A 72,089-nucleotide genomic window follows, 5' to 3' on the forward strand; every position below is an offset into this window, starting at 1 on the left:
ATTCTTCCCTTTTCCCTAGTTGCTGGATAGATGCCCTTTATATCGTTTTCTAATTTCCATATTTCTATTATTGACCCTTAACCTTATGATCGCTTCCTGCTACACTTTAATATAGTGTTTCATTAGTGGGGGATCTTCCTCTTTGGCTTGCATCTGTTGAACCAGGTGGATGTTCCATTGAGCCTGGGATCAACAAGATCCCAGTAAAGCTGTGCTGCTCCAGAGGGACCAGACCTGTAGTAAAGTTAGGGAGCCAACGCCTGCAAATGAGCAACAAGTTAATTATTGTTATAGCACTTTCTAGGAAAGTGGGATAGCTATATCTAGCTGTCAAGGGCAGCCTGTCCTCCAACAAGGATCGATAGTAGGGACTATCCCTCCCACAGGATCTGCTTGCTTAGTGCAGGGACCACAGTACTGACAAGGGATTCAGGCATAGTCTTTCTCTCTGATCCTTGTGTGTTGTATGGGTTCTGGACCACACGAGTCTTTGAAACCCAAAAGGTGAACCTTTAACTTCCTTAAAGGTATAATTAACTAAGTTAACTTTTACTGTGTTGTAGAATGTCCAAGTTTTAGCAACTTTCCAACTAGTCTTCATTTTCTTATTTTTATAGTTTGTGAATATTTGCCTTCCTCTTCTAACCACTTCCAGCTCTTAAATGGGGTCACTGACTATTTCTCAGTGAGGCAACAATGTTATTGTAATTGTTACTTTTTATTTCTTTTCTTTCTATTCAGATCCTCTCCTATTCATATTCCAAGCACTTAGTCAAACCACTGCCTAGTTGCTAGGGTACTTTGGACCCTAGCAACCAGAGAGCTGATGAAATCCCAAAAAAATCTGGAGAACAAAAAACTAAGTAACCTAAAAACACAAATAATAAAAATTAAGACCAGTTACTCTCTATATTATAATATAGAGAGTGAACAACCTGTTTAAGCTGTCTTCACATCACTCTTTTATGACTGTACTGATATTTTCCATCAATTATTGCTGCACTGCCTCATCTGTCTGTGAGCATTTAACCCTGAGGATTGACAATAAAATGTGTCCTTTATTTATTATTTTAGCAAACAGCATAAGTGAGTTGCTGTTTCACTACACCTTACCCTTATTCCTTCCACATAGCAATGGTCCAACCTGGTGTGTTAGAGTCTAATGTTAACCCATGCTCTGTTAAACCTAGCCTGTTTAAGCCAGAATAGGGTTACAGCAGCAAGTAATTATGAATTATTGTATTAAAGAAAAAGAATAGTAAAAGGATGGTACCTGTATAATGTTATGCTTTTATTTTATTTTCTTCTTCACTTTTCTGTTAAAGCTGCTGTGCTGTAAACAAAAAAAACAAAGGGACTGTGGACCACTGACTCTTTTATGTGACTGACTGATTCAAAATGACAGCACTGTTATAGACTAATATCTTGCAGAAAAATATGTAAGCAGAAGGGGCAGTAACTGTTTCAGAATGAATTATAGACAAATACTTTTTATTTTCATGAAAGTAATCTCCCTTTAAACTAATGGCAGACAAGTCATTTTCATTAGTATCAGTAATGAGTAGAATGGAAACTTTCCTCCACCACTGGTGTAGGTTGTGATAGATCTGGAATCCATCTGTATCAGCTATCTTGTATGTACTGTGTCTATATTGTCTATATACTGTATCCCATACCCAGGAACCAGTATTCAAATAGAAGATGTGTTCTAACAGATAAATAGTAATGGGTTATTCTTGAATAAGTACAATGAGGAATATGCATTCTTGGCCCAAGGAGAGTCATACTTGCACATTTATATCAGTATAAGGTCTCAAGGTCAAGAGAGTACTGTCCTATTAAGACAGAGAAAAAGCAATTCAGTAAAGAATATATATGTATACATATCTATATCTCTATACGTGACTTCAACTTTTTTTTTCATGTGACCACGGCTTTTTTGATGTGATTGCAACTTTTTTTACACAACTTTTTCCTCACTCTGAATTTTTGCACCTGTTTTACTAAACATTTCTCCAATGGTGAAATGCGACTGTGCCTATTTCTTTTATAAGACCAAACAGTTCACATAACGTCTATGCCATCCCTATCTTTGTTTTCTTGTAATGCTTCATTTGAAAGACACTAGTCTGCTTCATTCGAGGGGCCCTTGTTTGTTTGCCTTTATGCATACTAGTGTTGATAGGTTGCAGCTTGAACCTGTAGTATTTTAAATGGAAACAGCTGACTAAGAGCATGATTTTAAGGAACACCAAAGGGTTACACAGCTATGAAATTAGTTTAACTGTACATTTTAATTATGTTCTTTAAACAGTAATGAATAATGCAAAATAGTAATGAATAATGCATATCCTTCAATATGAAGAATATTAGAATTCACCTTGGAACTCTGTGACCTGTAACGGACATAACTTGTAATGTTTCCCTTCCCATTTCTAGATGACCTGGAAGGGTGATGACCTAGAGAGGAAAAGTGGGAACCTTTATTTTTTCCAGTGCATCCCTGTCTACTAATCATTGCAATACCCAATATAAGAAGTTGGTTGTAAATACTATTTTTTTCCTATTAGGTGGGGTTGTCCCATGATTGTCCCCTGTATGTGCATAGAAAGTCTTGAAAATGTATTCATTCCCTTAATCACATCTCTAATTTTACAGGAATACAAATCCATCTCTAAAATCATATTGTCTGTAACACTGAAAATCCCATTTTGGTTTTTTTTTCATTGTGATATTGTTTAATGTGAAAATAATGAAAAATAAAAAAGACTGAAAACTGTTTGCAAAAATATTCAGTATTTATATTTTAATATTTTAGAGTCACTAACAATAACTACATTAACAAAGGAGGATAGCAACATAATGGCTTGTCTTTTTTCAACTTCATCTATGAAGTTGTCCAGTCCCTGGATCAACTTTGTACCAAAAACTAATTTAAGTAACTTTGTTTTTTTTTTTTACCTTCTATTAAATTATTCAACCCTTTCTTAAAGCTGGCTAATCACAATACTATGAGTTTGTGCCAGCATGGTTTTATGAGTAACAGATCTTGCCAGACTAATTTAATTGCCTTTTATGAGGAGGTGAACGGGAACCTCGATGCTGGAATGGCAGTTTGTGTCATCTACTTAGATTTTGCTAAAGTGTTTGATACAGTAGCTCAAAGAAAGTTGATGATACAGTTGAAGAATATTGGCCTAGAACATGGATTACAAAGAGTGGTGGTAAATGGAACATTTTCTAATTGGACCAGTGTGGTTAGTGGAGTATCGCAGGGGTCAGTCCTTGGTCCTTTTATTTTTAACTTATTTATTAATGACCTGGAGGAGGGCATAGAGAGTACTATTTCTATTTTTGCTGATGATACTAAATTGTGCAAAACTATAAGTTCCATGCAGGCTGCTGCCGCTTTGAAGAGCGATTTGATAAAATTGGAAAACTAGGCAGCAAAATGGAAAATGAGGTTCAATGTTGACAAGTGCAAAGTTATGCACTTTGGTAAAAATAATATAAATGCAAGTTATACACTAAATAGTAGTGTGTTGGGGGTATCCTTAACTGAGAAGGATCTGGGTTTTTTTGTAGATAACAAGTTGTCTAATTCCAGGCAGTGTCATTCTGTGGCTACTAAAGCAAATAAAGTGCTGACATGTATAAAAAAGGGCATTGACTCAAGGGATGAGAACATAATTTTGCCCCTTTATAGGTCCCTGGTAAGGCCTCACCTTGAGTATGCAGTGCAGTTTTGGGCTCCAGTCCTTAAGAAGGATATTAATGAGCTGGAGAGAGTGCAGAGACATACAACTAAACTGGTAAAGGGGATGGAAGATTTAAGCCATGAGGTTAGACTGTCAAGGTTGGGATTGTTTTCTCTGGAAAAGAGGCGCTTGCGAGGGGACATGATTACTCTGTACAAGTGCATTAGAGGAGAATATAGGCAGATAGGGGATGTTCTTTTTTTCCCATAAAAAGGATCAGCGCACCAGAGGTCACCCCTTTAGATTAGAGGAACGGAGCTTCCATTTGAAGCAGCGTAGGTGGTTTTTCATGGTGAGGGCAGTGAGGTTGTCATATGTCCTTCCAAGTGATGTTGTAATGGCAGATTTTGTTAAAATGACTAAAAGAGAGGCTTGGATGAGTTCTTGAACAAGCATAGTATGCAAGGCTATTGTGATACTAAAATCTACAGTTAGGGGCCCATTCATGAAACCACAAATTTTGGCTAATTAAAAGCACAATAATTTCTGATGTGCAAAAACTGAGCGAAATTTTTTTTCTTGGTCGTACGAAAATATAGTGGTTGCCATCCGAAAGTCACAAAATTTTCAGATCCGAATGATCATAAATGGCGCGAAAACCTTTCCGCCTTTGAAACTTCAATGCATGATTTTAAATTTTAGACTCAATGGCACTCTACAGCTCCAACCTGGTCAAAAGAAAGTCACGATACCAAAGCTTGAATGAATTCTGAAATGGTCGTAGTCTTTGTGAAAAGTACTTTTTTGTGAAATTTAACGAAAACCATGAAAAAGTCATACTATTTTAACAATATTATCATGGTCAATACGAAAAGTTCTAACAATTGGAAAAAATAAAAAATGTTCTCATTCGTGGTCAATCGTGCTTCAATGAATGGGTTCCCTAATATTGATGTTGGTATATAAAGTTTATGTATGTGAGTGTATAGATAGGTAAGTATAGGTTTGTGTGTACTGGGCTTACTTGGAAGGGTTGAACTTGATGGACTCTGGTCTTTTTTCAACCCTATGTAACTACTGTATGTAACTATGTAATGTACAGTATCTGCCAATACAACTTCTTCAGCGAGAGCTTTCCACAACTTCACAGCTTTCATTGTAAAATCCTCTTTGCATCTTAGAACCTCTTTTCTTCTTATTTGGGGGGATGTCCTCAAGTCTCCTGGCAGGATCTTCTGGTAAATAAATCATCAGAGATTTTATTGTATGAGTCCCTTCTGTATTTATATCTAGTTATCATATCCCTCCATAAGCTCTTTTTTTCCGGTGTGAACATTTCCAAACTGGCCAACCTTTCCTTATAACTGAGACCTTCCATACCCTTTATAATCTTAGTTGTTCTTATTTGGCATTTACCTTTATCTTAGTATGTTATGATTTTGTACAGTAGCTTATCTTTCTTCACTTTAGCCAAATGAAAATCCTTATACAGCAAAGTCATCTAGTGTTTTGAAAGCTGAATATTTTGGCATATTCTTTTATTATTTTGAAAAATTAATTTCTACTGTGTGTCATGATTCAATATATTATTTGTATAGTACTATTGTCATGTGTACCTAAATACCCTTATAGTCCATATTAAAATACTAGCATGCATCCCTTATCAGCATATAGTACCCCCTACCTACTCATTGCAACATTTAGTAGCAGGACAGGATCGGTCTGAGCCAGGAGACTGTCTGAATTTTCACAAGTCAACCTAAAATACAGGGATGGCAAATATGTCAAAAGCCATGTAAAAGAATCCAATTATAACACCTTAGACAGCTCCAGGAAAAGGAAACCTTGATCTTTTCAAGAGAGGAAAGCATTTCAGAGTTGTTAAAATACACTTGGGCCTAGTCAAATGTTTGTTTCTGTTTTCATGGCTCCAGACACCCCCCTGACCTCAACATATATAGCAAAACTTGCTTTTTATAATCTGAGGCGGGGGGAAGGGGGGCTAAGGGCAAACCTTTTTTCTCTTCTCTCTCTCTTCTTTCAACAATGACCACTTTACTGCCAAATTTTGAAAGGCAAGCTGAGTTTCCTTTTAAGTAATTACAAGGATTTTTTTTTCTTCTTCAATCTGCCACAGACAGCTCCTGAAATGTAAAGCAGGAAATAACACTGTGAAGAGGAAAAAGCACGACAAAAGGGCCCAAGTCAGGCACCAAAACACACAGAGATTTATATTGTTGGTGCCAGAAAACTTTCATTTCCACTCTCCCCTGTAGCTAAGATAAAGGAAGTTACCTTAAAAGATAAACTAAATCTAAAAGTGCAGGACACTGTCACCTTAGAAGTAGGAAATAGCCCGCTGAATGAAGGGCCAAAGCCAGTCTCAGGTTTCACCATGGGAGCAGAATAAAAAGATTCCACTGACTTACTGAAGTGACCTTTTATAGCTCTATTTCCCAAATGAAATGCACGTACTTCCACTTCAGTGTTTGGGGGCGTCAGAAGGGTAACCACAGCTGTACTGTTAAAGATACATGCAGCTTTATAACATATTCTTCTTGTATTCATTTTCTATTCTCATGTATTTTGCTTTGAAAACCCCAGAGGAGGAAGGTAAAGCTGGAAGTTCAGGGCACAAAAGGGAGCTAGAGTAGAATTAGGTTTCAGGAGCATGCTGTGTTCCTGACTTTAGAAAGGAAGAACAAATTATCTGACATTCCAGACATACATATGTATGTATATTTATAGGTACAGACTGATAAACATAGTCCTAAAGACTTGCTGAGAAAAGCATTCACAAAATGCACAGTGTTCACAATATATTTTTTTTTTTGTCTCTATACATGTATAAATATATTTTGAAAATGTTAATTTATTTTTCAGATATTTTACACATTTACATACAGTATTTCACTGTTGACTTTTTTGTTTTATAAAATAAAATACAATATGTATGGATGAGTTTATATATTTGTTGCCTATTCCTAACCGCTGAAAACTAATTGCCTATTACCATATACACTGGTCTCCAGTGCTGAAACGGGGGCATGATTGAGTTAGAGAGGGTCCAGAGAAGGGCAACTTAGTTGGTAAAGGGTATGGAAAGTCTCAGTTATGAAGAAAGACTGGCCAAGTTGGGTCTGTTTACACTGGAGAAGAGGCGCTTAAGAGGTGACATGATAACTATGTATAAATATATAAGGGGATCATATAATAACCTTTCTAATGTTTTATTTACCAGTAGGTCCTTCCAACGGACACGAGGGCACCCACTCCGTTTAGAAGAAGGGAGGTTCCGTTTAAATATTCGGAAAGGATTTTTTACTGTGAGAGCTGTGAAGTTGAATTCCCTCCCTGAATCAGTTGTACTGGCTGATACATTATATAGCTTTAAGAAGGGGCTGGATGGATTCTTAACAAGTGAGAGAATACAGGGTTATGGGAGATAGCTCTTAGTACAAGTTGATCCAGGGACTGGTCCGATTGCCATCTTGGAGTCAGGAAGGAATTTTTTCCCCTCTGCGGCAAATTAGAGAGGCTTCAGATGGGGTTTTTTGCCTTCCTCTGGATCAACTAGTAGTTAGGCAGGTTATATATAGGCATTATGGTTGAACGTGATGGACGTATGTCTTTTTTTCAACCCAACTTACTATGTTACTATGTATATACAGTAGCAGTAGAAAAGCAAGGGTTAAGGTCCTACCTAGGCATATACTGGTGTGCACAGGCAAGCAGTGATAGACAGACATTGCTCATAAATGCTAAAGCTTGTTTTAATGTATAATGTATGTTTTACTAAGAAAGATTTAAATGGTAAGCAATGGCTACATGGCATACCATTTACCACATACAATAACACATAAAATGCTAAACAAAAATTACATGGGTATATGAATATGAGTATTGATGAGCGAAAGGATTCTGCAGGCATAGATTCGCGGTGAATTTCTGCATTTCGCCCTTGGAGGATTTATACGCTAAATAGACGCCAAAATTTGCTGCAGAAAAATTTGGCTGCACTACAAAAAAATGGCACCCTCGTCAAAAAAGACATTTTTTTATGCGCGCCATTTTTGCCGTTTAGCTGATTTTTCACCATTTTGCAAAGCTTTTCAAGGACTTTTCAAATGTTTCAGCAACAGGACAGGAATACTCATTACTAGAAATGCCATATTTTATATATACATATATATTTTATACATAATCTCTATAGTAGTAGTGATCCAGGCTTTCAAAATTGTCACAGGAGCTCCCTGTTTAGGATTTTGTTAGTAGTGTCACCCAAGTGTCACCCCAATGGCCCCTCCCCCAGTGACCCCTCCCATCAATACAAAAGACATACAGACATTGGTAGCCAGTGCCTCCCTAAAACATTGGTGGCCAGGGGTTACGTTTTGCATTGGTGCCAGGGCAGGTACCCCCTAAATCATTGCTAGCCAGCCTAGGGCCCCCTAAAACATTGGTGGTCCTCCCCCAAATTACTCATACTATGGCCTGCTCTCCGCTGCTTCCTTCCACATCCTTCGGCTCCCCCCCCAGCGTCCTCCGGCTCCCCCCCAGACCCCTCCAAGCATCCTCCTGCTTTCCCCAGGCCCCCCCCAAGCATCCTTCAGCTTCCCCCAGGGCCCCCCCAAGTATCCTTCAGCTTCCCCCAGGGCCTCCAAGCATCCTCCAGCTCCCCCACAGCATCCTCCTGCTTCCCCCAGGGCACCCCCAGCATCCTTCAGCTTCCCCCAGGGCCCCCCCAAGCATCCTTCAGCTTACCCCCCCATGCATCCTTCAGCTTCCCCCAGGGCCCCCCCAAGCATCCTTCAGCTTCCCCCAGGGCCCCCCCAAGAATCCTTCAGCTTCCCCCAGGGCCCCCCCCAAGCATCCTTCAGCTTCCCCCAGGGCCCCCCCCAAGTATCCTTCAGCTTCCCCCAGGGCCCCCAAGCACTTTCCATTTCCCCCCTTCCCTCCCCCCAGCGGCCTCCAGATCCCGTGATGCCCTCTTCTATGTGCCCCAGCTCCCAGCTACTTCTGTGCTTTTATAAGGTTGCGCCCTGTGCGTAGAGATGTAGCGAACTGTTCGCCGGAGAACTAATTCGCACGAAAATCGGGTGTTCGCAAGTTCGCAAGTTCGCGAACTTTTAGCGAAGTTCGCAATTTTGGGTTCGCCCTAGCTGGAGCCAAATTTTGACCTCTCACCCCAGAGCCAGCAGATACATGGCAGCCAATCAGGCAGCTCTACCTCCTGGACCACCCCCGGACCACTCTCTTCCATATATAAACCGAAGCCCAGCAGCCATTTTACATTCTGCATGTGTGTGCTTGATGAGTTAGCATAGGGAGAGAGCTGTGCAGGGGTTTGAGGGACAGTTTAGGTAGCTTTTCTGACTAGTAATCTACTTTCTACTGCTCTGTATGTAGCTGCTGGGGACAGCTCTCCTGCTGATCTCATCTGCTGTAACCCAATACGTTACACATAGTAGTGACATTGCATTGCAATAAAATCACCTGAGCGATGTTTTTCCACCAGCAATAATATATTCCGTATCCAGTACTGCGGCGTTTTGTCTTTGCGTGTGAACCGGCTGTAACCTTTACACGACTTGATTGGCATGTAGACGCCGGACGTTTTAAAGCAGTTTATTACACAAGTTTAGAAATGTTGTGTGATTTCTGCCCTTTACAGCACAAAACGCAACGCTGTGTCAACAACGTATTTTTCAGATAAATTTTTGCCCTTGATCCCCCTCCTGCATGCCACTGTCCAGGTCGTGGCACCCTTTAAACAACTTTAAAATCAGTTTTCTGGCCAGAAATGGCTTTTCTAGGTTTTAAAGTTCGCCTTCCCATTGAAGTCTATGGGGTTCGCAAAGTTCGCAAAAGTTCGCACTTTTAGGCGGAAGTTCGCGAACGGGTTCGCGAACTTTTTTTGTGAGGTTCGCTACATCTCTACCTGTGCGTCAGTACGTCAGTACGCACGGGCACAACCTTATAAAAGTGAAGATGTAGCAGAGAGCCGCAGCACATAGCGGATGACACAACTAAAGACAGGGACCGGGCTTGATAAAAGGGGGCCTGAGCTAAGGAAACTCTAGCGCGACCGGGCCCCCTTTAAAGCTAAAAACGATGGCGGCCCTGTGGGCAGCTATTAATAAGCTAAACTTAGGGATTGTCATATATTGTCAAGCAGAAAATGAGGTGTGCCCGTCATATGATTCTGCAGGGTTTAATGCTTGCATGGTTGATGTTTACAGGGTTGATGCTAAAGGGTTTAAAATTATTAAATTCAAATGCCAATTGTACTAGTTTCTGGTTTGCTTTACAATGAGAATCTGAATTATTTACTAACAAACCTTGTATTCGGTTTTTATATTCTATATACTGTATACAGTATATTGTGCATCGTCCCTAAGCTCAGGTAACTAACACAGCACAGAGCATGAGCAGTGAATCAGCAGAAAAAATGGACAATTACTGGGGACATCCTTGGAGGCACAGATCTTCACTGATAAGGGCTGGTACACAATGCCAAAACATAGTGTATAACATCTCTGCCCTACTTCTTTAGTTAAAGGGATTCTGTCATGATTTTAATGGTGTACTTTTTATTTTTAAATTACACTCTTTACATTGCAAATAACAGTACTGGTGTGTGGGCAGCTATCTCAGGTCATTGAGCCTGGTCCTGAGCTTTCAGAAAGAGCCAGCTCTTCACAGTGGAACAGCTTTCAGATAACCTATTGTTTCTCCTATGTAATGTAACTGAAGGAGTCATTGACTGCTGTTATCATATGTACCATTAGGTGGGGCATGAAAGCATTTTTAGCAATACAGGTGTAAGGGAGCTGCTGCCTTGCTACCTTCCCATTGTTCTGCTGATCAGCTGCTGGGAGGGGGTAACAACACCTCAACTTCATTGCAGCAATAAAGAGTGGCTGAAGTTTATCAGTGACATGACTGAGGGCACATGGAAACTAACAATATGTTTAGCAACATGTCAAATTTCTAAATTAAATATATAAAAAAATCTATTTACTCTTTTAAGGGATAAGTCAACCCAAAATGTATTTTTTTGCCTAATAAAAGAGAACAACATTTTCAGCACTTTTGCAATATATATACATTACAGATTTGTAATGGTTTTTATGCTATTTGTATGTATAATTGCTAATAAGCAGTATTTGCCAGTCCTTTTCTATTCTCTGCACTAGTGGTTCTGGCACTTGAAACAATGTAACAAACACCAGCAGATTGACAGACCTGTCTTTCTGGAGGAGACGGACCTTTGCAACATTGTTTAAAAAGTAACAACCAGGAGTTCAGCAAATGCTGCTTTCAATAGCAATTACAAATTACTACAAATAACTTTTAAAGCACTAAAAAAATTTTTTAGAAATCCATATTGGAAAGTTGAATTATGTTTTCTTTTATTAGGCAAACAATTATTTTTGGGGTTGACATATCTATTAAAAAACAGATTTCAGTGCAGAGTTCTGCTAAAGCAGCCCTATTTACTGATGCATTTTGAAAAAAGCATGTTTTCCCATGACAGAATTAATTTTTATTTCTTCTTTAAAGTGCTTCTGATCTGCTTTAATCAATTTTATGATCTTATAAAGGAAGGAAAATTAAGCATATTTAATATGTAAAGAGCCAACTCAATTAAGCTGGCCATACACGTGGCGATCTCACGATGTTTCGTACGACCGTCGGTCGCACGAAACATCGTCAGATCCGCCACACACCATTCAGGGCTGAATCGGCAGGTAAGGAGGTAGAAACAATAGGATTTCTACCTCCTTCTGCCGATTCAGCTCTGAAGGGAGAATTTTGGTCAGGCGCCTTCTATGGCGCCCGATCAAAATTTTCTAACTTGGCCGATCGGCGAGCCGACCGATTTCAGCAGCTTCCTGCGATATCGGTCGGCTCGCTGACATGCCATACACGCACCGATTATCGTACGAAACGAGGTTTCGTACGATAATATCGGTGCGTGTATGGCCACCTTTAGTCTTATTATATCTTATGATGATAATGGTGCATATGAAAGGCAATAAAGGGCTGTGCAGATAGTGTATCACAAGCATTTTAAAGTGGTCCTCTACCAAATGAATTTCATTGCATAAGGAAGGAAAAGTGTAAGCATCTTTCCAAAATTAATTCACTGGGTAATTTAATGGTTTGAGTGCAATGACACCTGTCATGTTTTTTTTTACTGCATACAAAGACATTTCTGCACAATAATGAGATTTAAGTGTTTTATCCGCACCTCAGAACCTGCAATGGCAGGGAATATTGAGGCTGTGATAAAATGCAGGAGACAAAACATCATGTGGGTCATTGCCCATAATACATATTTTTACATATTTACATATTTACAAAAGTGATTGCTATTGAAAGCAGTGTTTGCTTATCCATTTCTGTTCTCTGGGTCTGGGTGTTAAGGACAATAACTGACAGGGATGATAAATCTCCTCTCCCACAGGTGATACATACCTAAAAATACCTGCCCCTCTGGATACCTTTTGCCCCTCTGGATACCTGTTTTGGATCTGTAAGTGCATGCTTCATCTTTCTGGTATGGATTACTTTTTAGGAGTGGGTCACTTGCAGTTCTGGTAGTTTGTCCCTGGAGAAGGCCACTTTATGTGACCAAAACTTTAGATTTTCTAGAGAAATGCTTTTGTCTTTTGATGCTAAGACCTGTATGTGGTACATTCTGTGTTTGGAAAACATCTCTGTTTGGCCAGTAAGTCTACAGAAATCTAAGGCTTTCTTGTGTGTGAAAGAGCTAAAAGATATTGTCTAGCAGAAATAAGGTTGACTCCTAGCAAGATAATTGTCAGGTGTGTAATAGGCAACTAACCTGAAAATTATAGCTGCTGCCACCTGGATGGAGAGGGTGACATCTCTCAGTATGTAAAGGAGAAAAGACTGTGTTTGGAGAAGGTTCTTTCTTGTGTGTGAGAAGTAGAGACACAGTTCTTCCCTAGATGTGAGAGGGAGAGACTAAAGAAAAATAAGGAAAATCCTGTTTTTTTTGCAATATAGGTGTCCCTTTCTGCTCCACAACCCAGCTTGCCTACCATTATGAAAGCTAAAGCTACCATTACAAAAGCTTACATTAACTGATACAATTACATTATAAGCTTGTGATACGCTAACTGCTACAGAAAATCCCTGTAAAACCAGAAAAATGTATTTTTATACATGTGAATGTTCATTTGTCATTTCTTTCAAGCACTGAAGAGGTTACATTGTGAACTGAATGTATGGATACATTTTTCATTTTATCTAAATTACAATGTCTTTACTCAGGGATTACATTCTTTAGCAGAGTGCACTTATGCACAGTTGAGGTGTAATCACATAATTACATTAGGAATTAGGCTGCTCTTTAATTACAGGGGATAACACTCTTCTGGATATAAGAACTGTTAAAGAAAGAGGATCTTCTGTTGACGGTAGATGATTTTTTTCTTCCACAGTTCATTTCTCACTGTGTAGAGAAGTGGAATCCAAATAAAGATGCTATAGTACAATGCAATGGCAATTAAGTAGCTATTTAACTATCCACATAAATTGTATTTTTTAGTAAAAGACAGTGCAATTCTAAGCCTCTTTTCAATATATATTAATTACAAATGGTAGTTGGTTTAAAATTGCAATTCAGAGCATTTTGTAAGCCATTGATATGGACTGCTCAGTTTGCCAGACTACAGAAAAAATATACAAGAATTTAACTTAACTTAGCTCCAGTCAAGACTGGAGTTCCCACAATACCTTGCACACCTCTGTTATTGTACTTATTTGCAGGTCTGTTAATGATAAAAACATGTAAGGCATTGTGGAACTTGAAGTCTTGGCTGGAGAAGAGCTCACTATTAAAACAATTTTAAAATTTTAAACTGGTGTGAGTATGAGTACTAGCGGAAGGATTTGAAAAAATGAAATAAAACTTAATTCCGTTTTAATTACCTCTTAACATTTTAATAAAATGTTTATAATAATAAATAAATAAATAAATAAACATAGCCAGGTTTTATTATACAAGCTTTTAAGGGTTCCTTTCCCATGGGCAATGAAGCACCTGACAATACTTGTCCATTCACATTACTTGGGATCACTGGATTTAAAACACATCACATGCAGCAATCCTGGATAATTGTTTGGAAATGTGAAAGGTAAGTGTTTACAGCGCCCTTAATACCAAACCATTTTAAGTTGTTTTGGTTTTAAAAGTGCTCTAGTTTAGTAATTAGGGCCAATTAGCATTAGAGTTGCATCTCATGGCACAAGCAAAGAATTGGAATGAACAGATTCCTAGTTAAAAATTGTTGCCAATAAGAGCAAACTGTAGAAAAACATCTCTGTATTTAATGGGACAGCAGCAAATACTTGAGGAAAAAGACCTGGGATACTTGTGGATAATAAACTTAGCTATATCAAGCAATGCCAGCCAGCAGCAGCAAGGGCCAGCGAGATATGTTATTAATGTTTACCATTTACAAAGCACTGTTAAGGCCCCATGTAAAATACACAGTGCAGTTTTGGGCTCCATGGCTCAAAAGGAATGTTACTGAAGTAGAAAAAGTCCAAAGAAGAGTGACTGAACTGATAAAGGGAATGGAAGATCTAAGTTATGAGTGAAGAGTGGACATGTTAGAATTGTTTACACTGAAGAAGATGAGCTCAGTGAAAAAAAGAAACGTTTGAAAAAAGAAAAAGTTTTTCCACTGTAAGTAAACACACAATGATACTTTGATGCTGAGTAGGAGCAACACATAATACTCTAAAAGCAGATCATGGTTGTTCCTGTTAAATTACTATAACTATAAATGGTGAGAAGAATACTATTTCTTAAAAAACTGCAACAGAACAGGTGTTAACAGCACAAACAACAGGGATACTAGTCACACCAGCCCAGGGAAGCCTCTATAATTACAGCTCAATGGAAAGTGCCTGCATCTGGAGTTATTGCGTAGGCCCAGGTGCAGGCCCACACTGCAGATTTCGGTGCTGAAGTACACAAGTTTGCATTTCAGGGCTGAAAGCGGCTCCATCCATGTGCTTGCACCCAGGACAATGCATTGGTTTCAGGTGTAGGCACAAGAAAAGGCTGATGCTACTTTAGAGGTGGATTCTCAGGCTGCATTTATCCACATGCTGAGGATTAGCCCCATGTGGCAGTAGCCTAAGTCTCAGCTTGGTGCAAGTCTGGCTACAATAAAGCTTTACTCACCATGAAAGAGATACCAAATCACAAACATTAAAGTGACCTGTATATAACCAAGCTTTAGCAAAACTAATTAATGGGAGGTCATCACACACTAATCACATTTTTTAATATCATGTAACACAAGTAATAGTGCACTAAAGGCATCCAAAGTGATATGTAAGGACATTAATGTATCTGGTTTTCAAGGGTAAACTAGTTACTCCTTTAATTTATATTTGCTCTTTACTAGCACTTTCTTAAAGCCTAAAGCTGGACATACACTGGCTGGTTTAGCCCCTTCATACTGAATCGCTTATCTGAGCTAATCTGCTCATGTATGGGCCCTCTCTGACTTCCTTAATGTTAGATATCTAGATGAAAATAGGTGACAATATCAATCAAAATCTGATCATTTGGAGGCCTCACCAAAGGAGTGGGCCATCAGGTGTATGATCAGTTTTATTTTAACCATATTTCTACTAGACAGGCTTCCCCCTCTTCTCCCAAACCCTAAATCACAGGACCTACACTCCCCAGAATGGTCTGTGCTAAAAATCCAGAGTGACATTATTGGGTTGGCAGATTCCAGGTTTATATTGCCTTTCATCTTACCAGACCATAAAGTTTGAATGGCTTTTTCCACAACCAAGGCAGGGACTGTCCATGTATTTTTATACAAGAAGATACAATTACATATAGAAAACACAAAGGGTTTTTTAGAGGGGGGGCTATGAAAAATTGAACTATATTACATAACACAACTATATTACATAACACAAACCTTGTGCACCTTGTGATTTTATTTGTTTTATGAGATATTTTCTGCAACTATCCGGTGTTAATACAGATACACAGCACACATTTTATTTTTTATATCTGTAGCTATTAGGTTGTTTTTAATGGTGGGCTTTTACTCTTTTGACAAATAAAAAGTAATTGTGATTTTCAGCAAGTTTATCTAACCTAGCTCTTCATGGGTTTCTGGAAACCTATAAAAAGGCAGTGTGTGAACCAAAAGATAATATATATATTTAAGTTTTTTTGGATAAACAATTCCCCATATACTGCATTTCTTTGATCTTTGTCCCCAAGAAAATGCACCATAGCACCATTATCATGTACCATAAATGTGTGAGAAAGGAGAGTTAGTGCAAGTTAACCCTGGTTTTTACCCACCCCCCTGCAAAGATACATGCACAAAACTAAAATGGTAATTCACAGTTTAACAACATTTACTCCCTTACAGTCAAAACAGCTATAAAATAATAAAATAAATCCTTTTTTTCCTTGACTTTATTTTTGCCACAGTAAGTCAATAGGCTCCTCCACGTTCAATAATGTCCTTCTTTTAGCATAACAAAGCATCCTATAGCTCACTAATGGCTCAGTGTCACTTTTGCTGAGGTCCCATTATCCCATCACTACCCTTTCACACAAGCTTTTCAGACATCACCATTTCACTTCATTCTTTCGTTCTCTACAGTTGAAATGCAGTGAAAAGCATTCACTAGCTGTCAACTCCATAAATGGCTACGGCAGCCTCCAACTGCTATATAATTCAGGAGGACTCTTTCTCATTTTAATTGGCTGCCTAATTGGAATGTTTATGGGATCGGTTGAAAAGGCCATGGGGGAGACATTATGTGCTTAGCATTCTTGGCTAGCATAATTGATTGTTAACCCCCCGAATTGCGCATTTAGGTTGATGTTCCATTTCCCAGGTTTTTTTTTCTGCCCCTTGTTCTGCTTTGTCAGAAAGGGTTACAACACATTGTATAACAAATATCACTTAAAAGACTGATCTCTAAACATTGCAAGAGTTGTAGACGTTAGCAGTGCTAGGGCTGACACAGAACACAAAGCTGGTAGTCAGGTTTATGGCATCTGATCAAGGCACTAACCTGGATCAAGGCACTTGGAAACACTTATATGTAATTCTAGTGCTCTGCTTATATGCAAAGCAGCAATGATGTAAGCCTCATGTACTCACAAAACTGTCCCTGTATATATATATATATATATATATATATATATATATATATATATATATATATATATATATATCTATATGAAAGTATTGCAGAAGAATTGTGAAGGCAAAGCCTTTGCCATCCAGCTTGCTAGAAGTAAAAACATCCAATGTTGGCAGATTTTTCACACATGTTATGTGTTTATTGTTTTTTGTTTATTATTAAAGTGGCAATCAATGCATCCATCTTAAATGTATAGGATCAGAATTTACCCAACGGCTACTCCAGCTGCTGACGAAAAAGGATTAAAAAAAGTTTAAATTTCTCCCTATGACTATCTGAGAGACTTCAAACTGTTACAAAGGAGCAAGAGGTTAGAAAGGAGTGTTTGTAAAGAACATTTCCCATTTTAGTCCAAGGAGATAGGGCTGATCCTATGTTCATCCTCAACATTTAGCTTACTCTGTGCCTTTGTTTGACCTGAGTGAGAGCAGACCCAAAAACTTATTTTTATTATTATTCTTTATTTATATAGCACTAGCATATTCCACAGGGCTTTTACAGTGGTTATATATCATTTACATCATTCCCTGTTCCATTGAAGCTTACAAATGCAAGTATTAAAGGTGAAAAAACAGGTCAGTACAGATATCTGCTGATATGAGCACTGGCCCAGGTTATCAGGTAAGTAAATACAATCACTGGGGAGGAACCTAACATTAGGTACCCCCCAGTGATTGTTGACTTTGCTTCTCCTTTAAAATTCTTAACTAAACAGGCTTAAACCAAAGTCCACACACTCAGGTTTAAAGTCACGTTATCACAAAATTACATGTATTAAAGGAAATTGTGTCCAAACATACTCCTTGCACCTCCCCATTAAGTGCCAATGTGTCTGTCTTGCCAATTTTGCTAAATTGTGTACAAGTGTGCTTATTAATGCTGTTGGACCCTCCAGTTACCATCACCAGGCTTGGACTGCCACAATCGGTGGATTCTGGAAAATGTCAGAGTGAAGTCATTTGTGCATAAAAATGGTACTTTGCACTGAGGTCATAATTATTTTTAACAACACACCAGACTGACTTTTTACAATCACTTTCCATTTACTTATGTCTTACTGGTTTTCTACTATGTACTAGTTTCAAATTAATTTTTTTGTTCACCCTTGAACATTTGAGAAACACTTTTTTTTACAAAACAACTGCTGCTTGGGAGAAATTGCCAGACATGGATTCACTGCGAATTTCCGCGTTTCGGCATCGGCAGATTTTTTAGCAAAATGGGCACAAAAATTAGTCGCAGAAAATATTTGTGCTTTTTTTTTTCATGCATTTGGAAATTTTTCACCGTTCCGAGAATTTTTTCTCATCACTAGTATTAAAGGAACAGTAACACCAAAAAATGAAAGAGCTTTAAAGTAATAAAAATATAATGCACTGTTGCCCTGCACTGGTAAAACTGGTGTGTTTGCTACAGTAACACTACTATAATTTATATAATAAGCTGCTGTGTAGCCACGGGGGCAGCCATTCAAGCTGGAAAAAAGGAGAAAAGGCACAGGTTACAAAGTAGATAACAGATAAGTTCTGTAGAATACAATAGTGTTTTATCTGTTATCTGCTATGTGCCTGTGCCTTTTCTCCTTTGAATGGCTGCCTCCATGGCTACATAGCAGCTTATTTATATAAATTATAGTAGACTTTCTGAAGTAAACACACAACTTTTACCAGTGCAGGGCAGCAGCACATTATATTTTAGTTACTTTTATACACTTTCATTTTTTGGTGTTACTGTTCCTTTAACAAATATATCAAGCTGTAATGGTTTAGAGAGGTTTTACTAGATTTCAGCACTATGAACCAATTGGGTAAGTATGCATGAGCTTCATACTAGGTCCATGTCTGCTCAGAACAACCTAAAGGGAGGCAAAAATATATTATAATTTAAAAACAAAGAAATAGGGAGAGAGAATCAGAAAACACAAGTAAATAGAAAGAATTGGGCCAGGAAGAACAAAAAAGACAACACAGTAAAAGCCAAAGGCAAGAGAACGAAAGGAGTGTGAACCAAATGTGAGCATTAAAAAGAATAAAAGCTGTTATTGACCCCCAAGTGATTCTAATAACTTACCCCCTACCCTACACATGCACAGTGTATGCACCAGTTTCAAGTGCGCAGGAGGAAAATGGTGACGCAGCACTTGCAATTAAAGTAAAAAGGTTCATTCTTTGGTAAGGGCTAAGTGACTAGATGTAGTTTCTATTCTGTATAGACAGTCTGCAACAAGGTCATAAATGCAAGAACACTCAGATTACAGTCAGTAGTCAGCAAAACTGCCCAATTTATAGATAGGCTAGGTCATCACAATTGAAAACGAAATATAAAAGGTGTGTAATAATATATTTATCTTTAAATAGACTATTAAATGTGAGTTATTGACTTACTTTGTCAAAAATCAAATATAATTTCTTCTAAGTTAGAAGACTATATGTATATATGTGCTATTATATACAGTCTCTAAATAATTGTTATATAAGTTAGTATACATACTCAAGGGGTGGTTGGTTGGTATAGCAATCGATACATTAAATGGGGGCCAAAAGTTAACATATGCATCACAAGTAGAATGTATACTAAACACATAATACAAATTAAAACATACCTTACCTGACCTTATGTGGTTGAACTCATCCCATCCATACCATTAGGCCATTACATTTAGAAACACTGTGTGAATGTACCCTTTAACATGGAATACAATGGTTTTACACCATAAATGAAGAACTATAGCACTGAGTCTCAGATCTTTTTGCATAATTATTTAAATTTATAATGCTACTATTCAGATTTAGTTTTCGGTTGTGTAAGACTGCAGAATTAACACAATAATACAAATAATAACCTAGCTCTTCTTTATAGCAGTAATAATGGTTTTAAGTCCCAGTCTGGCATAGAAGCAAAACTCTTCAACTATTAATTTTAAAATTTCGGGTACTGTACTTGCCTATAACAATGGAATATCAACAACCAACCTCACTCCCCCATAAACATAATTTAATTAAAACAGTAATAAGTATAAGAACAAACAAGCAACAACTGTTGCCATTGCTTTGAGTGACTAAAATTCCTATAAAGCAATTAATGCACAAAAGCTTGAAATGGTTTGAGCTTAAGATGCTCACACATCTTTCTGTTGAAACCATGATTTTGACAAATAACTCATTTATATTTTGTGCCACTTAACACTTCAGAAATCTTGTGAGAAAATTTTATTGACTTCTTCACATTGCTAAAGGATATAAATCACAGCTTTTCACATTTTAATCTGGGCATTTTTACCCACAATGGTGATAACTATAGCTGGACTTATTAGCCAAACTGACCTTTAAAGAAGGAATGTATTACAGGTAAACACTGAATGACAGTATCTTAGAATAAAATCAAGAAATATTCAAAATATAAATCAAAGTTCATAGATTGCAAGTAATTTCATATGTGATATTTATGGCATCTTAAAATGTGATTTTCTTTGCAGGCCATCAATAAATCGGCCAGCTCCAAATAAGAACTTTCCATGTGGAGTATGATAGCTTCTTTATTCACATATTTCATTGTAGGCAGGAACACTTTACTAAAATTTGGACCAACAAATCAACTACTGTCTTAGAGTTTGTGATTCATTATGTCTTGGTCTTTTTTAAAAGTAAAAAAATGCACTCTGATTGAGTTATTATAAAGGAAGAGTGCTGTGATGGAGATTATTGTACTAGCTAATAAGCTTTACAAGGAGAGCACAGGTGTTTTTTCTTATATTTTTCTTGCTCCAAATGCATTGGAATCAGTGCATTTTTCTCAAGACGTTTCTCCCTTCAAATGTATTGAAGTAAATGAGACTCAAATGCATTTGAGTCAAGAGGCATTTTTTTTTACCCTCAAGCCAAGTGCATTGAAATCAATGTGAGTTTCGTCTGCAAAAATAGCTTTTGAGCAAAAAAGCAATTTTTGAGATTCGTGAAAATGTTCCCCATGTGTGAAAGCGCTAATTTCACCACAAATCCATACATCATCCCTACATATAAGGTTTAATAACGAACATTTGTAAAACCTTTGGCTATGTAACTACAGATTGGGTGCATGTCCCTGAGGGAATTGTCATCTACAACACAAAGTTCACAAAAGCATCAATTTTATCTCAAACCTGAATACAGCAAATTTTCGAAATCTTGGCTTTTGTTCAATCTGCTTTAATCTCACAAAAAGCCTTAGTCAAGATCCAGTTTAATCAAGTAATGACACATTTATGACTTCTCGTGGCTATTTTGGTTGTTCTATAGGCAGATATTGCCCCTTCTGAAAAATACAGCCAAAAGAACTTTTGTTACAAATAACAAAGGTTGGTAGCAATATCAATTAAAAGTAAGAAAATTAAATTTGCCATTAATTTGCTTTTATGATCAGCAACAACCTTTTATATTTTATAACAACCTTTTACATTTAATAATAGTGCCAAGATGACAGGTTAGAAAATGAGTAAAATGTTAGAATTCCTTTTTTAATATGATGTTGGCACTTAATTCTAAGACAATTTGCAGTTGGTCTGCTACACAACTTCCACTTGCTGTGTTGTGCAATATGAGGCCTCATGTATTAATCCCTTGGGCACCTTAGAATCTATTCACATAGCATTTCTTCCCCTGGGATTTATGCAGCACTTTGTGCTGAATTCAATGCATTATGCAAAGTTCAGGGCTCTGGAGAGATGTGGAAAATACAGGGCCCTGCTGAATCTTGTTTGTGTTGACACTCCCTAGGTTGCAGGTCTGAATGACATACAATCTGTAGGATGTCCAAAGGGAAGCCCATATACCACCCACAGCCTGCTCCTTATAAATACAGAACTGCTGAACTCATACAGTGCTGTAGTCATAGAAGAAAGCCATTCCACAGCACCATGACCTGCATGAAGAATATATATTTGCCTTCTGGATCAACAAGCAGTTGATGGGTTCATATAGACATAAAAAGTTGAATTTGATGGACATGTGTCTTTTTTCAACCTAACTTACTATGTTACTATGTAAAATATACATACAGTCCCAATGGTCAGAATACCATGGGGGCTGTAATTATAATCTTCATTTTTTAATATGAAAGTTTTGAATAAAAATGTGTATTCTTATGGAAGACTTTGAGGATAATCTGGATATACCTCTGGATACAGGATACTCTGTTGTTTGCTATGCCCTTTGGTCCTGTTGACTGCATCCTGTTAACTCTGAACCCTTTTTTTGACTGGTCATTTGTAAATCCCTTGTAGTGAATTAATAGAGTTTGACATATACAAAAGATCATCTTTTTCTATAAGTAAATCCTGCCTAATTACTATTTGATTAAATGAATTGAGGTCAGCTCCCTTATCCTTAACAAATTACATAGGTAAAGTTGTGTTAAATGTAGGGAATACAAACACCTGATCAGTATTTCAATAGCCTTGCTAATATAGCCCCGGCTTAGGCTGGTATTAAAAATCTACTGGCAATATAAATGCCAATAAATGTGGGCTGCTAGTTACAATCTACTCCTTTTTATATTCCCCATTTTACATTCAACGGGGTGTTTATTTTTTACTGTGCTATGTGTTGCCAGTGTTTTTTGGCCTTCTAGGCCAGGCCCCCAAATAGCTTCTCGTAATTGGATAATAAATATTTTAATATTTTTTGGGATTTTTCCTTCAGAAAAGACTGTTACAATCACCTTGCTGCGGAACACACACACAAAAAGAAAATACGATTAAAGGAGAACTAAAGATTAAATAAAGAAGTAGGGCAGAAATGTTGTATATGTATCAGCTCAAGGCAACCACTGTACTTCCAAATATGCCCCCTGTAGCTTTTCATCTTCTTTTTTGCTGCTTTCAGTAACTGAGCTTAGGGACTGGCACACAATATAATACTGTTTATATAGAATATAAATATCACAATACAAGGCTGATAAATAATGCAGATTATTGGTACATAGCAGGTCTGAAGCCAGAGCAATTAGCATTAGAATTTAATAATCAGCCCTGTAGCATCAGCTTCTATGACAGGCAAACCTCATTTTCTGCTCAGAGCACAATGAGCATGTTAGTGTCACTGACACTTTTAACCAGATGGGTAGCTCATGTGACAATTTTGAAGGTCTGAATATAAAATATCTAGTCGTATTTAGTGATGAAAAAAATATTCATTTTTAGGGCCGTGGCCAGACAGGGAGATCTCCCTTGTCACGGGCGACTAATCTCCCCGAAATGCCATCCCACTGGCTAGAATGTAAATCGTGGGTGGGATGGCATACACGGCGCCGAAATTGCCGACGTTTCCTCTCAAGGCAACATCAGCGATTTCGGCAAATCGCCTTGCTGTGTATGCCATCCCACCGGCGATTTACATTCTAGCCGGTGGGATGGCATTTTGGGGAGATTAGTCGCCCATGACAAGGGGGATTTGTCGCAAGCCCTTAGCCCTTAGTGCTTAGCTCCATTAATCAGTTCTTGATGTACATAATAGTCAGATTTACAGGACCAGCTTGGAAATGTATAGTTTGCTCAGCTCTAACAACTTGCCAACTAGCTAATACAATTTAAAAAATACATTGTCTGACATTTTCCATCTCACTCACCTATTTCTGAAAAAAACATGAAAGAAGCCACATATCACTTGGTTTTTCTTTGCTGAGCAGCAGCTGAGTTATTTGGCACAAAGGCTCAACAATTGAAAACATACATGCCAAGTGAGCTGGCAGGTGATACTGGTAGGTGTAGTTAAACAATAACTTTAGGGCAACAACTTTTGCCTTTTGTATAACTTGTAAATAAATGTGTTGGCCTAACCTGCCTCCCTAGCTGCAGGCAAAAGTAAGCGCAAGTGTGTGCACACGCTCCTCTTCTAGCACCGTGTGCACAATCTTTCAAAGGCTATAGAGGAAGCAAACCTCCTGGTCTGGGCCCGCCTGTTCCATGACTGCAGGGTCTGCTTCCTCTTTAGTTATATCACTAAATTATATTGTTTGCGCAAAGGTTTCCCTTGTTTTGCCTTTATACTGTCTGGCACAGTTGAGCCTTCCCATGGCATATGGGCTGGGCATTAATACCTGTAGCAGAGTAAATGCTACAGACTGACCAGGTGGAAATGCTTAGACTCAACTGGTTAATCAAGAAGCCTGAAAGCCTGGCTAGTCAGTCTACAGGATATTCTGACTGAGAGACATAAAGAGGTGTCTGTGAATCCAACATAGAGAAATCTACAGTATGTGCCTGTAATTGATGTGTTACTGCCACTTGTATGGAGAAAGTCTCTTTTATGCACTCTTTTGTTACACCTGTATCTGGCTATTGAATTAAGATTTGTATCTGCATGTGTAAATTGCAGGAGGGTGACTGGCAGTCGATCTATGCCTGCTGGTGAGCAGCACAAAACCCAAATGCAAAAGAATCTGAAGTGATGTGTATATGAGCATATAAAGGATATAAATAATAAGCTGCTATATATATATACAAATGCAATCATCAGCACCCAGCCAAGCCGGGCTCCATTGCTTTACTTCCTTTCTGTACATGTTTGCTATTTAAAGGTGTGGCCTCTGGAGATCACTGGATTGGAGAAAAACTGATTTTGATATCTGTTGTCGATAAGGTTTGTTAAGTTGTCACATTCAACAGCACATTCTTCAGAGTTTCATTTTAAATAGTAATCAGCATGACTTTCTGAAGGACATATCAAACAAATCAATTCTCTTTTTATAATTAAGTAAGTAGGAGCTTGGACACAAAAAAAATGCAATATTTGTAATTTATTTATCGTTTGGCAAACTTTGAGACAGTGCTGCAACAGCGTTTGCTTTATAAACTAAGGTCTGTATTTTAAGGGGACATATTGTGTAAAAACAATATTGTGCCAATGAATTGTACTCATCTAAATATAGAAGCAACGTGGTTTTTAAGTAGTGTTTCAGGCTGATATTTTAAGAATTTCTCCAAAAAACCCACTAGTCCTGCCTATCTGTTCCACTTCCTGCTGCCTCTTTTCCCAGGCTGTGCATGAGGGCTGCCACACTCAGCACACTGCACTGTGGGATAGGAACCAATAAGCAGCTAGGCTGACCTGATAGGGAACTGAAGCCTATCTTTGATTTTGTGACTAAACCAGTCTTACTGGCTAATACATTATATAGCTTCAAGAAGGGGTTGGATGACTTCTTAGCAAATGAGGGAATACAGGGTTATGGGAGATAGCTCTTAGTACAAGTTGATCCAGGGACTGGTCCAATTGCCATCTTGGAGTCAGGAAGGAATTTTTTCCGCCTCTGAGGCAAATTAGAAAGGCTTCAGTTATAAATAGGCATTAAGGTTGTACATGGTAGATCGTTCTTTGCTTTGTGGGTTTAGGCAGGTTTGCTGCATTTAGTTAATTTGCGATATTAAGGAACCTTACTGAAACAAAAGTGAATTGTCATTCAAATCCAACTGCAGTTTAATCCCTAATAGAGAAAGGAAAGTTATAAAGGTATAATTTTAGAGATCCGATGCTAAAAAACTAATCAGAACATGAAGTTCGGAATATAGATGGAGACGTTAACAAGTATGTTATTTAAAAAGGAAATAATGAATTAAAAAATGGCAAATATGATTATATATAAGAAAACACAAAAACTGTTGTTAGTTAATTGGTATATTATTACCCTATACAAGCAAGAAACCCAAATAAGTAGTTTCCTTATTAGAAACCATTTACAACCTAATTAAATCATTAACAGCCCAACAATTATTCTGGAGTCATGATTGCCAAGGAGAGATTAATTCCCCAGCAGGTTTCAGGTTTTAAATGAGAATGAAAGGTGAAAACTAAGTAAGCTTTATCATTCTATGTAGATACAGTTATAAACACTCACAGAACTACTGCTCTGGATCCTCAGTGAAAAGAAACACCACATTTCTTTTCTTTTATTCTGTATACATAATCTTCTTTGTCAGAGTTTGCTCCTCTCTCCCCCTTCCCTCTCCGCTCTCTCTCCCTCCCTTCTGCTCTTCCCCCTCCCATCGCTGTGTAATCTGAGCTGAAAGTTGTTCTAAGCCTGCAAGCTGCTGCCTGGAAGTGAAGTCAGACCAAGCTAACAGAGGGGGTTCTATGATTATTTAATCAGGTATAGTAAAGCATTTTGCTGAATAAATATAGTTTTCTATCCTGCACTATTGTGACTAAATTTCCTGGCAATAAAATGCCAAAATGCCTTTCCTTTGCCTTGAAATGCCATAGATCATAATAGGACAGTTCCATTTTAGAAAAGCTCTGTTTCTGGAGAGGAACCCAGCAACTACAAGAAGTGAGACCCCTGCAGCATCTGTCCACTGTATATGAAAATATTCCAACAAATTTACCATGCACAATAATATTTGAGTTTTTAATGGGAGCTAATCCCACTAGAGAGAGTCAGGTCAAGTCCATATAACAAAGAAAAAGAGGAAAGAAGCAAGTTACAAAACACATATTTAATGTATGGAAAAAGATACCAATGCATATCTTGAATACTTGAAATTACCTGTTAACTCAGAATAAAGTAAAAATGCTTAATAATTGTTTGTGGCTTAATTCTGAAGTAAAGAAGTGAATAGGGAAAAGGGGAAAGCATTTTAGTCAGAGGTGACATAAGCTGCATTTAATGAGTATAAACACTTATACCAAATGTTGTAAAATAGCAATGGGAGTAGGAAAAACAATAGATTACCTGAAAGCAGTTCTATTGTGTAGTGCTAGATCCTTCCAGCACAAGGCACTGAGATGATTGCCTACACATCAATATTACAACTAAAAGAAAATACAAATGTTGGTTAAAGAATTTTTTTTTAATGGTAGAGTGAATTATTTAGTATGTAAAAAGTAAAAATTAGATCATGGCAGTATCCCTTTAAATCGTAACTTATTTAATTGTGAAGACCAATTATTTTTTAAAATTAGGGTAGATTCACTGACAATTTGATATTAAAAATGGAATGATGTGTGGGATGGTAAAAAGGAGAATTTGGTACAAATGTTGGAATTCCTTCATGCAAACAACATGGGTTTGTCTTTCATACAAAAAATATTCTAAATTAACCAATTATCTGGATTTGATCCCAAGTGTAAAGAAAAATAAAATAACATCCACATATGAAACCCCACTACTGGGGGTAGCAGCCAAAAGCAAATTTGGCTTAATAGTTTAACAGAAAGACAAATGAAAGATGTATTGCCCAAAAACGAGACATAAAAATACATAGCTCAGCATAAAATTAAATTAATTAGGTGACAGGTGGGGGTGGGGAGGCACCAAGGGGGAAATTTATCAACGCTTACGTTTTTTTTTTTGAGGTTTTTTTCTTTGTGCTAAAAAAAACTCAAATTCAAATTATTTTTCAAAAACTCGAAGTCTGGTTTATTTATTTTACATTTGAAAACTTGAATGTAAAAATTTGCCATCTAAAAGCTTGTGAGTTTCTATAGAAGCCAATGGGAGTTATCTTAGGCAAAGACAAGCCATATTTGTAAACTTGAATTTTTTGAGTATGTAAATTTTATTCAATTTAGAAAAACAAACTTGAATTCAAAAACTAAAAAATGGATAAATAAGCCCACAAGTAAATTTGTTAGAGAGAAATGGAATTATTATTTTTTTTGGATCATCAAAAACACAAACCAGATAGTTGCATTTGTGTTTTGCTGTGGAAATATACTCACACACAAGCAAGAATCATGAATGTTTTAATAAAAAAGTAAATTGTATGAGACAATTCCCATTGACTTCTATAGAAACTAGCCAGCTTTGCCTGGCGACTTTTCCTTTTTTTTTTCTTTAAGAAATCTCAACTGTTTGAGATTTCAAACAATAATAATAATAATAATACACCGAGAATACACACCAACTCAATTTTTTATAAATCTGGCCCATAGCCTTCAAACCTAAATACTGTATACACCTGAACATAAGAACAGCTTCCTACAGATCATAGGGATAGAAAGTATTTTAGTAAAACAAGTCATATTGGATTTACAAGTGGATCATGTTGCCAGCTCAGGGTTAAATGGAAAATTCATTTTGAATTTATTTAAAATAGTGTAACTATATGTATCTATTAGAAATAAAAAATTATACTAGTATGTATTGCATATATTCATATAACAGTAATCTGTTTTATGTATACCTGTAAACTTTGGTAATGATTGGGATATAGAACATAATATATAGGACTGGAGTTAATTGGCATGAATTTGCTTGCTCTGTATGTTTAAGTGGGTACATTACATACAAACATACAAAAACATAATGTAGTTTATCAACATGATAATACTTTTACATTAGTTTTAGGTGATGCATATTATGAATGCAGTAAATATGGTGGAAAAAAGATATGTTTATCGATAACGTCTTTTTATGTCAATATAAAACCTGCCTAACTGCTAGTTTATCCAGAAAAGGCAAAAAAAATCAACTGAAGCCTCTACAAATTTGCCTCAAAGGGGTAAAAAAAAGATGCCAATAAAAACAGTCCATGGATAAACTTTGTACTTAAAGCGGTTTTTAATAACCCTGTATTTTTCTACTTGCTAATCTAATGTGTCTGCCAGTATAACTGCTTCAGAGAGAGAATTTCACAACTTCACAGCTCTCACAGTAAAAAAAACATTTTACAAATATGAAGATTGATTTTCTTTTTGATAATCTGAATGGATTCCATAGTGTCTATTGGGAGGACCAGCTAGCATTGGAGAATTTATTATAAGGTACCCTTATATAGTACATAGCTATCATATCTCCCCTTAAGCACCTCTTCTCCAGCATAAAAAAACACTCTACCAGTCTTTCTTTTTAACTGAGACTGTCCATATCCTTTACCAGCTTTGTTGTCCTTTTTGGATTCTCTTTAATTCAATAATCCAATTTTAATTCCAATATCCCATTTGAGCACTGGAGAACAATCTGCTGGTCTTGCTGTTTTTTAACACTTAACTTCCTTACATTTGAGTTAAGACATACTGTATAGGGGGATCCTCAATCTCCTTACATTTCTTCATTAAAGGAGAAGGAAAGTCAAAGTCACTTGGGGGTGCCAAAATGTTAGGCACCCCCAAGTGACTTCAATAGCCTACCTTTTACCCGGGGTATCTGCCAGCGCTTCCTCCTTCCTGGATCGCTGCGCGCGCATGCGCAGTAGAGTGAAAAGCAGAACTTTAACAGAGAAGTCGGCTTTTTACTCTACTGCGCATGCGCCGGTCCCAGCAGAACAAAGCAGGAAGGAGGAAGCGCTCGCTACAGGTACCCCGGGCTGGTGCTGTTTTCTCCTAACAGGGGCACCAGCCCGGGGTACAAGGTAAGCTATTAAAGTCACTTTGGGGTGCCTAACATTTTGGCACCCCCAAGTGACTTTGCCTTTCCTTCTCTTAAGGGAATACACTGAAAACAGTAATGAATAAAATGACAACCATTTGTGTTCTGTGTTTTTAGCAAAAAAAAAAAAAAAAATACATGAAGGCAATGGAATCTTCATTTTGATGTGCTGAGTGCAACTTCATAGTGTTCTAGTGTTTTTATACCTGCTATACCTTCATGTACTCTGTTTCCTATATCAGACATGTGTTAAGCAATAATTTTCAAAATGAATGCTTCATAGTATGACATCATGAAGGCACTCTCCCAAAAAGTTCACTATTTTATATGTACAAAACTGGGCTGTTTCATTTATTAATTGTCAGTGCACTTGCAGATTAATTGTCAGTACACGTGCAGATCAGAATAAAAGAACTCTATAACAACAAATTTGAAAAAAGTGAGCCTTTAGCAACAATTAGCATGGTTTAGGTTAGCATGTAAACAGCATGATAACATTATCAAAGCTTTACTTTTTACAATGCATTACTTTGTTGCTTTGATCATCTTATAAAATAAATTGATCTGTCTTATCTATGATGCTTTTAAAACTAATTTCAAATTAGGATATTAATGCTAATAATGATTACAACCAGAGCACTTATCAGTAGGCAGCATTTCCAGCAGCGGGGCCTCTATTTTTATTAAAGAAGTACTTAAGACCCACTTTTAAGGAAATCTCCATTTCAGTCCCCTCTAGCTATGTCTGATTTACTCATGCCGAAATACTATAGGACATTAAAAAAATAAACTTTAAATCTTCTCTTCCCATGCAAAATTAGAATTACGTTTGTTAAATCAGATAGACGCCCTGAAGTAACTTTTAGTTAATTTAAAAGCGAAGAAAATGAAATTTCTTGTTTGAATTAACAAGATGGGGGTGGGCCTATTATTGCTTCCAAATATGATTTGTAGAACATTTCTTAGTATAAAAGATAAAATACAGCATTTCCTCCTTTAGTACTAGAAATTCTATATTCACTTTGTAAAAATATATCATGTTTATAAAGTAAAAGCTTTTATCATAGAAAGTCATTTTCATTGAGAAATGATTCTTATATCTTAATTTAAAAAGGGAGTCTTGCAGATGTGTAGGAGATACCATACATGATGGTTAGTGATGGGTGAAATAATTCCCCAGGCATGGATTCGCGGGGAATTTCCATGTTTCACCATTGGCGGATTTTTACGTAAAACGGGCAAAAAAAGGTCAGCCGCCGCAAAACTTTGCGCACATAAAAAAAATGAGGCACACAACAATTTTTTTTACGGCTTGCAACATTTTCAGCGTTTCACAAATTTTTCACCATTTCCTGAATCTTTTTAAAGATTCATAAATTTTTAGGCGAAGGGAAATGGGACAGATTCACTCCTTACAATGATGGTTGCTGATTTAGTAAGCAGCTTTTTGGTCTATGTATGGGGACAAAACAATGGTCTCCCCAACGATAGCTGATAACATATCGACTAGAAACTAGAGTGTGCACATGGATCACTTCTAATGGATCTCAACAAATTCCCATATCATCCAAATATTTGTCCAGAGGCCAACCAAGCTGTTAAGATTAAGATGCAGTTGTTGATGTTAATAACTGATAATGCTCTTTTAGTTTGTTATCAGATAAAGCACAATCATTTCATGCCATTTTTCAGTCTTTTTAAACAATCCATTTAGACCCTGCCTCATGCTAAAGCCTTTTCTTGTCTGAAATCAGAGCATATCTACCAAAATAATCCAAAACACTTCCTATAATTCCTTTATTTTTCCCTTTTACATTAAATGCAATATTTAAAAAAAAAAAAAAAATCACTTAACGATTTTCTAATACAACATGTAATGTAGGGTGGTTAATTGATGTCTCAAGGATATCAGTTTTAATAAAAAAAAACTTCATGATACTTGTGAAAAGGGTTAATCTCAGTTCTTTAAACTGCAAGTCCCTCTGTGCCGACTGGGTGAAGCAAAAGCAAAAATAATCCTTAGTGGTTATGCTCTGCAGGTTTTATTCTCAGTGCGTGCAATGTTGAGTATTGCAGAGAACATTTTCTGAAGGGTACAGCATGCACTCTCAACTCATCGTAGAGTCTGATAGATCCTGAAGGGTCATCTGAGTTATTTGACAAGTGTTATATCTAGTTTAACAGGCAGAGACACAACCTGAACACTCATTTCTGCTGTGCCATTTTGAACCTGTCTCTTGTGGCAAAGCCGTATTTTTCTGTAATGTGAAGCATGATGGTTCCCTGCAGTAATATAAATTTCAAGTTGTGAAATAACAGTGCAGGAAAGGGATCAGTAACCATCCTAAACACTTAGATAATCTCTTACTAAGCTCTGCCCTCAAGAGAATAAGCAGCTCAGTGGGCGGACAGAATGGGAGTTTACAGAATAATATTAAGATTCATATACTAGTTTTAAAAAGTACATGTGAAATTGAACACTATTGTCTTCTAGATTCTATATTGTCCTCTTCATACCTGTGAGATTTAAGGGATATTCCACTCCAAAATTATTTTTTTACAGTAAAAGACAATAGGGTTGATTCACTAGTTCACAGTTGCGTTAAAACAAGTACTATTTATAGCATGCGTTAAAATTTTTTATGGTGTCTTATTTTTAGCGACTTAACGCACAATTCACTAAAAGGATACTTGTGTTAATTTAGACGCGATGCTGTTTGCGTTATTTAAGTCGCGAAGAATATTTTAGTGCTGTATTTGACGCAACGAGCGCTAATTAACGCAGTGCTCACAAATTGTTGCCGTGTGCGAAAAAACACACGCCATATTAGCTATACACGCCATTACTTTCGGAAAACTACTGTTCTGAAAATGACCATTTCCCTGCAAACTGGAGGCTGCATCACTCTAGGGCCAACACATACTTGAATAAATCACACTGCAAAGTCCATATTGTGTTGCCAAAAGCTCATGAACTGTACTTTTCTATAATTACCGCCTGCCCTAAGTAGGTGTTAATTTTCGTATAGACTAATGTGATATTTAGCGCGTTTAATGCTTCATATGTATTTGTGAATCATGCGTTAATACTATTTCTCGGTTGCGCACTATTTAACGCACGCGATATGCGACTAAACACATGTGATAATATTTTAGCAAAAAATTTTAACGCAAAAAAGCATGCAATAAGTTTATCGACCTTTAGTGAATCAACCCTAATGTAATTCTAAGCTATTTTCAAGGTATTTGTAAATTTATTTGCAATTAAAAGCAGTTCTGTTTGATGGATCTTAAAATAATATTGTAAGCCAGCTGATTAATAGAACTGGAGAAGACCTGATTCCTGTTACATTTAACTGGAAATTTGAACAGAATTACATTTTAATTCATTACACAAAAACATTTTGGTTGGAGGACCACTTTAAAGCTTTTTTCTAAACACCGAGTTATGTATGTCTTCATCATACTGGACCATTTTGCCTATGCCTGCTCCACAGGTACCTTTTGCTAGTTAGACTAATCTAGAATGTAGAATGTTTAAAATGTTAACAATAATTTTTACTGTTTGTGTTGGGTGGCACCCAAAGGTGCAAATGTTGGTTGGGTATATGCTGCTTATACGTTTCTGTGTGTCCATAGCACTAGAACATGAAGTCCTGCTTATTTGTTTCTTATTATTGAATTATGAAGATTTGTAGCATCTGCACCTTTGGGTGGCCCTTAATTTTGAATGTAAGTACTGATACAGAGATTTATATAGTCAGCAAGAAATCCAGGAAACAAATTACACAAACAGCTTACCTCTCTTATTCTCCGTCCATTTAATTAGGATTTTCCAATGGCATCTGGATAATTAAGAAAAACTTAAGCTAAGAATAGAGCAACTCAACTAATATACCTAATATACTTTAAATTATTATATGGTAAGAGAAGGTAATGTCCCTGAGAGCCTTAAAACACATCTTACAATTTCTGCTAGGCTATGGCACTAGAACAGAACACTGGTTGGAGCTTGTCCAAGTACTTTATATTTTTCAGCCTTTAAATTTAAATGCACACTTGCCAATGTTCCTAGACCATAAAACCTTTATACATTCAGTAACCAGTGACAAAAGGCTTATTAGATTGGTTCAAAATGGCAGTAAATGGAAAAAAGGGGTAGGGTCTGTACCCAAGGGATAACTGGTGTTGTCCTCTTTCTAGTTTATACTCCCAGTGCATCAGAGGGTGTAGGAAACTGGAACAAATTAGAATAATTGATACATAAATCCTCAATAGCAGCTAGAATGAGAGAAGTCAACTATAAACTGATATCTAAGCACACCACCAAATGTGCTGGAGATGCCAAAAGTAAGAAGGATGCTCTACACATATATGGTTCAACACAATTCCAGTTAGATAAATCTTCAGCATACCTAATTACCTTGCACTATGATGTATTTCAAAAGGCAGTGAATTGAAACAAGTTGTTATTATACCTAGTCCAAGCTGCAAAACCTCTGATCCCCAAAAGTGTAAATCTTATGACCAACCCTCTGTGAGGGAATGATTTAAGATGGCTGGAATTCCCTTGGCCAGTGCAATTCTTCCAAAAGGATCACAGACCGGCAAAAAATATGTGTGTTTTTTTTTTTTAATTTGTTTTCATTTAATTGCCTTAGGGGCGCTGGAATTGTGGGGGTAAAAGGTGTATTGTGTGCTTCTGTTTCTGCCATTCCTGTTATGAAGTGGCTGACTGGAATGGTGTCTTGGTGGTCCGGTATAGAAGTCAAATCTGGCGAAGAGAAGGACCTGATACATGACAACATTTGGTTCTATAGGTAGTATACTAACAATATGTTCTTTAAATGAACAGTTAGTGGTGAAAATCACACCTTCATGATCTTAATTGCATTGATTTTTCAATTTTTGGTGTCAATGGGCAAATGGGTATTACATTATTTAGAAAAGATACTGATAGAAACTTCCTGTTACAGGCTTTGAGTTGCCATCCTAAGGTTTGGTTTTAAAGAGGGGGGTCCTGCATTCTCAGTTTCTCATATCATATCCAAAAATTCTGACCCAGCGAACAGAGACTCACAACTTTGTCAACTAATCAAACGTGGCCGAAAGTACTTGATGCTTCAGCAACTTCAGTAGCTTACCCAGAATGATGATTTATACAGAGAACAATACAAAAGCACCCAAACACACAAAAACACATATTCTTTTCTACCACCTTTTTCCCTGGTGCAGAACACACTTTAAGGACTGTCAAAAACAAGTGAAATATTCTGCAATCAGATATACTTTACCATTTAGAGACTATCAGACACCTGGAATCTGCTTTCATAGAGGTCACAACCTTAGGCACATGTTGGTCAGTTGTATGTAGATGCTACAGCTGCCCTGACTGCACTACCTGCCGCAACCTTTTTAAGGGACCATCCTTCCCACATCCCCACAGTGGCAAACGCTTTTACATACGTCATCATCTCACCTGTCTATCTGATTTTGTCATATACTTCATTACATCTCCCTGTGGCCTGTATTATGTTGGGGAAACTATTACCTCCTTCAGGGATTTCATGGCAAATCATCGCAGCTCCATTAGGGAAACCTTTGAGAAGGGCTTGGAGTATATGTAGGAATTGACCACATATTAATGTTTTGTTTTAGATTTAATACATTCTTATAGAACTTCACAGCCATTGCTTCTATATGACTTTCCTGTGAAAGTCTTGTCAACTTCTTGCATTTTTTAATCTCGCTTTTTAACTTCTTCCCTTTTTTCCCTCTTCTCCCCTTCTCTTCTCTGCCTACTCTTTTGTGTCTTGTCACTTCATGACCCTGCTGCATATTCTTAACATGTAGACCGATTATGCTTCATATTACCCCAGTGATAGTGTTCATTTACACCTCTTTCACTAATACCGCTTTGCCATTTGTGTTATACTCCGCAAACCAGATGGTCCTACTGACCCTGATTTTTCTCCAGTACCTTAAGGCTGCCTTAAATTTCATTATACCGTTGTTTGCCTTAAAATCCTTGTTATGTCTGATCTGCCCCTTGTACACCCTGCTGATATACTCCAATAATGTGCTGGGGCAATGCCGCCCGCTGGAGCCAGGAGTGTGCTATGCAGTGGTGACTTTATAACTTCTTTCTTTATCAACTGCCGCTATTCGCACTATGGGCCCATCTGCTGTGGTGCGAGATCAGTTGCTTTCTTGTGTGCCCCAGCTGCAATTTTGTGGTGTAATATATGATGCAATTTATAGTACTGTGGCTGTTCCTTATGATGGAGTGAGACACACCTAACAGTTTCCATGGAAACCACAGTATACTGCAGGTATACGTGTTGCCCTTTATCTCTATGTTTATCTCACTGGCAATAGTCAGGTCAGTCACACACTTTCCTCTCTAAGCACTTCTCTGGAGCTCTGCTTAGCCTCTCTTACCTATGGGGACCCTGGCCATTAGGTTATGTTACATTGTTTATTCTTACTGTACTTTAATATATTTGATACGTGTTATATTGTGCATACAGTTTGCTTCAAATGCACTGTTCTTCTATACAATTTTGGTGATTAGTTTAACCATGTGATGCAATCTAATATGTAAATTATTCACTGGTTATGTCATGGGGGTGGTTTTGGCACCCTTTTTTCACTATCCACTGGCTATTTTAGTTGGTTGGGTATAGGGTTTTTGGAATGTCTTGAGAAAGTGCTTCATGATTCCTATGCATACTCTTCTAGACAAGTTTTGTACAGCTTTTAAATTTATCATGGAAAGTACTAGTAAGTGCATGTATTCATTTTAGCAATCAGTAAAACTTATATTTTTAGCTTCTATTTGCAGCCGTTTATATGTTCAGTAACCTTTATTTGTCTAGGTTCATATTTAGGATTTTACATGTGTAAAAACTGCCATTTAAATATTTGAAAGTTGTCATTAACTATGTTACTATGATGGGAATATTTATTATTAGAAGAAAGTCTGGTCCAGGCATACCAATGTGTAAATTTATTAGAGTGACCTTTCTCTTGCTTGCCAAACCCAACCTTCAATAATAAGTCTGTCCAGTGTAACTTTTGTCAGGCACATTTTTACTGGCCTCCAGCATTTAATTTTACCTCTTATATGCACTGTGTATGAGGAAAAAAGGTCTATAGATAAAAGTATATGTTTGCGCTACTGATAGCAACTAATTTGAAGGATGGTAGATACTGACATGAAAGAGTAGGGAAAGAGGTGTCTGATATGATTTATCAGAAATAAAAGACTGGTGGATGTCTTAGGGCTCTGGCCGAAATCGCGCCGCCGTGTGTGCCATCCCACCGGCGACTTACATTTTCGCCGGTGGGATGGCAGGTGATGGCAACTCAGGGAGATTAGTCGCCCACGAACAGGGAGTTTTGTTGCGGGCGACTAATCTCCCCATGTGCCAGAGCCCTTAGGTGTCTTGTGTTATATTACATGTTATATTACATTATATTACATTTTATATTTTAATGTAGACCACTATAGTTCTGTCGTAAAGGACATGTAAAGCCTACATTTGCCTACAATGTGTATCAGTTGGGCATGTCTCCCCCACCCAAATGGCATCATTTGTACTGAATATATCCCCTCCGATTGCCAGCACCATCACATTTTCCTAAAGCAAATAGTAGCTTTCACCTGGTGGCCATTTTTCCACTGATACATAATCAGATACACTTAAATCTGCAAACAGCATACATTTAATCAAGAATACACAGGCAGAACTGTCTCTGATAAAATTCTGCTTTGTTTGAGCTGAGCTCAGGAGAGGAGGTTAGGAGAAAAAAAATGAAGCTGACAGCTAGAGCTGAGTTTCTATGGGAAACAGCAATGCCATGTTTAGTAAACTGAGCTTAGAACAACTGAGCATGCCCATAAGCCAGAAGTCAAAGCAAATTCCTGAGGGAGGGGGCTGAGGGATAAAGGGGATGCTGCAGCCTTACTATTAACCTCTGGACAACCAGTGTGGCAGGTACTGAAAGGTTTCAAAGAGGCTGCTTGCTGATTACATTTTTGTGTGTGGGGTTTACATGTCCTTTATACAAAGTGGTGGTTAGGTACTGAAAAATGTACTTTTTAAAATAAATGAATATTTATGTATGTGTTTTTGCATGTATGTGATACAAGAGCTGAATTAGATAAACTATGTAATGACGAAATAATAAAAATAATGATGGAATAGTGTACCTACATAACAAATGCATGATAAAGCATGATACATTTTCTTGTTTTGTTAAATATAAGTACTTACTAGTTGCAGGAGAACAGTATGACATGATGCAACTAAAAATACAGTTACTAGTGATGAGCGGATTTTTGTCGCCAGGCATGGATTCACAGAGAATTTCTGCATTTCGCCATTGCCGAATTGTTACGTGACACTCAGTTACGTTGCTCAGTGCCCTCACTGTGAAAAACCACCTACGTTGCTTCAAATGAAAGTTCCATTCCTCTAGTCTACAGGGGTGGCCTCTGGTGCGCTGATCCTTTTTATGGGGAAAAAAGAACACCCCCTATCTGTCTATAATTCCTTCTAATGTACTTTTGTTATTTTTAAAGGTTTCAAAAGTACATATAGTAACATAGTAGGCAAAAGACATGCATCAATCTAGGTCAACTTTTCTGCCTAGTAAAACTTGCCTAGCTGCTAGATATTTTAAAAGCTCTTTCTGAAGGCAGATAAATGAACATTTATGACAAAATTTAAGACAAAATGAATAACAGTGATAACTAAGGTGAGTCAAATATTTGCATATGTTTAGCTCTCTAGAATACATGCTTGCTTCTTAAATTTCTGCTTCCATCCACAATATGATTTCAGCACAGAAATATTGCTATTCATAGTAAGACTACATTTCTGTGTATCGCATATCTACATACTCTGAGGAAAGAGCCAACAGTCTGGATTACACTCAACCACTTTCTGGATAGAGTAACACACCATTAACCAAATCTTTAAGCCACTTGACTAGTTTCTATAAATTCAACTGCACTCTCATCCAGGGAAGCTTTATGGCTTGTTGGGATTATTTATAGTTAAATAAAATACTAAATGCTTAACTGCGATTTGACTATTTTTTTCAGATTGACAGGTCATACATTACACAGGAATGTTAAAACAAACAGAAATTATGTTAATATATACAGCATTAGTCTGATTAATAAAAGAAAACCAGAGCACATCCTGGAGGGCTGAACTAAAAAAAAAGTCCTGCTCTTGAAATTTTGTAAGCCCTCAGTCCTTCATGGTTTCTCAGTGAATTTCAAATGAACAACTCAACTGATCAAGGAGTATTATTAACAGCTTAAGGTAAATGGAAATAATCTGAAGGCACTTCTTAGTGCTCATGTTAGCATTACATAAAACAAAATTACCTAAATCCAAAAGACACGTCAAAATGCTATGCTAGTCTAATATTATTCTTAGGAGATTTCTTTAAAAAAAAAAAAAAAACAAATAAAACAAAGTGAATTAACAATTACAGACATACATAAACTTCTGTCCATTTTTTATTTTTAGTCTATGTTGGATATCTGATAAAGCAAATCTCTGAGGAACCTTTGATATCGCTTTGCCAGAAAATAACAGAGAAGGCCCATCAAATTTCAACAGGAAAGAAGTCTTATTCCGTCAGATGAAAGAAGAACATGATACAGGAAAAACAGCTCACAGCACAGAGGAATTAACTTTACAGTTTTGCCCTAATGAAGAGAAGTGTCAATTTTCTGTGCATTAAAACACTTGAAATCCTTCCAAAATAAGAAAGATGACACCACATCAACTGTTGGGTGCCTATTGTTTTGCTTTGGCCAATTACCTTTCCACAGAAACCTAGATCTTCATCACAATCACTCAGAGGCCTGGCTTTCAAGTGTTGAATGGGTGTCATAATTATGTAATGTAACCAGTCTGGAAACCAGATTAGTAATTAACTGAACCAAACTGATTGCTGTGACTCCCAGAATACGTCCCTTTAATGCTGAACATTTACTGCAAGCTTGAAGGATTTGTTTGCTCGCCCCTTGTGTGTGATGAGAGTTTTTCCCTAATTAGTTCCTAGGGGACTGCATATTCGAACAGCAGAAGAATAATTGCAAGTCTGTGAATTGTGAAATGGCTCGGACTGCTTTGAGTTGGCACTTAATTGTATGCAACAAGTCCCATCGTCTTTTTATTCTGTATCAAGATAGTTAAGACATTGCTTTCATACTGCAGGAATGGAACGCTGTAAGAAGTGGCAGACGGCACCTCTAACTCTCTGAAAAAAAACAAACAGCTACAAGAAACCCAAGTAGAAAGCAAACACTCCTGGGGTCCTCTTCAAGGAAGTTGTTATTAGTATCTTATGTTTATGCATGAAATAAATGCAGTAGTGCTTGTTCACAGGTCTATGCAGTCCTTCTCATATGAGCAGGTCATACGCCTGTTATACACATCCTGTGCTTCCAAAGTATTTGTCTCCAATTTGCAAAATAATTATAAAGGGATCTGATAATGTTCCATGTCAATTGATTGTTCTCTATATACTGTTAACCCTTTGTCAATTCACTAGGAATTTGTCAGTTCAGAAATAAAGATGAGTAAAATTAAATTAAAATTACAAAACACACATGCACTCACTCACACACGCACTAGAAAACAGAGAACCTTAAAAAAAGATACAAAAAAGAGGGCGGACATACATATATTTCTGTTAGATTTGTGTAATAAAATATATGTTTTTTGCCACCTTTACATGAAATTAATCAAACATTAATGAAACTATGTCATAGTCAATCATTTCTGACAGCCATGAATGAATATTGGTCAGTTTATAACCCTAAACAAGTAATTTATACAACCAGTATCTGGTAAGAACAGAATTTGGACAATTGGCTGTTTTTCCGAATGAACCCAATAGATGCATTCATTTTACCACTATGCTCATCAGTTTTCTGGAATTAAACATGTAATGGAGAAAATAAGGTTTCAGTTCTCCAAACATTTCAAACACCTTTTGCTTAACTGACACAATGATCTGCTTTGAGTCAGAAAAAGTGTTTATCAACTAAAAAAAGATTTGAACTGTTCGGTAATGCTTCATGATTTTAGTAAATCGGGTTCAATATTTTATTATATGTTTAGCTTTGCTACCAGCTAAGGAACTTGGCCAAATGGTGGCAATTTTTCTAATGTCTAATAAAACTCATATCCTACACAAAGTCACCAGGGTTTATCATGTGGATAGCTGGAAGATTAGCCACTACTTTAATTTGTTTTTTAAAGTTTGATTTTTTTACCAACAAAAACGGCTACAAAACACCAGAATCGTGTAACACTTGACTCATGTAATTTCTCATAAATGCAATTGTCTCTGGGAATTGTTTCTGTTTTTGCAGAGACAATTCCCAATATTGTCTATGTGTATTTTCTGGTGTTTTGTAGCTCTGACAAAACGTGGGCTACAAATAGCATTGTGTATCATTGCCCTAATAATTTAATGCAATTGGAAACAACTGGACCCTATTTTTATAGGGGTCAAAACAACAGTCTGTTTTTTACCACATGCTAAAATGAAATGCAGTTATATAACAATGCTTCTGTTAACCGAGCAATAATTCTCATTCTGTGTATTTTCATTGTTCTTTAAGGGGTTAAGTGCATTATTTATACAACAAAGCATGGCACTTACTTTTTAAATACTGAATTCTCTAGTGGCTGGAAGTGGCTATTAGTCAATATGCACCCAGGACCATTTCATATCCCACTTTAATGCTCTAGTTGTTCAATCAAAATCTGAATACTAGTGTAACACCAGCAAACAGAGCAAAGGAATTTGGGTTTCGCTTCCTATTGTCAAGCAATATATTTGTACCAAGCCACTAAATGACAAAATGAAAAGGCAATTACACTGTAGCTTTATACATATTACTTCCCTTATTCTTCAGAGTTGGTAATTATTGACTAGACTGAAGGGTTACTCTACCATGGCAGTGGCACCCAGGTAGAAAATAGAATGGTATGGAGCATAGAAAATTGCAAATGCTGAAGTTACACCTTTTTGTTGTTTTATATACAATAAAAACTAGAAAACTAGATACCAGGAGAAGAGTCTAAAGTTAATGTCAGTTTGAGGACACCAAACTGAATAGTAAGTAACACATTTTAAAATGTATTTAATACATTTGGTCTTAAGTAAAGTTGCAGCAGTTTTAGCATTTAACACTTAAGAACTTCCTAGGCTGTACAAAACTAAATATCGCTATTATTTTCTCTACTGGCCCCATCTCTATATATGAAAATTCATCCCACCTCAACCAAGAATGGTGTAGTTTCAATGGAAAAAATAAAATTGTGCCTATTAATGATACATATGAAAGGAAGACCTATGTTTTTTCTCTTAGTTCACAAACATTACATTACAGAACTAGAGAGAGAGTGAAAAGAAAGAGATTTACGAGGAGGCTATTATAGGTTTATATTTATGTGCATAGCGCATAAAACCATTTGCTGTTTTTTGTTTGTATACTGTTATTACACTTAGGACTTGAAATAACCCACTGCAAACAGAGGAGTTTCTACTCTTCATAGAAAAGATCATACTTGTTTTGACTTAGTATTAATTCACCATTTGATGAAATGAAAACATATTTGGAAGTAAGTAATCCATTTAATCTTGTTTCTAAATATTTGAAAAAACAGTGTTTGATTTGAGGGTCTACATTGCCTTAATTATGAAAGAAAGGACATTTTAAATGGAGCAGGTTAAGAACTTGCCAATTCAACAGCAGGAGCCTGTAGCTCATTGCAAGACTGCTTGTGATATGCTTGAAAGGATCATGAAGGAACATGCTGTGTATAAATTTCCAGGCCTTGCAGATGTCCTGACCTATGCTCATTAGAATTGTATTGACAGTTGGACTCAGAGCCTCCAAGCAGCCAGAGATCGTCATGTCAGGGTGTGAGCAAGAATAGTCTTAAATGAAACCATAAGCCACACAGAACTAATATTTCTTGTTAATGCATTTAAAATATTGACATGTTTTGGGTCAGCATTCTTGAAGGTAGAGCGTGTTCAGATTTTCATTCTACATTATAAAATAATTAAGAAATGTGAATAGTAAAAAATTAGCACCCAGTAAGAAAAAAAATACATTTTCCTTTCCTCTCTTCCATTGACATAGAAATATTCTTTACAGGTTTTAAAATATCTTTATTAAATATTTGAAATTATCATCTGTCTTCCCAATGTAAGGATATTTGGTGCAATTGTGTTTTTGTTAATAAGAACAATTTCAGCAGATATAGATGAATAGGGGTGGATACATTAACCTGTTTTATGACACTTACCAGTAGTAAAAGAATGAACTACCTTTTCATATATACAAAGCACAATGATTGTTTTACAGTAACACAAAAAATACTTTTACAGAAAGTCCCCAATAAAAATGTTTTTTTTTTTTAATCTACGCTGTATTGGTTTTCGTAATGTTGTTTATACATTAATTGAAAATAGGATTGTGTACAGAGGGCAGTACATTCTCTACTTAAAGTAAGGTACTTTGTGGGTTCTGCAGGGTTCTGTATTGTGTTCACTTTTATTTAATTTGGTAATTAAATATTTAGGGGAGGACAATTTAAGTAATGTATCAGTGTTTACACATGACACAAAACTGAAATATTTCAGTTGTGAAAAAAAGAGTGGCCACATTAGAAATGTTTAAATTGGAGAAAAGGCACTTAACAGGTGATACAATAACTTTATTTAATTATATATAAGGGAAGCACCAGTTTTTTCTTCCAGAAAACACAATGGCTAAATGCTGACATGTCTAAAATGTAGGGTTTTAATCACTCCTTTATATATTTGTTGAGTAGTTCTCCAGTAATATGAAAAGCCACTGTGTTATTGGTTTTTGGCTTTTACCTTGTGTTGACCAGGAAGCCAATCAGGTTTAATTAATTCCAACACCCTTGACACACCCTTCTATATGACACACCCTTTTATATGCCACACAGTTTCTGATACTCTGGATTGGCACAATCTCATTATGGTCAGGACTGTGTGAAAACGGATTAAGGACTGAAGCTATATGAGAACTGTTTTGTCCTTTGCTACAATACACTGCTGAGTATTTCTTCAGCATATCTATCTCATTAGTTAGACAAAAGTATTGTAACTTTTGTAGCTTTAACAACTCCTCAGTGCATGTTTTGTATGTTGCACAGAATGCCACAATTTCATTGGTCAGGTTTCAGTCCAGTGATTTGGTGATTAATAAATGTAAGATAGACGCTCAGAAGCTTTGAAATACCCCTCTAGATACCTGTTTTGTCCTTGCCAAAATGCACTGCCAAGTAGTTTCCAATTATATGGCATTATTTTTATTCATATAGGCAGGATTGCAGGTAGAGAGCTGGGTAGTAGTAATTTAGGTTGAAAAATGTCAAATGTCCATCACGTTCAACCTTTTCATCTAAATGAAACCTGCCTAACTGCTAGTTAAAAAGAAAAGCTAATATCAATAATCCCTTATATTCTCACTTGCTAAAAAAAGACTGTCTAAACCTGAACGAAATTCTCTTCTAAGTACCCCAAGGTGTATTCCTATAGATCCTACAGCCTTCAGATTCAGTTAAGCCATCTGTGCTTCTAAAAAGTGGGCTTTGAAACACTGACTCCTCTATCCTCCCTTATCATCAAATGATTTCATTTTTTTTTCTCTTCATTCTTATGAACGTCCTTCATTCTTATGAACTTAAGAGACATAGGGTGTTTACATTTATTTCTAAAAGTCATTAAAAATTGATTTAATGCCATTGCTGTTCGGCCTTTTAGCAGAAAACCTCAGGTTTTAAAGGAGAAGTAAAGTTACAATCATGGGTGTGTGCCAAATGTTAGGCACCCCCCAGTGATTGCAATCACTTACCTGATGCCCTGAGCCAGTGCACCTGTTAGAAAAAAACTGCACCGGTCCAGGGTTCATGAGTCCGAGCAATCCTATTCCTTCCCTCATCTATCTATACATATAATCCTGGGGCCTTGTTTAAGTAGCATGAAGACAGAAGAAGGAATAGGATTGCAATACCCCTTTCCATCTCTATTTTAGCTTGACTGAGAGCTTTTTTGCATGCTTTATTTGCTTCCTTGTACCTAATGAAACCATAAAGGTTTTGCTTTGCGATGCCTATTTCCTTGCTTACAAGGGGAATATACTGACCTGTATACTTGCTAAGCAATGTTTTAAAGATATTCCATTTTCCTTCTGTGTTTAACCCTGTGAAAAGCCTTTCCCAGTTGATACATTGCAGAGATCTGACCATGTTATGGTTTGGATTCATAGCTCTGAATTTTGAAAGTTGTAAGTTGTATCTGTTCAATTAATCGAGCAGTTCTAGATGCTTATTTGGCTACAGGAATCTCTTATATTTTGTCACAGGCTTTGTTTACAGAATCCTTCCACCTGAAAAAAAAATGTGTTTGTTAAAAAAAAAAAATTCAGTATCATACTCATTTTATTTATCCTAGTGACAGAAATTGTGTACAGTAAGTGCAAACCCAGGTAGATATCATAATGCTAAGATATGCGGCTGTGTTTATCCTGTAATTAGATTTGATCTGTCTGCTACTTTTAAAGATCATGGAATGCTGATTTCAAATAAGAGAATTAAAATGTGTGTGCTTGCTTTTCCCCCATAGCCTTGTTACATTTTCAGCCTTCTCATAGTACAAGGTCACCCTGTTCCCATGTGTGGTGTTTTGCAGTTTAATTTTTCTGTGATACTTTCACACACAGCACTGCATTTAGCATCTGTCACCAGATGGCTATTTACCAATTACTTCTTTATAATTGGATTTTTTCCTTTTACATCTCTTAGTCTTGTTTATAGTCAAGGTTCAGTGAACTGAAGACCACCATATACTTAGACAGAATTTAAGTTGTATTTGCTCCTGTGCATGGCTATAGGCGCTGAACATATGTCCTATGAATTATAATATATAGTTGATAATGTACATTAAATAGATATTAGAAGACCCCAGTTCAGTAATATTATTAGAAAACACTTTAAATTATCAAACCCCTCTCCCCTCGTCTTTAGACCTTTTAGATGTAAAAGGTAGTGTTCGCCTTTCTGGCCCATCCAGATTTTAACAAGTAAGTATAAGGACTACCAGAGTCTCCTGCATTGTTTGTAAAGTATTGTAGCAACTGGTTTGGTATAAACAATAGTAGCAGTGTAGCAAGGTAATCATGGATTCCTTCCATTTGTCTGCATTATTTGTGTAGTTCCCAGATTGTCTGATGATCTGAGGTTGAAAAAGTCAACTTTAATACTATAGACTTGAAGAAGAACATTGCAATACATACAGTTCGAATGGAGTGGGGTTGGTAAATTCTTGGTCCAAATTGGAGAGAAATGGTTTTTCACAATGCTAGGGTATTGGCCCTTACCATTGGTGTTTACCAGAAGTTGTGCAGTGTTTAAATTCAACTATTGAATCTGGTGAGATAAGACAGTGGTTTATAGAAGAGCATAGTAGATAACTAGGAACACATGGGGAAGCAAGAAACAACATGTAATACTTTTCGAAGGAGGGAAAGGCACAAGGATTTTGTAAGTTATCCTTTGATTAGCAGGTAGCTATATAAAAAAGTTAACAGTGGGAAAAGTGGGTTTTCTTTGGGTAAGAGTATAAGGATTCTAGTACATGAGGCTGAAGCTTAGAGAGGTAGGCCTGTTGGAGTCCAATTAGTTGTAGGTTGTGGTGCAGTTTAGGTTGTATAAAATAAGACCATAGATGGCTCTTTGTAGTTGCTTATGACAGAAATACTGGCAATGCTGCTAAGGAAAATGGAGAGATTTTGGTAGGGGTATTAATATTATTATTATTAACATTTATTTATAAAGCACCAACATATTCCGCAGCGCTGTACAATAAGTGGGTTTCATACATTGGACATACAGAGTAACATATAAACCAATCAATAACCGATACAAGAGGTGAAGAGGGCCCTGCCCAAAAGAGCTTACAATCTACAAAAAGAGCTTACAATCTACAAGATGATGAGAGAAGGAAAAACAAATATTAGTACTGGTAAAATCCACATTGTTAATGATCATGTACTATTGTAATTTTCATCTACAATTATCAGTAGTAATTATAATAGGGGTGTAGAGCCAGGTTTGAAGAAAAGATGATCATTTTCATTCATAATTTATGAATCTCATAACCAGACAATGTGATCTTTTAATTGTATCCTTGGAATGCTTACGATTTCAGTCATTTTGCTATGTGGTTAGCATACTTACATAGCGCCAACCTTTTTTAGTATATCAGACTTCTTGGAATTTTAATGCTATAAACACACTGCTTTAGGCTTGGAATAGACAAACGAATAAATGACAAATGAATTAACCTTACTAGGATTTTACATTCCCATTGTATAGGAATTTAATTCTTAGGTCTGTGCAACTGGCTTAAATGAAGACACGCTTTTTCGCTTAGTTAAGACTGAACAATCTTTAGATGGAAAGGCGCAGTCATCAATTTTCTTGTCTTTAGTTAAATTAGCGTTGGAATTTTTCCTAGACATCAGAGGTGCTCATCTTCTAATGAGCGTGCATTTTGTTGCCATTGTGATGATGTGTGCTATCCTGGTAGCAGATTGCCAGCATTTTGAGCATTTTAGGCTAATGCCACACCATGTGTATGACATATATTTTCAGCAAGCCGAAAAACCCTTGCCAAAAATACACGCCATACGCCCCATTTGCTCCTACCTGTGCCTGCACCCGAATGAATGGAATACGCTCGTGTGCAGGCACATATAGCCGAAATCCGCATAAAAACCCATTCTCTCAAGTTTTTATGTGGATGTTGGCTACATGTGCCTGCACCCGAGCGTATTCCATTCATTCGGGTGCAGGCACAGGTAGGAGCGTACGGCTCGTATTTTTGGTGTGGTGTGGCATTAGCCTTAGTGGTGTCCTTTTTTTCCTTTTTTTAAGCCTCTGCCCACTTTACCCCTTTCTGAGTGTGAGACATAGATGATTATCAAGCAGGTTCACTAATAAAGAATCCTCCCTTAATTCAATAGCTTAATTAAGAATCCTGTTTTGTTTTTGATTATCCTTTATTATTCTGTGTTCATTCCCTAAACTCTCTTTCTCTCTTTGGGGCATACTCTGGGACATTTCTCTTACATACTAAAGAGTGCTCCTGCTGTGAATTTAAAGTAATTTAGCCAAAAAACACAGTGCTAGTATATGATTTTTTAAACCACAAGGACTGGTTCCCCCTGTAGCCATAGTAGTATCTTCATGAATTAAAAGTCTTCATCGAGATGTATCTAAAATATATGACACAGCAGGTTTGCAGGTTTTAGTACAGGTTTTAGTTCAGGCATCCAGAATGTTTGGGACCTAAGAATTTCGAGACATAAGATCTTTCCGTAATTTGGATCTCTCAACTTTAAATTTCTAAAAAGTCAAGTAAACATTAAATAAACCCAGTACACATGCAGTTTCTTCCTTCTTCATGTCGGGTGTGCATTGCACAGTAGAGGGAAAAGCATTTTTTCTTACTCTGCACATGTGCCAGCTGAGAGTCATTGAAGAATGAAGAAGACAATCAATATGTGGTGCTTGCTCAGGCTGACGCAGTTGTCTGCTAACAAACTTTGCTCGAAATGTTTTGTGTAAATACATTTTGCAGCACAGATCTGTGTAACTGTATGAAAAATTTTAATTTCTCTAATTGTAATGTGCTTCTTTTGGAACAAACAGTCCCAAAACAAGAAATGCCAATGAAATATTTTTCATCCAGTGTCATTTACTCATTTTACTCTCCCCATCATAGTATCAGGCAAACAATAGACAGTTCTCATCGAGGGTCCTGGAAACAGATAACCCTATACACCTTTCCTATTACTTAATCCCTGTTACTTTAACCTTCCTTCCCTTCCTAATACTCCTCCCCCATTCTGTAACAGAGTGGCTGCCCTCTAGGGTGCTCTGATAGTCAGCTCATTTCACACATGCCTGCACATACAGTAGCTCTTCACCAAAACATCTTCACTCTTGTGGCCTTACTGTGGCCCAGCTACATTGTTCATCCATCCCCTGCTTCACAAACTTTCTCGTTTGCCTTAACTTCCCAACTTCCACCAACCCAAGGGCCAATTGGTTGGACACTGTATGAGTGCCAGTCCATGTAAGGTCACGTTAAGCCACCACAAAGAACATAACCACTTGCACTCATTTCTCCATGTCCTACTAAAGTTACTGGTAGTCTCATATTATATTCCTATTTGGAGCTCCCACCATACACCCACAGACTGGGGTGCATTGTGAATTTTTCCTAATGTTATTTATTTACTAATGAAGAAACTACACATTTAAAGATACAGATATGTGTAAAGTACACATACCTTGGAGTACACATGTCTTGAAAATTATGTATATAAGTGTTTGGTTTGTTTTTTTGCAATATTAAATGTATTAATTAATAATAAAATGAGTTCATTAAGGAACTTAAATAATTTTTTTAGAAAAAACATATTTTGAAGCTGAGTAATATAAAGGAAATCTAAAGGGTCTTTTGAAGCTGGCTAATTTCAAAGGCATTAGATCAATTCTGTTAAATCCTGTTACATCCTGATAGTTTTGTGATTTAATATTTGCTTTCCTCCCTAAAAATCCCTAGCAAATTTTTAAACAAAGTCCTGAAAATACAGGCACAGCCTGTATCTTAATGTCTGCTGTTTGTGTCTATGGTTACACAGAAATTAGAAAGAGAATATTTTAGCATTTTACAAACATATTCTGTCTTATACTAGGTTTTAGATTAAGATTCAAATACAAATGCATCCAGCTCAGCTCTTAAGAGGATGGATTTGAAATGAATGTCTAAATAATATGCAACAGTCTAGACACCACAGGTCACGCGCAGGGAGACCGAGGCCAGGCAAAAATTGTCCATCAGTTAGACAAGCGGAACTGATTCTGATGCTAAATAATGGTTGATATATTCAGTATTCTATATATGCGAAAGGCTTCACTGAGCATTGGATGCAAGCAATGCTGCTACCTCCCTACCTACTTAAACATTAAAATGGCAACAGGGTAGTAATGAAGCCTATAGTCTGGTTAAAATGTAGATTGACCATTTCAGTACCTCATGCAACCAGAAACAACATTTATGAATATACCACTGCACCTATATGTCCTATATCTCATGTATTATATAAAATGTATTGCATTTTACTTTAACCAAGGATTATAAAACCTTTATTTACAGAGAAAATAATTCTATGGGTGACATATTTGTAAGTGATTGAAAACTAACTAACAAATGATGAACCAAACCCTCCACTTGCTCTCCAAGGTAAAGCAGCTACATGTGACTCATTCCTCACTATAGGAAAGGCCTCCATGCTAAACTATAACTCTCTCACAAAAACTTTCACAAATAATCTTTTCATGAAGAACAACATAGATGAAAAGGGTACGTCCTTTCAGTTCATGGCAGAATCATCACATCACAGTTAACATGGGTATTACTTAAATTACAGGTGTCTGTCCTCATCATACCATAGTTCCATAGTTAAGTTTGGTTGAAAAAAGACCAAAGTCCATCAAGTTCAACCCTTCCAAGTGAACCCCAGCGCACACACATAGCGACCTATCAATACACTCACATACATAAACTTTATATCCCAACATCACTAGTAATTGTAGATTTTAGTATCACAATAGCTTTGGATTCTATGCTTGTTCAATAAATCATCCAAGCCCCTCTAAGCCCCTCTTCATTACCAGAATCTGCCATTACCCCATCACAAGGAAGGGCATTCCCCAACCTCACTGCCCTCATCATAAAAAAAACCAATTACACTCCTTCAAATAAAAATTCCCTTCCTCTAATCTAAAGGGGTAGATCACCCCCCTTTTAAATGTTAAGGATCTCCCAGAATCCCCTGGGGCAATGGGAACACACCACTCCAACAGGGCACTGCACATTGTACAGTAGGGGAAGGCTAACTCCTACACACAGATAGATAGATGATAGATGATAGATAGATAGATAGATAGATAGATAGATAGATAGATAGATAGATAGATAGAGATACTGGAGCTTTTGAGTGTAGCTATACTGCTAAGCTGGCACTTTTTTGTTGCACTATTTTTGTTGCACTATTTTTGTCAAGTCAATACTCATCATAGAGGCCAGATGGCAAGAGTATATCACAGGATGATAAAGTCTGGGTTTCCCTGCCATAGGGGATAAAGGATACGTATAAATAGATATATAAATATATAGAATAGTACATTAAAGCAGTTTTTGCTCAATTTTTTGGGGGGGGGGCAGGTGCAAAAAGGTATTGTTAATACAATACCAATTAATAGTTCATTAGGAATAATTAATAAATTGGTATTAAAAAATATTTAGAATAGTATTTAACTAGCAATTGTTAATTTGTTTTTAAGAACTAGCAACTAACTAGTTATTAAGGATCTTTATAAAAGAACCAGTAATTACAAGAGGTAGCATAAACTATGTAGTTTATTCCCTTATCTGAGGAGTGTGTGAGACTAATCTTGCAGTTGCAAGAAATTTCTAAAGAAAAAACATCAACTTTCAATGGGCCAGTTTCACCCATCCCTACTGTTGACTAATAATGAGCGAATCTGTCCCATTTTAGATTGTCGAAAAATTTCGAGAAACAACAGGAAAATTTGCAAACCAAGAGAAAAATCTTTTTTTGTTGCACACGTCCTTTTTTACGTGACTGCATCTATTTTGATGTGATCGCATCCAATTTGACGCGTCCGTAACTTTTTTTGACACACGACAAATTTTTTTACGTCTAATTTTCGCTGAAGTTTCACCAATGGCGAAATGCAGAAATTCGCTATGAATACATGGCTGCTGAAAAAATTTGTTCATCACATCACTGTTCACCACACCACAATATTTATTTTGCCGTTGCTCAGGGACAAATATAATCTATACATTTATATTGTGCTTTCACTTTTCAGTGTTATTACCACTTTAACCTAAAAGAATATATTGCTTATCAGAATATGATACACATGGCTTTAGGTTCTCAACTTCTCATTATTACACATATTTTACTTTGATGTGAATTGATACTCAATTATCTATTGCAAAATGCTATGTTGTTAGCCCATTCCTCATTTTATACAAAAACAAGATTCTTCCTTGGAGTTTGTGCTTCTTATACATTATGCAGGAGCAAGTACTGCTCTCTGTAACACATGCATTTCTGTATATATTTTGCTCTGGTGCATTGCTTGAAAACCTTTCACAGCAGCTGTTATAACAAAGCTAATTTACCAGTGCAGCTTGGATGTGTCACATAGCTCAACATGAAGGAACACAGGAGTTTGAGAGTGCCCGCAATTTTTCTCACTCTGCTTTAAAATAGAAAGCAGTGGTGAGATAATTGTTGGCTTCTTAATAAATGAGGAATAAACAAATAACAACAACACACAAATAATAAGATTTTTTAATAATAAAATAACATGTATTTGCTTGGAGTGGGAATATTTGCTTTTTACACATTCTTTATATATAGAGGTAACTTTTTGAAATGATTTCCATGATGATTACTTTTTAATTTGAATCAATTGTCTGTACTTTCTTGGAATAATAAACTAATTACTGTGTTAATATGGGCCAACATAAAGCTCAAAAAGACAAGTATTTTTCCACAAGCTGAAAAATGTAAATTGCTTTTACAGTTGCACTAGAATCACTGAGCCTTAAAATCTGCATTTAAAAATGAAAAGCACACAGCAAAACAAAACTTCTGTGGAGCAGTGGCTTTTATGCCACAATATGGCTGCATGTTGTCAACATAATATTTACACTTTACAATGTAAACTGTGGTGCCGATTAATCAAGCAGTGTTAAAAAAAAGTTGTTTTTTGCTATCTGTGCCTTTAAACTGTTTTTTTTACATGGCATCTTCATGCCTGAAGTTGTTTGCCATCTGAATTCTTCCATTGAATTGAATGACTTATACCAGGTATGAGATGGTGTTAAGTAATGGTGATCAGTTGGAGTAAAAGAAAACTCTTACCTTTATAAACATCTTCTTTTTAATGGATGAGTTTAGCGTTACAGGAATTTTTTTAAATTGGGTGTAAGGAGTAATGCACTGCTTTATAAATATTCCATTTATTTTACACTGCTATTTACTACATTTTTCTGGCATATATAATTGCTTAATACATAGGCCCATAAGGACAGATTTATGAGAGGAATAGTGGTTGCTAGACTGTAATATATATATATATCAATTTGTGATCCAAATATTATTCATTGCGACTCTGTAAGCAGCTCAATGATATTATAATTGCTGTTTATCCTTGGAGATTTTAGAAGAGAATATCTTCACTTCGTAGCAGTCCTATAAGTAAAGAGCAGCCTAAGGGGCTGATTTACTAACCCACGAATCCGACCCGAATTGGAAAAGTTCCGACTTGAAAACAAACATTTTGCGACTTTTTCGGATTTGTTGCGATTTTTTCGGCTTCTTTACGAATTTTTCGTTACCAATACGATTTTTGCGTAAAAACGCGAGTTTTTCGTAGCCATTACGAAAGTTGCGTAAAAAGTTGCGCTTTTTTCGTAGCGTTACAACTTACGCGAAAAGTTGCGCCTTTTTCGTAGCGTTAAAACTTAAAAGGTGCAAAGTTTCGCGTAAGTTTTAACGCTACGAAAAATCGCCAGATTTTACGCAACTTTTGTAATGGCTACGAAAAACTCGCGTTTTAAAAATCGTATTGGTAACGAAAAATTCGTAAAGAAGCCGAAAAAATCGCAAAATACCGATCATTACGAAAAAAACGCAATCGGACACTAACCGTTTGTGGGTTAGTAAATGTGCCCCTAAGAGTGAAACTACATGCCAGATTTTGTAGGATGGTGTGGCTATGCATTGCATGTCTCTAAGGTTTTGCTAAAAAAAAAGCAGTTCACTAATCATCATCGGTTATGGTGTGATTGTGTATGTTGTATGCCTATGACCAAATCATATAAACATAACATTTTTCATTGGTTTTTATGTGCCATGAAGTTTTTAAAGTTTTTAAAGTACATTGTACTGTAGCTCCAATTAAATCTTTCTCTTCACATAAGCCAAGAACATACAAATCCCACTCTCGCCTTGCATTCCTCTCATTACTATTATTTGCTGCTGGTGACATTTTCCCCAACCCTGGCCTTTACCCCATCCCTATTTTGTCAGGGCCATGTTCTCCTAACCCACCCTTTAAAGGACAGAAACCTTATCCCTATACCCAAAGCCACTTTTCAAATAGCTTGTGCCCTCCGGAATTCCCTGCTCAGTCTGTAACAAACTTACCTCCGTTCATGACGTTTCATCACCAACTCCTTTAACTAACTTGCAATAACTGAAACCTGGCTTTCATTTACAAACACTGCCTCACCTGCTGCTCTTCTCTGAACTTATCTCTACATGCCAACCAACCTACTAGTTACGCTCCACTACTGACCTGCTTCTCAACTCCTCTCTCATTAACTTCTCACACACTCGCAAGACTTTGCAAGGGCTGCCCCCCTTCTCTGGAATTCACTCCCAAAATCTGTCTGACTTTCTCCCAATCTTTTTGCCTTCAAAAGATTTTATATATAGAAGCTTATCCTCATTAAGTTTAAAACAACCTCAGTAGATTGCAAGCTGTTTTGGGCAGGGCTCTCTTTACCTCTTGTATCAGTTATTGGTTGTTTTGTATGTTACTCTGTATGTCCAATGTATGAACCCACTTATTGTACAGCGCTGCAGAATATTTTGGCACTTGATAAATAATAATAATAATAATAATAATAATAATAATAATAATAATAATAATAATAATAATAATAATAATAATGCCACAATTTGCTAAACTCATATTTTTGAGGTCTTTCAATATTTAACTCTGCCCTAGATTGTGTTGGGGGTAAAGAGAGTATGCATCCATAGAATGTATGTTCTGAGAACACAGTAAAAATACAATATTTAAAAGGGCAGGTGATTGATTAAATGAATGAAGTATTCCAGAAAAAGTGCATCTTGTTGTAACAGTAAGGTTGATATTGTATGTAAGCTTTTTCCACATATGGAAGGCTCTAGAATCTTAGGTATAAAAACAGCAGATTTTTTAAAATTATGGCTTGGACCAATTTCCCATGAGCAGAATTACAAGCACGGAAGTGGTTAAAAGGATATCTGTTCTGAGCTCATTGTGCCCATAACAAAATATTTGCCTTAAACGTGAATATCATTTTACTGCTTTAGCTAAGTTCAAAGGCAATTTTACCTCTGGGTCTGTTTTATATCAGTTACAATTCCATGTTGTACTTTTGGTGCCTTGTGTCTGATGCATGGTATGTTATTTTTTCTGTGCATACACGGAAAGGATGGATTAAGTCAGAACACTTTTTAGACAGCATTATAAAATGCAGTAAAATAACAAAGGTTTTATATGTTGGCAGAATAACCAAGGTCTGCCTCTAAAGTAGTAGTAGTAGGAATTAACACTTTTTTACCAATTTAGCTACATGTATCTGGAGAACATAATGACGCAGATATTCTACCTCTGAACACCTAGGATCCTTAGCTTTGCCATCATTCAGCTGAGCATTATGGCATGACTGAATCAACAAGAATGCACAAAAGGAGAAGGCAACTTATTGTCTAGTAATATGTCATGTGAACAGCACAGATATTTTTCCTCTTTTTTTTTTTAATTCAGCTTTTATTGATTATGAGCGACTATGACATCCTTCAGGATAGGATTTTATCACTATAACAATTTGTCTGATACATATTTAAGGTGTACCTGACCTATTCCTATAACACATGGGTTTGATAAGGGCCCACAAACATTATTTTAAAAAGTCCAATTTTATTCGATTTGGAGCAAAAATCTAACGTACAAAACTAGCTAAATCAGATTAGGCTACAATTGTAAGAACATTTTAACAAAATTCTATGCAAGTTTGCATGAAGTAATGTTTTTATAACTACAAACACACTTATATAATCTTGAAGAAACCAAGGGGTTATGGTGTGAAAACTTACAATAAATTAAAATAATCAAGTGCAGTGCATTTCTAAAAGAGATTTTACTAGCGACTTGTGCCAATTCTGTTTTTGCCAAAAAGTATTTAAATATTAAAGCAAATTCTTATATTTAACAGTTTCCTGTTTGTATCACATCACCTTCTATAAACCATAACCCCTTTCTAATGAGCAGCAGAGATCTCCCCTGTTGCTTATACAAGTGGATTAGAGGCGCCATATAAACGGGACTCCAAATGTGATTGACAATAGGCTTAGTGTCTCTGTTTTGTGTTGATATTTGTTGAAGTGCATATATTATTCAAGATATATCCAAAGGGGAAGGACATGCCAAAAGAGGTATTCATGATTTGTATACTGCTAATTTATCATCAGGTGTAGATATTTACAGGGCCGGTCTTATAAACTGTGGGGCCCAATTTGGACCATTTTATAGAAGCCCCCTACAAACTGTGTTGTCAGCTGGCACAGGACAGCTTTGTGTGCTTATTCCCACTGGTGCGGGGCCCCCATAGGTGCGGGCCCTATTGTGCCCAATAGCTCCAATTGGCCTAAGACTAGCCCAGCCTAAAGTCCATTTTCAGAAAATCCTCCACATTTTGCACATTCCTTTTCATAAACGATTTCTTATGAGCCAAGCACTTTATCCACAACAGGATTGTGCAATGCTTTCTACAGTCAGAATCTACAAAATACAAAGAACATATAGGCACTCCAATACGTGTCATTTTTTAAACGCTTATACAACGTACTAGTAAAAATACTTTCCAAAGCCTATGCTTTTGACCATGAAATTTAACAAAATTCCCATACATGCATAAAAAAAATTACACATTCTTAACACACATTGCAATTTCATAGGCCTAAAAAAGACTATATAAAAATACATATGCAGTCAGTAATGCCTTTAACAGACACATATACCTCATTATCCATCACAGTATTAAGAATGACCTTTACACCTCTGTAAAGTGCAGTGGTGATTTAATATAAAGTTCATTGTCCACACAATTCAATGCAATGCAAAGAAGATTCATATAAATGTTTTTATTCTGCTAGTAAATAATGCTCTCCAAGGGCAAAGATTATGATATAACACTTTTAACAAATCTACAGCCAACCCTGCAATTCAATAAATATACCTTTAAGTGCAGAACATAATAATTATAGTTCAAAAATACTAGGCAATGTCAGTCATTGTCTGCTTAAATCAATAAAGTACTTAGTAAATAAGGGCATTAACTCAAGGGATGAAATAAAAATGTTGCCTCTTTATGGTTCCATAAAAAGAACTCTCCTTAACCATACAGAGCAGCTTTGGGTAGCAGTCTATAATACAATATTAATTGAGGAGCTAAAGTTACAAGTCAAACTCAGTAAGGTTGGAAGATGTGTCACCCGCAGTTAAACCTGTGCTACCATGGGCAATAAGTCTCCAAACCCACCCACCAGCAATAATGTAAATTACTCTTGGGAAACATATGTGTTGTTCCTTTTCTGAAGTTGCCCAAAGTTTTGTTGCAAGGCAACATGGGACAGTTTTACAAGGAGGAAGTGACTTGTATGTTTTTCCAATGGTAGTTCACATTATTGCCAGTGGGAAAGAATTTTCTGGAGACTTGTCTTGCAGATTTAACCACAGGCAACAAATCTTCTCATGTGCCATCACCCTAAAGGTGCCCATGGCTCAGCTCAAAAAGGTTGTCAATGACTGGCACAGGATATGGTACTTGAATATTCAATCATAATAATTGTCCCAGATCCTGATGCAATACACCCTAAGTTAAATAGAGAACTTAGTTTAGTTTTAGCCAGGCCACTTTATGATTTTCTTAGACTCACTTTGATCAGGTGTTGTACCTGTGGACTGGAAGGAGGGTGATGTAATTCTTGTATTTATAGGCCCGTAAGTTGGACATCTGTTGTGAGCAAACTATTTGAAGGTTTGTTATGGGATGATATTCAATATATAGTCTGGAGAACAGCATTAAAGGTAATGATTAGTATGGTTTTATGAAGGTTTTGTGATGGTGTTAGTATGGTTTTGTGAATTGCTTTTAATGATGAGGAAGTAGGAAGGTTGCAGTAGATGTGGTTTACTTGGATTGCTTTTTAAGACAAGGTCTGTTGGTATTAGTACTGCTGTTTGAATATGGATAGAAAAGTGACTTAAGAATCATGTACAGAGGGTGATTTATAACAGAACATGGAGAACAGTTGTTGGTAAATATTCATTTGTAACAACGTTTGCTAACATTGTTAGCAATGTATCTGTATTTTATGGTGATATAAAACTTCACAGGCCAATTAATTTTATCCAGGATGTAGCATCCTTGCAGCTAAGTGTCAGATGAGACTCAAGATTGATAAATGCACGGTTTTACATTTACTATACAAAAATATGTATGGCAATTATAACCTTAATGGGATTATGGTAGACAGATCCTTGATGGAGAGTACCTAGGGTAATACATGTATCTGTAGCAAGCAATGCCAGGCAGCAGTTGGTATTGTCCTATATTTAAAGGGGTATTGATACTATGGTGAACTATGGAAGAACAAGTATTGGTCTCCAAACCTTAAAAAGGATATTAATGAAATGGAGAAAGTCCAAAGAAGAGTTACTAAGTTGATAAGGGCATGGAAGGTCCTAGTTATGAGGAAATGTTGGCTAAGTTGAGGTAGTTTACACTGGAAGGATGTGATTGCCCTGTTGGGAGATTTTTTTCCACCTGAAGCTAATTGGAAAGGCTGCAGATTATTATTTTTTTTTTTTTTTACTTTTATCTGAATCAACTAGCAGTTAATCAGGTTTGATTTAGGCAAAGAATGAACTTGATGGATGTGTCTGATCTACTATGTTACTATATGATGAGCTTAAAAGACATACACATAGTAATTTTGTTTGAAAAATGAATGTCCTTCAACTTCAAATGGTTTGCTAAGCCTGCCTGACTGCCAGTTGATCTAGAGGAAGGTTTAATTTATTAAAAGTACCTGCAAAATGTGCTTGGCACTGCTCAGTTCTTCTTGTCTCCAATTCTGAATTGAGGCAGTTTCACATATTGATGTAGAAGAACCCTAGATCTACCTCCTGGTCCGGAGTTCATCACTCTCGTGCCAAACACCAGAAATTACGCCAACCCTCTTCTGACTGCAACAACACTGGAATTCTGGGAAAAAAACTGGTTTGTGGGGAAAAATGGAATTTGCACTTTGCAAGTGCTCACTGCACTTGCAGATGTAAATGACCTTTTTAGACTTTCATCCTGTGAATCTATACCCCTTTAATTATGGGACAATACCTTACAGGCCCTTTCAGCTGCTGACTAGCATTGCTTTCTACAGCTTACCCTATATCAACAAGTAGCCTTAGATATTTCTCCATTAAGAATTTTCCTAACTTGACGATAAAACAAATACATATTCTTAAATTCCAGGTACATTTAACATTCTAACATATTCTAACATTTATCAAATCTGTTTCCATCTGTCATTTCACCACCCAGATCCTGCTGCAAGGCTGAATTGATATGTAATCAAATAAACTGGTGGCACAATTTTGTCCAGGGTCAGAGTGGGGGGTGCAGGGCCCACCGCAGAGGCCCTCTGGGCACGTCATCTGCACCCACTGCAGAGGCCCCTGCCATGCCCCCCTAACCCCCTGCAAGGGCACCCTCCCAACATTCACCCCTGAGACATGTAAGTGAAACACATCGGCGGCCAGGGAAGCGGCAACAGGGATTGGGGGCAGGCCCACCGGGTTTTTTCCCGGTGGCCCAGTCTGACCCTAGTTTTGTCTCATCTGCCAATACCTTACATGCTGTAAAATGTCCTGCCATGATTCATTAATGAACAAATGAACTAAAAGATCAATTATATTTTACCGTGACAGTAAATTATAATAAGTGAAATATGGATAAGTTTTTCATATTCTGATTTTTAAATGAATAAGCAAACATTCAAGTTTTTTTTAAATGCGAGTTTATTCAAAGTAAAAAAATCCTCAAAAACTGACTAATAAGTCCATAAGTGTTTGATAAAAAATGCATGCATATTGAATGCAAGCAGAATGAGATAAATCTGTAGTGTGTAAATGGCAGTGAAAGGTTCTGACAAGTCCTCATAGTATGTCACGGTGTTTCAAATATGTAAGTATAAAATAACAGGTGCTACTATGCTTTACTATGCTTAATTTTTCTATCCTGTAGTTGGTGCATATTTGTAGTCTAATTTGTCATGTTTATCTTTGCTGCAGCTGCTGCCTGTATTAGTATTGTTGCACATAAACCATCAATCATTTTCCATCCTATCACTTACTATTCTATTAGAATAGTTGGACACCTCTTTCATTTTTGACTGTGAATATGAACTTTTTAAATGGAAGAATTCATGAATGAACTGTTTCAATGACTGTATATGGCTTTTAATAAGTAATATTTAAAGAGGTGCACTATAAGTTTTGTTTTAATGTATAGTGGTAGGCAGGGCTGCAGCCTTTTAATAGTCTCAAACTCAAAACAGTTTGTTCAGACATTCTGACACCTCTTGTTGCTCTTGAAGGAATGTACAGTACTTGCTATACTTGCTATGCCCCTAGCAACACAGTGGTGCCAATTGCAATGTTTCTATACTCACTTTTGGTGTGATTTTGCAGTGGTTAAAAATCCAGTACATGCACTTTTAATGCTAAATTCCAGGCTCCAGTCTGGATCAGACAGGTTTCAGACTAAGGGGAACATGTCACCACGAACGCTCTGAGCGTTCATTCATTCAGTGAAATCATATTTTTCACAACTTTCGTACCTTGCGAGACTTTTTCGATGCTTCCGCAACATTTTCAATGCTTTCGCGACTTTTTCCGACGCTTTTCATATTTTTAGCGCATATTCATATTTTTTGCCGCTGTTTACAATTGTTCGGTACGAAAATTTTGTGACTTTCGGATCGCCAATACGATATTATTGTGACTAATACGGTTTTTTCGTAAGCATTTTTGTGATATTTGCGATCTTCAGAAATTTTCATTTCCAATCCGGATTTTTACCATTCGGGATTCAAACTTGTGTTTTGATAAATCTGCCCCTCTGACTGCTTTTTCCTTTTGCATGTATTTTGATAAAAACAGTTCACTTTTTAACTTTATTGTGGGACATTAGATGAAGGTCTAGATCAGCCTTGTTTTGGACACAGGTTAATTTGGGAAGTTAGGTTAAAGTCCAGACCAGATCATCAGCCTATATGATGCCTACCCTGATCCTACTTATATTTAGCTTCTTATATGTATATTCTCTATTTTGATAAAGCCAATTAAAGATAATAATGTCCCAAAATAAATTACCTTATCAAATGTATGCAGACCCAAAAAGCAGCCTTAGTTTGATCTAAACCCTGGACATTAGCATTACATATTGGAAAGTCACAAAACAAAAACTGTAGTACACAAATACAAGAGTATTGTAGAAATGATACCTATATTGGCTAACAATAAAAATACATCGCAAGCTTTCGGAGCTCTAAGGCCCCTTATTCAGGCAAAATGGAATGGAGCTTTAACCACTATACTATGGCACATGCTGATGAGCTTGGTGTGTTAGAATATATATATATTCCTAGGCCAATATATATTGGCCTAAAGACCAAGTGATCACATGACAGAGACCTCACAAACCTTTCCTCGCCACACACTTGCATTCACCCTGGCACAATGCAAAAATGTTCTTTTCATATTTAGTTTTGGCATATGTATATGCAAAGATAAAATGCCTTAACTGCAATTTAGCCTTCCCATTTTCAAGAAGCAAAACAGAGCAGTATTTCTGATCACTACTTAAAATGTCCTATATAAGGTATTCAGAACCACTTACCTATTGCACAACAAAGAATCCCAGTGTTAAAATATATAGCATTTGGAGGTGGACTGTAACTGGTCACATTAAAGAGTGCATAAAATATTTTTGCAAGCAACATTTCTATTTCACATAAGAATATTACAAGTTGAAGTTAAAAAAAAGCCACATATTCAAAGAGCTTTATCTTTTGCCAAATGAATCCTTGGAATAGCAAGTCAATTTACCTCAGATGGAATAAAAAGGGCAACTGTAACAGTCCCTGCATCTTGGGTACCCAGAGTTTATTTCAGTAACATTTATTTTCTTTATTTATTTTCTTGCTATAAAATACATTTAACCATTTTTAAACTGCCAGTCATGTATTACAAAATTCACAGCCCTCACTTTGAAATCCATTTTCCATCCCTAAGAAATATCCTATAGAAGGGCTGCTTCCTCTATGCAGCGGGTGACCTACAATGCACACAATTTTTTATGCGGGGGGTGCCCAGGCCTACAAAACTACACACCTAAGTAGGAAGATAGAATGATATATGAACATTTAAACAACAAGGTAATAAAATGCAAATAATATTCTGTCACCATATGCTTTATATCTGGTCTCAACACTTCTAAAGGTGGCCACACACGTTGCAATCCACCACTAGCCGTTCAGGGCTGAAACGGCACATAAGGAGGTAGAAACAATAGGATTTCTACCTCCTTCTGCCGATGCAGCCCCAAAGACAGATTTTGCTCAGACGCCTTCTATGGCGCCCGATCAAAATCTTTAAACCGGTCCGATCGGCGAGTCGACCGATATCAGCAGGATCCTGCGATCGACTCACCGACTTGCCATACACGCACCGTATATCGTACGAAATGAGGTTTTGTACTATATTATCGGTGCGTGTATGGCCAGCTTAAGGGTGAGGCTCCATGAGGTGCATTGCCAGCCTGTGTATAGGTATATTTCTAAAATGGATTCACAGAAAGTACATAAGGCAACATGGACATAATTTTAGGTGTTCTAGCCCAAAGTCATGTCTAACTGGTGAATATATCATAATCAAATTAATTAGACCAATGAATGTAATCAAAAGCATCCATATGTCTCAAAATAAACAGTAAGGCTCATAAAATGTGCTGCACTGGGTACAGATGCTCCCTTGCACAAAAGACAGGTGTGCCCAATATAGTATGGGTTGTCTTTTGTGCAAGGGAGCATCTGTACCCAGTGCAGCACACTTTATGAGCCATTAAGGATGTTTTTTTATCACTTTTATTGGTTTAATTAATCTAATTATGACATGTTGGCCATGAAAAGTAGAGGGACTTCAAGTCTCAGAATTCTTCAGTTTTCAAAGGAATAAAATTCAGCATAAGGGATCTTGAGAAACAGCTCACTGGCGCGAGCATGGTGTCTTTCAATCTATGGAATAAGGTTTGTTTATGCACCTTTTCTACATAAATCCAAATGAATAAGCTCATGTCAAAAAGGGGGCACATTTTCTCTTTAACTACTTAAAATGAGCTCCAACTATTTCCTTTAAATACCCATTCTTCTTCTATTCTATATATATGTTTTTATTTGTCTAAACAAAGCACCCCCAGGTGTATTCATGACCAGTTCCTAAATCATTGCCAAATGAAACATAGATTTTTAACATAGTACATTTTTTAGAAACAATGTTGAATTTTCTAATTTATAGACCAAAGGGCTGATTTTTCAAAGGCTAAAATTAAAATGTCTACAAAGATCACTTTATTTCTTGCGTCTTGGCATGTTTTTTATCTAAAATATTTGGGAGCGTAAATATGCCAAAATCCATTTAAACCAACTGACACATCATCTGTATTTGGAATGGAAATCTTTCTGTCACTCCACTTACTTGAGAACTCTTAAACTTGCAAAGAATTGTCAAGTTGCTTTATCATTAAACGTAAGACTTAAGAATATTTGATTGATAAATGATAAATATCTAAGAATAAAATTAAAATGAGAAAAATGTAGACCAGGTTTAATAAAATTCATAACATTATCCTCAGCTATTACACATTTTCTCAAGGGAAATATCGTTTTCCCAGCTTTTTACTTGCATTAACTATGTTGTAAAAGGCTTATGGCACATGTAGCATTTTTATTCTGGTGTATTCCTTCCTGGCAGAAAGATGCCTGATAACCACCACAAAAACACACATTTGGGACTGCCTGACATTTTTCCCATTCATTTCAATAAAAGGAGGCAGGTGGAGGTTATCAGGCTATTCTCTGTCAGCTGATATACATCTCTTATGGGGGTTATGTGCACCAAAAGGAGAAAAGCACTTGCTTCCAGGGCCTGGCTGCTTTCTTCAACATGTCCAGTGCTGGTGGGTGCAAGGTAGCCCTGTCCTTAATGCCTGCTATAAGAAAGGTGTTAAGAATAGTTTTTTTTTGCTGCCTGCTCCAACCCATCCTTCTGGGACAGAAAAGCACTGCAATATGCAGATAGTACTGTATTCACAGGTTGCAACTTGATTTTGACCACAGAAACACCTTTTTGGCACTTTGCGCCCTGCCCTGCACATAGTAAAGGACTCCTGTTCATTTTACAAAGCCTGGAAAATAATTTTTTCCCCAGATGAGCTAAAGGGGCCAATTCACTAAAGGTCGATTACGCTTATTGCATGCTTTTTTGCGTTAAGGTCCCAATTCATCAAAGTCATTTCGCATGTGTTAAGACGCATATCACCTGTGCAAAAAAACCGCACTGTGTTATTTAACTCGCCTTGCATTAATTCTCGCATAGAAATGCATAAACGCATGATTTACAAACACATATGAAGCATTAACACGCTAAATATCGCATTAGTCTGTGTGAAGATTAACACCTACTTGGGGCAGGCGGTACTTAAAGAAAATTGTGGTTCGTGAGCTTTTGGCAACACAACAGGGACTTTGCATAGTAACATAGTAAGTTGGGTTGAAAAAAGACATACGTCCATCAAGTTCAACCATAATGCCTATATATAACCTGCCTAACTACTAGTTGATCCAGAGGAAGGCAAAAAACCCCATCTGAAGCCTCTCTAATTTGCCGCAGAGGGGAAAAAATTCCTTCCTGACTCCAAGATGGCAATCGGACCAGTCCCTGGATCAACTAGTACTAAGAGCTATCTCCCATAACCCTGTATTCCCTCACTTGCTAAGAATCCATCCAGCCCCTTCTTAAAGTTATATAATGTATCAGCCAGCACGACTGATTTGGGGAGGGAATTCCAGAACTTCACAGCTCTCACTGTAAAAAATCCTTTCCGAATATTTAAATGGAACCTCCCTTCTTCTAAACGGAGTGGGTGCCCTTGTGTCCGTTGGAAGGACCTACTGGTAAATAAAACATTAGAAAGGTTATTATATGATCCCCTTATATATTTATACATAGTTATCATGTCACCTCTTAAGCGCCAGTGTAAACAGACCCAACTTGGCCAGTCTTTCTTCATAACTGAGACTTTCCATACCCTTTACCAGCTTAGTTGCCCTTCTCTGGACCCTCTCTAACTCAATAATGTCCCGTTTGAGCACTGGAGACCAAAACTGAACAGCATATTCTAGATGGGGCCTTACCAGCGCTCTGTAAAGGGGAAGAATAACCCCCTCCTCCCGTGAATCTATACCCCTTTTAATACAGCTCAAAACCTTGTTTGCCCTTGCAGCTGCTGCCTGGCATTGCTTGCTACAGCCAAGTTTATTATCTACAAGGACTTCAAGGTCCTTCTCCATTAGGGATTTGCCTAGTGCAGTCCCATTAAGGGTATACGGGGCTTGCATATTTTTACATCCCAGGTGCATGACCTTACATTTATCCACATTAAATCTCATCTGCCACTTAGCTGCCCAGATTGCCAGTTGGTCAAGATCCTGCTGCAGGGATGTCACATCCTGGATAGAATTGACTGGTCTGCAGAGTTTTGTGTCATCTGCAAACACTGATACATTACTCATAATACCCTCCCCTAAGTCATTTATGAGCAAATTAAACAAAAGTGGACCCAGTACAGAACCCTGAGGGACCCCACTGAGAACCTTACTCCAAGTAGAGAATGTACCATTAACAACCACGCTCTGTACCCGATCCTGTAGCCAGTTTTCTATCCATGTGCAAACGACTTCACTAAGACCAATAGACCTTAGCTTAGAAAGCAGTCGTTTGTGGGGAACGGTATCAAATGCTTTGGCAAAATCCAAATAGATTATATCTACTGCATCCCCACTGTCCAGCTTCTTACTTACCTCATCATAAAAAGCAATTAAATTGGTCTGACATGACCTGTCCTTCATAAAGCCATGCTGATTACTGCTCATAATGGCATTCTCCACTACATAATTTTGTATGTGAACCCTTAACAAGCCTTCAAATAACTTGCCCACCACGGATGTCAAACTTACAGGCCTATAATTGCCAGGCTGAGATCTTACTCCCTTTTTAAATATGGGAATGACATTCGCCTTCTTCCAATCCCTAGGTACCATACCTGATGAAAGAGAGTCTGAGAATATCAGAAACAAGGGCCACTGCAATTCTGCCCCTAGCTCTCTCAGTACCCGAGGGTGTATTCCATCTGGCCCAGGTGCCTTGTTTACATTTATCGTGTGTAACCCTTTAAGCACCATATCCTGTGCCAACCACTGTGTAGTTGGAGCTGAGGCAACAGTGAAGCTATTGGGTGGGACTTGGCCCACTGGCTCCTCTACTGTATACACAGAAGAAAAGAACTGGTTAAGCACATCTGCCTTTTCTGTATCCGCTGTAACCATATTGTTATTATAACTCAATGGGGCCACACCCTCAACCTGCATCTTTTTACTATTAATATACTTAAAAAACTTTTTGGGGTTAGTCTTGGCCTCAGCCGCGATGCGCTCCTCATTTTCTATCTTTGCCTTCCGGATTGCTGTTTTACAACACTTGTTATAGTGTTTATAATCATTAAACGCATCTACTGTCCCCTCTGACTTATATTTCTTAAAAGCTTTCCTTTTTTTCCCTATTAACTTCTTTACCTCAGAGTTAAGCCACATAGGTTGATTCTTAACACTTCTACTTTTTCTTATTAATTGAGAACAGTAATGATTTAATATCATTTTAAATGACAACCATTTCTGCTCTGTGTTTTTATCAGAAAACATAATGCCCCAATCTATGCCCTGAAGCGCTGCCCTTAAGGAGCTAAAATTTGCCTTCCTAAAATTCATTGTCTTTGTTGCCCCAGTGTAAATTTGTTTCCTGCACCAAACATCAAATGAAATAACATTGCAGTGTTATTTATTCAAGTATGTGTTGGCCCTAGAGTGATGCAGCCTCCAGTTTTCGGGAAATGGTCATTTTCAGAACAGTAGTTTTCCAAAAGTAATGGTTACGTGCATAAAATCGTACGCTTATATTGGAAGCGGCAGAATATATCGCGTCCAGCAGGAAATAACGTACACGCCGGGAATTATTAATAATGAAATAATTAAAATAATTAAACAATGCAAAGAACATCATGTCTTAATTATGACGCCTGTCCTTTTAGTGAATCGAGCATTAAGTTGCAAAAAATAAGAAACGATAAAATTTTTAACGCATGCTATAAATAGTGCTCGTTTTATCGACCTTTAGTAAATCAACCCCAAAGTGCACTAACCTTACTGATAACAACTGTTTCCCATAAAAAAAAATACACAGATTTGTATCACTGGGATAGTTTCCTATCAAACACATTATATGATTTTGCGTAAGGTGAAAAAAATATTATTTCAATATTTTTCAAGCCAATACTGTGTTACAGCATTGCCACACCTGCTACACTTTTGATCATAATTATATATGATATACTATAGTTTATAGTCACTTAAGAGCTGGCAAACAAAAATATTGCGACTTTTTCATTGACGTCGCAACGTTTCGTATTTTTTGCGACTTTTCCGTCACCGCCGCGACTTTTTTGTATTGAGCGATTGTAAACAGCGGGAAGTCTCCCATAGGAATAAATGGCACTCTGCAGCTCCAACCTGGCCCAAGGAAAGTCACGATACCGAAGCTTGAATGAATCCGAAACTTTTGTACTCGGTGCAACAATACGATTTTTTCGCGCCGGTGACGAAAACGTTGCAAAAAATACATGCAAGATACGAAAATATTGCGACGGCGATGAAAATGTTGCAAAAATACCAATCATTACGAAAAAACGCATTTGGACGCATTCGGAGCGTTCGTGGATTAGTAAATGTGCCCCTTAGTCTGTATCAAGTACAATGTTCTGTTTTATTTCTACAGAAAAAAAGGAAACTGTTTTTTAAAATTATAATTATTTGCTTAAAATGAAGTCTATGGGAGATGGCCTTCCCGTAATTTGGAGCTTTCTGAATAACAGGTTTCCGGTTAACGGACCCCATAACTGTATTTGCACAACAGTGTTGTATAAAAGTGTAGGATTTAACCCCTGAAGAATCAATGTAAGGTTAACAAGCTCTACCAATACGGTTTCAGCTATACATGCGAGTGAATGATCCTACTCTTCTGTCAGCTATGTGATAAGGAATAACTTTGTAACTATGCAAGCGTGAAAAGGCAGCGGATACAAGTCTTCAGCCCTTGCAAGTTTGACATTACACAGCAGAAGCAGGAATTAAATTAGAGTGAGAGGTTAGAAATCTGACAGGAACCTGATCTGTAGCCACTAATTATAAAGTCTCACTCTCACCAAGTTGACACAAATGTTAGGCCAAATTAAATGTTGGCTAATTAGCCATCATACACAGGACTTCAAAGCAGACATGTCTACACATTATTTAGCATAGTTAGCAAAAAGTAAAAACACACAAGCCCACCCTGACCATTTCTTTGCTAAGTGTTCTTTCACATTTTCACAGGTCTATCCTTTTTAAAAGCTGCAGCAGACAAACCTTTAAACACTATGGTGTAAGGTTTGTAAACCAATATTCAAGTAAATCCCAATCAGATATCAAGCGGCAGCAGAATGAAAATGCAATTACAGAAAGTACAGAATGCTATGCTACTGTAGATCAGTATATATATATAGGAACATGTCTCCTTTTAACTATCATTTTAATAATAATTAACAGCATTATCTTATCTGTCAGTTTTTCTTCTCAGTTCATCCTGCAGGAAAAAAAGGATTCTGCACAAAAGATATAACCAAACTACTGTGTCATTCTTCTATGCTACACTGCATGCATTTTCACACAAATGTGGCCTAACATATCTACTGAGTGCTCAGCTTATGTTCTGAAAAGTACAGAGGCATGCATTATGAAAGATTTTACTTTCCTTTGCAATCTAGAGTGACCTGCCAACACTACAGGGTCAGCAAATAAGATAATTGCCCTAAATTTTCATTGGGACTGTAATTATGTAACCAAAAAAAAAGAGAAAAAAAAATATTCTGTTTTTCCTTTGCCAGCAAATTAGCAGGAGGAAATGTTGACAGAACAATCCCTGAGGCCTGCTAAATGCTTGTGATGAAAAATATTTCAGTGTACTTGAAAGGCAACAACTCTGATTGTTCCCTATCACACATGTCAGAGTTTGGAGATGCAGCATTTAACTCTTTAGTTTAGGCTGGAGGTTAAAGGTCTGTATTTATAGTTGGCCTTGAGAAATTTTTATGTATAAATGCATTTCTTGAGGCATTGGTAGTTTCTTTTGTACTGGCTGACAATATTTGCTATAAAGTAAATGTAAGTAATAATATAAGAATAAATGGCTCATTTTTTGTTTATTTTAAAGTAGGGTTTACATTCACTTTGTTTTCCATTAAAAGCTAAGTATATTATCTATTAATAACTGAATGTGGATTTTTTCCCGGATGCATTGTTATATTGTGCTTTCTGTATCTTTATACGGTATAAACTTGAGAGTCAGCATTGTGTTTAATTGTTAACAACGATTGCTTGATCCAGGGAATGTTTCCGATCGCCAAGGGGGTCAGGAAGGAATTTTTTTCCCTCTTGAGACATGATTGGTACAAGGGTTTTTTGCCTTCCTCTGGATCAAAACAGTGGATATATGATAATATATTTATTTTTCATTTGTCACAGCAGCGGTAGGACCTTGGCAGAGTACTGCACAGGTAATTTTAGCAGAGGGAGAAAGGAGGTTCTCTCCTGTGACTGCACGGTGAATTGATAGATACAGACGCTACTACTGCTTGTGCTAGGTGACAGCCTGCTTGGATTTCCTATCATCGAGACACTGCAGATCCAGGACCGGCAGCAGGGCTGCTGAACTTCTCTCATGGTGGGAGATGCAGCTCCTGCTGGTAGCAGAGTTTGGGGCCATCCTCTCTGTAGTTAGAGGCAGTCTAAAACTCATTCAAGTCTTCAGCGAGGAACGGCAGAGCATTGTAGCGACCTCTTATGGAATTATGGCTTTAGAATATTGCCTTGGGTTAGGCTGGCAAGGTCCTATTTATTTGATAAAATGTGAATAAATGCTGTGGCCATTTTCTTCACCTCTGTCGCCTGGTGTTTCATTAAGGTATGTAGCAAGGGGGGTTCAGTGGGGTGCCTCAAGGCGAAGGGTTAATCGAGACAATGTTCAGATTCGTAAAACAGTAAAAGACAGTAGTGATGAATGAATCTGCCCCATTTCGCTTCGCTGAAAAATCCATGTAACCGCTGAAAATTTTGAAACAGCGAAAAATCCGCAAAACACGTTTGTCGCGTGACTTTTCTTATGCGGGAATTTTCACAGAAGTTTCGCAAAACAAATTGCCAATGGTGAGATGCGGAAATTCACTGCGAATCCATGCCTGGCGAAAAAATTTGCTCATCACTAAAAGACAGCAGTATGGCAGCTCTTCCTCTCATTTATGGCAGCTCTTCCTCTCATTTAATATATGATATGACCTCAATTTTTTTGGGAAAACAAAATAGTTTTTAACATCTGTGTAACATGCATGTTGCCAAGATGTCTAAACAACAAAAGCTCCAGAACAAGTATTATCCTTAATAAAGATGTGGTTCAAAATACCAATACACAAAAATTAAAGTTTCCTCTGAAATACTAAACTGATAATAATATGTAGCCACAGATGGACATTTACTATCCTGTGATTTTCAAATCCCCAAAAGTTCAGCCATTTGTTTTCTACATTTTCCTAAGTGGAGCTGAATCCCATTGGTTGCAGTTCATTGTTTGTTGGTATGTGCACGTTGTTGGAGATGGGGGAAAGTGTATTTACCCCTGCTCCCTGAGGTGAGGCAGATGCTCTGTGTGTAGAGGGAAATACATTGCCAGCACTTAAAACCTGAAAATAGTTGCGTCTCTCATCACAGCCTCACAACAAATGAATGATTCTTGTGTATAGTAGAGCATACATTTTAAAAAAGTATAATTAGGGGATCTGAACATGCAAAACTTATTGGAAAATCTCTATGTCATTATTAATTGAAGCTGGACAAAACAACTCAAAAGATCATTAAAACAAGTACAATTGAGTTCACTTTTCAGATAAAATACTTTAATATTTATTAACTCAACCTTTGTTCAGTCATATTGTCCTGTTCTAGTGGATTTTGCTTCCTTTTTCAGAAAGGTTAAGAGGGGATGCCATTTTTCAAAAGTAAAGCTTTTGATCATCAAAATACACCCTGGTCCGAAATCAACTTCAACACATCTGTTTCCACTGAGTAACTCTGGGAAAACAGAATCTCTTGAAATATGCTTTAAATAATCAAAAAAAGTTCATAAGGTTAGATATCCTAGCAAGATATGTAGTGATGCCACTATTATGGCAAAACAGGGCATGAGGTAAAGAGGCCATAGGATTAACCAGCAATGCCTGTAATATATAAATACATAGGACCAGTATGAACTTGACACTGCTTTTATTAGGTGTTTAGAAGAAACGCTTAATTTAACCAAGATGCTAATAGCTTCTTGGAATATTGACATATTTTAAGTGTATGACCCAGTCTTCTTTTTACCGTGACACAATTCACATTCACCTTTATTTTTAATAGGCCTCAAAACATACTTTGACATGTTTCTTTTTTCTTTAAAATTGATGACTACAAGAGAAGTGTATCACAAGCACAGATGAAAACAGGGAAATTATGGCATCAGGGCAACTGCTTGTTTTTTTTCTTAACATAGCCTTGAGTAACTCCACACGCTGGGCTCTAAACCATAGTGACATGCCATGGCCAGAAGTTTAATTCATTTCTAAGTGAAACCATTTGCATCTATCTAACTTCTAAATCTAGCTTTCCTTACAAGAAGGCATATACAGTCAAATCTCCTTTATTACTTCTTATTAAAGGGTAACCTAATACCTTTTGACAAGCTGAGTTGTTGTAACAGGAGGCTGTTAATGCCTCCACATGCCTTGTTTATAATGAAAACAGCCATAAGAACAATCCGTGTTGCTGTTTTTTTTAAGGAATCAAACTGCTTTCACACCAAGTACTTTACACAGTTAATTTAATGCTGGAATTCCCTTGTGTCTCCTGCCATACCAAACACAAGCTCATTAGAGGCAATATCCTACTTTTCATGTTATATCACAGAGTGCCTGAACTTAAAAAGTAATTAAACTTTAAACAAACATTTTCAACCTTTAGCAGCATCCACGCTTTTGTTTTCCTTCTCATCTGACAATGCTGTGAACTTCCAGAGGGCAATTTAAGGGAAAAATAACCTCCACAATTCTCCTAGCACTATGGCCAGAGTGTTACCAAGCCGTTCATCCTGTTTGCAATTAGAAAACTAAATAGTTGAGGTAATGTGTGCCCAGTGGGAATTGGACTTGCAGATCTTTTTACAAACGAGTAATGCGGTAAGACTATCTGTCCAATGGGGTGTC

Source organism: Xenopus tropicalis, chromosome 4 (assembly GCF_000004195.4).
Source record: "Xenopus tropicalis strain Nigerian chromosome 4, UCB_Xtro_10.0, whole genome shotgun sequence".
NCBI classification, from domain to species: Eukaryota; Metazoa; Chordata; class Amphibia; order Anura; family Pipidae; genus Xenopus; species Xenopus tropicalis.